At 47.9% G+C, this 70,552-nt stretch overlaps 4 protein-coding genes across 4 annotated transcripts; 3 read left to right on the top strand and 1 right to left on the bottom strand.

Annotated features, from left to right (window-relative positions):
• Positions 1 to 7,694: 7,694 nt before the first annotated feature.
• Positions 7,695 to 8,669, top strand: LOC131291342 (5-demethoxyubiquinone hydroxylase, mitochondrial). Its single transcript, XM_058320542.1, has 2 exons — positions 7,695 to 7,840; positions 8,174 to 8,669. Exons 1-2 carry the CDS (start codon positions 7,696 to 7,698, stop codon positions 8,602 to 8,604), a joined length of 576 nt encoding a protein of 191 aa, XP_058176525.1. The 5' UTR covers position 7,695; the 3' UTR covers positions 8,605 to 8,669.
• Positions 8,670 to 9,513: 844 nt separating this feature from the next.
• On the bottom strand, positions 9,514 to 13,502 carry LOC131291332 (protein shifted-like). Its single transcript, XM_058320529.1, has 6 exons — positions 13,082 to 13,502; positions 12,773 to 12,958; positions 10,166 to 10,366; positions 10,006 to 10,101; positions 9,717 to 9,920; positions 9,514 to 9,647 (listed from the first exon to the last, which is right to left on the bottom strand). Exons 1-6 carry the CDS (start codon positions 13,500 to 13,502, stop codon positions 9,535 to 9,537), a joined length of 1,221 nt encoding a protein of 406 aa, XP_058176512.1. The 3' UTR covers positions 9,514 to 9,534.
• Positions 13,503 to 17,342: 3,840 nt separating this feature from the next.
• On the top strand, positions 17,343 to 20,698 carry LOC131291326 (rab11 family-interacting protein 1). Its single transcript, XM_058320524.1, has 4 exons — positions 17,343 to 17,642; positions 18,557 to 18,701; positions 18,777 to 20,423; positions 20,501 to 20,698. Exons 1-4 carry the CDS (start codon positions 17,612 to 17,614, stop codon positions 20,505 to 20,507), a joined length of 1,830 nt encoding a protein of 609 aa, XP_058176507.1. The 5' UTR covers positions 17,343 to 17,611; the 3' UTR covers positions 20,508 to 20,698.
• An 18,927-nt stretch (positions 20,699 to 39,625) lies between these two features.
• Positions 39,626 to 60,926, top strand: LOC131291327 (homeobox protein Hmx-like). The gene is made up of 4 exons (XM_058320525.1): positions 39,626 to 40,641; positions 58,412 to 58,527; positions 60,124 to 60,505; positions 60,614 to 60,926. Exons 1-4 carry the CDS (start codon positions 39,626 to 39,628, stop codon positions 60,924 to 60,926), a joined length of 1,827 nt encoding a protein of 608 aa, XP_058176508.1.
• The last annotated feature ends 9,626 nt before the right edge of the window (positions 60,927 to 70,552 follow it).

Here is a 70,552-nt window from a genome sequence, read left to right as displayed (position 1 = left end):
TAACTTCTAATGCAGATCTTTGCGAAGCAAGTTCGAGCCGAAAAACGGTATAAAATAAAAGTTGTACAAGCGATAAAATGCTGCGTAGGGGAAGGTGGGGTAGTATGGTCGCGGTATGTTTTAGCTGCAAAAATTGATAAGTGATCACTCGTTTGCAAAACAACCCGTGTTTTTCTGTTCTGAATCGATTTTCAATAACAACAATCAATGGAAACTTTTCACTATTAAGCTTCACAGATTCTGCGTCATAAAACAGCATAAAAATGTACAAGTTTTGCATCGAAAACGAAATAATACCGTCTGAAGCATAAACATTTAAAAACATGCAGTGAGATAACATTGAATACATTCCTTTGAGCGAAAACATAGAAAGCGAGTAAAAAAGCAAAAATGTCTAGAACAAGATGTGCGAAACTGAAAGCAAAAGAGCTGTTCGCACCGATGCCAGCGTTTTCTTCGCGTAATGGAGCATATTTCCCGACCCTGCCCAGACAGATGAAGAACGTTTGCTTACTCTTTCCGCTTCCCTTGCTCTTTTCTCCCATTTTCCTTTGGCCGTACCTTTGGCAGCCTGTTTTGCCCCCTTTGTAGATTTGGTTTTTTGTTTTGCATTTCTTATGCCTGATCCCTACCACACCCCGGGCCGTTTCCTCAGCTCGGATGCACTGCGGAAGTTTCCTCTGTTCGCAAAACCGATTCATCCTCCGCCGCGGCGCGTCCTCCGTACCCGGTTCTCGGTACGGTTATCTGTTTTCGCTTTTCCTCAGCCAACACCCGAGCGAGCTTGACTTTGCCTTTCAAAAGGATCTAGGATGCGGCATCACACAACGCCCTAACCGATCCACCGATGTTGCTTCAACTCAACAGCGCATAAGGAAAAACCAGGAGAAAAACATGTACAAAGGGAGCACACATAATGCACGTTCCCTCCCATTTTTGACGTGCGTTTTGAAACTTTGGATTTGCGGGCATTTTTGCACACTTCCTCCTGCGCCAAGGTAGTGAAGGTTTCGTCCTGTCAGTCCCGTTTTTGGGCCGCACCGAAACTTAGCTCGCATTGTTTTGTGTTGTTTTTTTTCTGGTTGTTTTCGATCCGCTTCCGTTTTGCGTTTTTCAGACGCTTGTTTTTCCCGTCCTTCCCATACAGTCCTCGATACCCATTTACGCACGTACACACACACACACACGAAGAAATTCTTGTAGAGGAGCGAGGTGGGAAGAAAAAAAAACACCAGGAAACCTAATATATCTCGTCTTGTACCGTAATTCTTCGAAATTGTACTCTGAAGTGGTCGGTTTCGGGCAGCACAGTAGGCCACAGCTTCCAGACGGTGGAAGGGCTGGCCGAAGTGTTAGCAACGAAATAGAGGAGGCACTTCAGGCTCGTGTGTACGCGGCTGGCGAAGGACATCCCACTTGAAGGAGCAACACAAAACACAACGAGATAACGAGCATTTTTCCACACACATGAGACGTACTCGTTTGGTTGAAGTATAGAAGACTCCTCTAGGGGAATGTGGGGCATGATGCACCGGTACTTAAGAGTATCGAAGTCTTAATCCTAAAACATACTCATACAGAGGTGTAAATGTTAGGCTGAACAACACTACCCGTCCAAACAGAATCAACTCAAAGGTTGTATACATTCTGCATTCATATTTGCTTGAAAGAGAAAGGCCCTCTACTGCTTTCCGAGCCTATTTGTACTCTTTTCCTATTTCTAAGAGCTCCCTTTTGAATGACAGATACCAAACAAATATCAAATACCGATAAAAAGCTCTTATTGAATCATTATAGATTGTCCTTTTCGTACTATTAGGGCCCCCGAACCACTTGGTTTAAGTATCAATTTGAGTGTTTGAATTAGAGATGGGTTCTCGGAACCGCACCTACCGCCCGGAACCGCTTCCGAGCATCTTTAAACCGGCTCCGATTCCGGCTTAGTAAAAACCAAGATTCCGTCCGGAACCTTTCGGAACCGTCCGGAGCCGCTAGTCGGCAGCTGGAGCGCGGACGGCTCCGGACGGCTCCGGACGGCTCCGGCCGGCTCCGGACGGCTCCGGACGGCTCCGACGGCTCCGGACGGCTCCGGCTCCGGACGGCTCCGGCTCCGGTCGGTTCCGGCTGTCTACTAGCGGCTCCGGACGGTTCCGAGCTCGGAGTATTGCACCTACCTTACGGAGCCGCTTCCGATATTGGTGGAGTCATTCGGAAGCGGTTCCGATTTTTTGTCGAATTTACCCATCACTAGTTTGAATTGGTACGGTATGTTGGTATGTTTTTGTTCGCTTAAGGAGAGCGTATTGCCCCACGGTACCTTACTTGCGGGACTCGCTTGCTTGACCGTAGCTTAGACACCATTCTTCGGTAGCCACCAGCCATTGATCGGTGCATGGAAAAGCCAACTCGGTAAAACTATTCGCCGAGTTTTGCATCTCCGTTCCCTCATCCATCGCCAGACAGCGAGCCAGGACGCCAGACATACAACTGCAGTGTTGTGCTGCTTAAAAACCGCACCGGTTCGACCCCTCGATTTGCATCTTCGTCGTGCGAGATGAGTTTCAGGTGAAAACCCGTGGGGCGTGAGCCTTCCAAGACCCTTGGAAGACGTAGACGCGTTTCAAGGACAGGAGCGAGCGTCAACAGCGTGCGAGATCTAGCGGAAGCAGGACGTGGAACCACACGCCGGTGCTGAGGAAACTGAAAACCCCGCGAGGTTTTATGGCTGTTAAAGCGTTGCTGATTGAGGCTTCGAGGGAGGATGAGGCTATACACTCAGCTACATGTAGAACAAGATGACTTTCCCAGAGCTCGGTGAGACTCCGAGGTTCAGGTTCTACGGGTTTAAAACGCGCGCGTCGATAGGCTTTTCATTAGGAGCTTTAGGTCTCACATACATACAATATCTCGCCATCAGCGCCAAGAAACACGTAACCTGGTGTCGTAAAAGGGCCGAATGGTCATAAAATCGGGAGTTTAACGACGCTGGACCAGCGGGAGGTGGCGGGAGCGCCACATATATAGAACCTTAAGGCTACCAGAGGACGCGTCAATCAACGTGCCATAAAGCGAGTCGAACCCGTTAATTCAATGAAGACATTCTCCCTCCCAATCAGATGTATCAATTAAATCGGAGTGAAACGATCGGCTTATTAGGGGACGATTTGGGTGCCTGCGCAGGCCTGAGAGAGCCTGTGCCGCTTTCACCGGTTGGAGGATTACAGAGAAGATGTCAAACATCGCGCCCAGACAGCGTCGGACATAATTGCTCGCCTAGAACTAAATAAGGCTCATTAAAAACGTGGTTGACCGTTACCACGTTCGCCCGAGGTGATCGATCAGTTGTCAGGCGAGGGATTTTTTTCTCGCTTCCCCCGAGAGTTTCGGCTTCGAGGTGGCGCTGGGTTCTTCCGAGCCTAGGCTAGATATGGCTAGCGTTTAAAACTAGCGAGGGTCGCATTGCCACCCGCTGAGGCGCTCCGTCGGATGAGTTTGCCGGCTTGGCGGGAGGTCACATTAAAAAGACACACACACACAAAACCCGAACCAGTTGAGTTGCCGCAACCGTAAGATCGCCGGGTTCTAAGTGTGGATTGCGCGGCACGAATATGACACGTATATTCTCACGAGACGCACATAGTGTTTATCTCGAAACGGACACGGGAGACAATAAATTTCCGTTAATAGAGAATTATTCCTGCTTGAGTAGTATAATTGTACTACACTGCGTTGATATTTAACCTCCAAGGGTTAAGTTTGTAAAATTTTTACATAAACAAATATTCTACACAATTCATCAATCTGCTAAGATCAACAAGTAATAAATTGGAACGGGGTCAGTATTACAATAATAGGTTATTTTCCTATATCCTATAAAAATTAATGCTAAGAACAATAACGAAATAATCAAAGGATGGACCGGTATATACTCAGAGTTGGAGAGTAACAAAAAAAAAAGAAGTTAGACAAAATTTATAAAATCAGCCGGAAATCTGAATGATTGTAGGATATAAAAGCAATAGCTAACACTGATTCTGTTGAAAAACACATAAAAAAGCAAAAATACAATCCAAGTCAATCTAAATCTTTAAAAAATCGTTCATTTTAGCATTGCACTGCATCTTTGGTAAACTAGATTGAATGAAAAAGATGAACAACAGTACAGACGGAATATTTTTTTTTTAAACTGAAAAGCTGTAACATTACAATAAAATTTATTTCATTCAATTAGGTTGGTTTACTTTTATCTTATCACCGATGAAAATTTGTCTATTTTTGTTAACGCAAACGTTAGAGCCTGCCCGAGGCTATTTTATGGAAAAATAAAAACGGAAAGGGTTTTATTTTTTCGAAAATTCAAGCCCCAGGAAGCCCTTGAACTGGAACACACGGTGGCGCGTGTGAACAACGCATTTGTCGGATTGAATGTGTGTTCGGGCCGCAGCTGTCGTACCTCCTCCCGCCGCTCACCGACCGGTCCGGTTGCCTGGGACCACCCCACTCGGAGGGAAAATGGTGACGTTTTTCTCGAGCCCGACCGGGCCCCTTCGGCTTGGGGCGCGTGGTGGGGGTTACGTCACCGAATAGATCCACTGGGGGATTCTTTCGCGTGAGGTAGCTCTGCCCACGACGCTCTCCTGGCGAACACGCGCGGTCCGGAGGGTCTCGTTTTCATTCGATTTTTGTTGTTTTTTTGTTCGGGTTTTGGTTTTGCATTATCACATGTGTTTCCCGATGGGGTGTTGCTTGCCTACTGGCGTGTGTGTGTGTGTTCAACGGAGCGCAGCAAATAACTCCTGCTCCAAAAAAAAACAAAAGCAATCCAAAAGGAAAAACGAATCACCAAACGGCCAATTAATTGGAAGATAGTTAATGAGCTAAGCAATGTTATTAACATCTTCATTTGTGTACATTTGTCTGCTGCTTCAATCACAACCTTCGAAACACGCCGGCAAGCGGCACAAGTGACTTGATTATTCCAAACGAGTTCGCCTCTTGCCTTGGAGGGGGATCATTACGATGACTAATGGGCAAACGATCCCCCGCACTCGGTAAACGCCATTCTTGGCCGGCTGGGCGGGTGGTGGGATTTTCCTATGAAACCGCTATTGCTTGTGGCGCCCCCCCTCGACACCAGCTGCGCCGCCTCGGATATGGCGCACTGTTTCCGCACCCGGCGAAGAATTGATTACCCGCCCGCCACCGGGACCGGAAGCGGCGGGCCCGTGGGGTTTGTACTGCTGTTGGTTGGTTCGATTTAATTAAGAAAATGTTTAACCCATCGGCTAAGGGCCCCCCCTTCAAAAACATGCAATTAATTAATGCCTGAATGGTTAATGCCGCAGAACTAATTTATCGTCTATTAGGATCTATTAATTCGGCGATTTTTGACAACTTCTTCGGCAGTTTTTGAAGCGAAAAAAAAACAAACAAAACAAACTCTCCTATAGATACCCGGACACCCGGGGGGTAGGGGGAGGGTTAAATGGTTGCAAAACGTACGTAAGCTAACCCTAACCCGGGGTAGAAAAACGGGCTCTGACGTCTTATCATGTGTTTGAGCAGGAGATCGACACGATCAACAACAGGAAAAAAAAGGGAAAGGCCTCCTTTCGAATAGGGCGTTCTAAGCACTAACTCTCAGGTAACGAACCAGGTACCAAGACCCGATCGACCCTTGTAATCCTCACCGCAACAAGCCGTCCACGGACGGTTCCTTGCGTCGGGATCTCGATCCTTCGCCGATCGGAGTTACCCCCATCGCTCCGTGGCTCAAATGCTTTGCAACACAACAAACACTAGAAATTGACCTTAATCAACATGAAATCGGGCACTCGGGGACAAAGCTGCAGCTGTCTGTGGACGCGATATCGATAAAGGTTGAGCAGCTGGCTGGATCGGGTGATGCATCGCGCGCGGTGCAGTGATTCACTCCGGGAGCGGAAGATCGAACCGATAACTTCGGCCTTCGGAGGTTGCGCAACAGTAAATGATTACACCTTACTCTTGCTCTGCGCTCTGTTTGCACAGCTATTTCCGGCCTTGGCGCATGGTGCAGCTGAAACATTTTTCCTGGAGAAATACCAATTGAATGTCACTTGATTGTGCGGCCGATGCTGTCACTTCCGCCACCGATTGATAGGCTAATCTTCTAGGGAGCTACTGCTGCTGCTGATGCCGTGCCGTATGGGAATGCAATAGCGGAAATGACGTCCAAATCGAAAACCAGCCCCTTCGAAACGGCTGGGAATGGGGTTGCCCGACAATAGGGCTCATTGTACCCGGGCTGCATTGACGCGCCCTGGGAAAGCTCTAGCCCTTCCTATTCCTATATAGGAAGGAAATTGACATGTTACAACACCCGTGCGCCTGAAGGTGTCTATTCGTATGACACGCGATTAGCAGTGATCGAGGGTGATTATGTTTACTACGCCAAAGATTATTGTTTCCATTTTCCCTGGGAAAGTCAAAGCCGACGAGGCTGATTGCTATCCGAAGGCTTATTCTTATTCCCGAAAGCTTCTTATTCCGATGACAATTCTTCTGCGAACCAAGTTTGAGAGTCTTTCGTGTCGGTTGGTATCCGAGATAAGAACATATGCATTGTTAGAACGAAATGCATTGGAGTGATAATTTGAATTTATTCGTCAGTTAGTAGCTGCACCTATTGTTTGCACATGGAATGCATTTATGCAAACAACATTATGGTTGTAAATGGTAGGACTATTCATTTTCTAAAACATTCTTATTTCTTGTGAGGAAAGGAATCGATTCCAAAAAGGTGTAAATGACAGTAGGTTAAGTCAGAGGTATTTTCCTCAATTATGTAGAATTTTATGAAGGACGAAAATGAGGGAGCTCCTGAAGTATTAAATGAAAGCTAAAATAGCAAACTCATGGAGAGAAAATTAAGAAATAACAAAGAAAAAACTACGAAAACATTCCCAATGATTAAAAAGAAAAGTCGCATCGGAATAATTTAATAAAAATATCTCGTAGTAAAAATATAAACTCCTTAATGCTTATTATATATTTGTAACTAGATAACATTGTTTGGCAGACCGCAGTTGATGCTTCTAGAACGTTTTAGAATCTAGAAAGATTTTCGTCATGCTTTTTTTGTAGTTAAATTACACAACCGCTCCATTGAAGTGCTTTTAAGTTTTTAAAAGGTCGACTTTTCCCGAATTTAGAGAATTATCGGTATCGGTATCGATCGTCACACCAGATGGCGCTGCAAAGCGGTACAGCCTGCTATAGCTGTACCGGTTGCTGTCACGGCTAACTTCATTTCGATGTAAACCGCAGATACGAACATGAGTAAACTTGATGGAAGAAGAAAAAAAAGCAAGCAAAAGCAGTCAAAATGACAACACGCCGTGGTTGACACAGCAAACGAAAGGTTAGTTTTGTTTTGTTATGAAATTCACATTCGCTAAAGCCGGTGATCTGTGATATTAACGCATTTGTGAAATAGCCCATCGTTCCATTTGAAGGATTCAATAAGTACAACGCAGTTCGCTTAGGAACCGGTGGATAGCAACTCCAGCAACGCATCGTATTATTGTATTGACTTGCAAACCTTGCAGTAAGCGAATCATAATGTCTGGTAATAAGTGGATGCGTTTTTCTTACATAATTATAAACAAGGTTGCTAACATACATCCACCAACTCCATTTCTTACAGTCGGCAAAATGCTACATCTTGCAAGAGGCATTCACACCAGCCCGGGTTCCTGCACGCAGCGCTGCTCCAAACTGATTGATACCGTACTACGGGTTGACCATGCCGGTGAACTGGGAGCGAATCAAATCTACCGCGGACAAATGGCCGTCCTGGGTACGTTTTGCTATCAATTGCACTGGTGACCGCAAATGGGCTTAGACTTGCGACGGGCACTACAACGATGTTCATGTTTCGCAAACTATTGCCAACGGAGGCCACTATCGGGTAGTGGTGTTGATTAGGTTAGCGAGAAGCTTCCCTCCGGTCGGCTTATCGGGAGCTTTAATCTCGAATGCAACGGATTCGCGAGGGCAGTAAAGGGGTCATAAGGATTGCATCAACAAGTTGTAGTGTTCGAAGTAGTGCGCAGTGTCGAAATGTAGTGTTGCACACACTCGCCTTTCGCAACACAATTTCATCGTGCTATTTTATCTATCCCCTTTGCAGGCCACACGAAGGCGGGCAAAACAATCCAGCACATGTGGGAACAGGAGAAGGTGCACAAGAAAGAATTCGATCGGCTGATCAACAAGTATCGGGCGCGACCGACCGCGTTGCTGCCGTTCTGGAACGTGGCCGGCTTTGCGCTCGGTGCCGGAACCGCCTTGCTCGGCGAGAAGGCGGCGATGGCGTGCACCGTCGCGGTGGAATCGGTTATCGTCGAGCACTACAACGACCAGCTGCGCAAGCTGATGGACGATCCCACCTTCACCGACAAGGAGCTGCTCGATACGATCCAGCGCTTCCGTGACGAGGAGCAGGAGCATCACGACACCGGGATCGAGCACGGCGCGGAGCAGGCACCCTTCTACCGTGCCCTCACCGACGTCATCAAGTTCGGCTGCCGGACGGCGATCAAGATAGCGGAAAAAGTTTAAGTCAGCTTCATAATAGATTTTTAAATAGTAAACTAGACGAAGTTGCAACTCGTCCTCGAAGGGTGTACCGTATTTACGCGTGTTAAACCCCGTAACAACCTTTTTTATTGCGATTGTTACTGTCTTTAAGAAGTGAATACGCCGTAAGCTGGTTGATTCTGTAAATGCATTCTAGTTATGTTATACGTATCACCACTTTCATTGTAATAATTTAATCATTTAATAGTCGTGTCCCAGATTTTCTATTTTATCTTTCACTTTCTCCAAACCGTTCGTTACTTGTAAGGGCTGAACCAAGTGAAGCTACATATTTTCAAACAGTCGCCTGAGTGAAAATTAAGATTGAACCAATATCGACCAAAAACAGTACTTGATGAAGGTAACACTGATGTGTTACTTTTTCGGCACAATCATCTTTGTTTTCAAAAGGGTGGAGTTAAAAATATGGTAGTTGAATAGGTTTGGTGGATAATTTACGGTAGGAGAAAAACTAGTTCAACTGTCGGCTAGTGACGTTTTGGATTGCATATTGTTATCTTTAATAAACCACCCTCCCCGCCCGCGCATAATAGGAAGTATAAGATTAGATGTAGTCACAAGCGTGCGGGGCCATATTGAAAGGGTTCTAAACTGGATACAATGACGCGGAAACAGTTGTTATTTGTTTTTAAATCGTTTGCTTATGAGATTGCGAGAACGTACCGTTTGTTCTCTCGTATCGTTTTTATTGTTACACTTGTTTATATCACTTTTAGTTGCTACTATGCGTAATAATTGTTCTTCGATATCTTTCCACCCATTTGCCATTCCAGCCAACTGACTACTGGGTGTGCGCTTGCCAGCTGGAAATAGGAACGGGGTGGCTGGGGACGTGAATGTGCTGGCTCTACTCATAGCTGATGAGCGTCATGGTTGCGGTGGCTGCTGCTACTACTTCTTTGGATGTTTCGGTGCCGCACTGGCGATGGTGCTGCTGTCAGTGACGGCGGCCGTTGTCCCACCTGGGGTGCTGGGGGCCTTCGTGTTGCGACGCCTCTTTTCCCCTGCGGATGGGAAGGATACACTTTTAAGAAGATTGCCTGCACCTTTGAGAGCGTCCACCTGCAACGTACTTTGATTGCACAGCCGCCCGTACCAGCCGGCGTCGCACTCGCAGGTGTGGTTCGGCTTGCAGATGCCGTGCTTGCAGGGTCTCTTGCAGGTCGACCGCTGGCGGCGCCCGATCTGGCAGTGGTCCCCGCTCAGGCCCGGCTTGCAGCGGCACTTGTTCACCCCGCGGCACTTGCCGTCGTGCAGGCACGGTATGACACACTTGGCTGGGGTTTTTTTTGTTTTGTTTAGAAAGGACACACATCCGTTAGGTTTAGGAGAGTTCGGGTTAGAGTCGATGGCGTTACTTACAGAACTCACAGCGCAGCCCGTAGTAGCCCTTGGCGCACTCGCACTTGTCCTTCTGGATGCACTTGCCCCCGTTCAGGCACTTCTCGGCGCAGATTCCTGCAAGCGGGTTTTTTTGGCCGTGAGTGGGTGCACGAAAAGGAGATTGAGAACAGGTTCTTACCGCCCTCGCAGTGGCGCCCCTGGTAGCCGAGCGGGCAGGAGCAGGTGCCGGGGGCGGTGCAGTTGCCCCCGTTCATGCACTGCGGGTAGCAGAGGGCCGTCTGGCAGTACTGGCCCATGTACCCCTCCGGGCACTGGCAGATCTTGTCCTCGTTGCAAACCCCCTTGTTGGCGCACTTTTTGTCGCACTCCGGATCCGGTCCTTTTCGTTGTTGAATTGGGCGGTTGTGTTTTGGGTTTTTTGTTTTTTCGTTGATTTTTTTAAAAAGGTTTTCGATTCGATCATCACAGCACGCGGCGTTGGTGTGTGTGTTTTTGTGTGTGCGCGCGCGTGCATCGGTTTCGATTTTCGATTTCGGTTTGATTTTGCATTTTCAACAGGATAGATAAACATGTTTTGTTTCGATTTTTGGTTTGGTTTTTCATTTTTGGTTCGTTTGCAGGATGTTGACGACGGGAATTGGTGGTGATGGTGGTGGTGGTGTTGGGTTGGTTGGTTGGTACACACAGAAAAATGGGACAATATTGAGACCACGTTTTTCACGGGGAAGTGGGGGGGAGCGTGGAATGGGCGGGGGTTTCACAAAGAGAAACAGATAAACACAGATTGGTTTTAGGACGAGCAGCAACGGCAACGGTGATGGTCTTACAACTTCCGGCCCCCAAAACAACTGGTCTCGACGGTCGGTTTTCGTACGCTTTCGCGCGCAAGCATTTTAGCAATAATAGAGGTCCGTTCAAAAAAAAAAACCCGAGTACAGTACACCCAAGTTTGCAAGCATTACATTGCCTGAGATGCGCATACAAACGAAAAAAAAAGAGGGAGGGAAGCGAGAAGCTTTCTACCGTGTTCGAACTTTCCGGTTCCGGTTCGGCTTGGCGATTTTGCTTTTCTTATTTTTGTTTTTGGTTCCAGCAAGCAGCTAGCAGGTTCCGAAAAAAGCTTGACTTACTTGGCGAGGGGAAAACAAAATGGAAATTGTCCCCCCGAAAAGCTGGCCGATGGGAAGGAAAGTTCGAGACGAAAACAATACAGCGCTGTGTGCAGCAGTCCGAAGCCGCGCCAGCAACAACACAATGTTCGCGCCTGGCAGCATTTCCGGCGATAATGGGTTCGCGCGCACACTGGTCCTACACGCGTTTTGTTCGGTGGCCAAAAGTGGACGTAAAGGGAATTTTGAGTAATCGCTATCATCGCGAAAAGCAAAGAAATACATTTTCTAAACATAATTTTGCGAAGGTAGTCCGGGGTGTGTGGGTGTGTGTGTGTGTGTTTGTGTATTTGTGTATCTGCGGTTCCGAAATGCTGCCGTGTCGAATGTTGTATACTCGGTTCGCGGGGGGGAATACTTTTGGGGTGGGGGAGGAGGGAGGGGGACGAGGATTCGTTCGTCCCCATTTTCTCTTCGAAGTGCACAACAAAGCGGAATGTGTTTATGTTTAAGCTGAAAGCAAAATATTAAAGAAAAGCGCACTGTAAAGGATATTTCCGGTGCATTTCCAAATGCAGCAGGAAGAGGAAGTGGGCAACACACGTATCAAGCAGTAAAGGCAGGCAAGCTCTAAAAAGGATCAAGCAAACCAAATGGCAATTACCTACAAGCGGCGGTCTGTGCGTAGCCGTCAAGGCGTACCTAATTGCGCTAATGCTACACATGAAGCGGAAGCCATCAAAAACTGAGCAAAATAATGACGGAAAGCAGGAGATCGGGCGGGCTTCGGAAGAGGGGGCATGCTGGGTTTGAAGATATCCGAGTCCTCCGAGTGGTGAGAATTATTCTGCCAGGCGTTGGACATGAGAGCAGGGAATCCCCGCGCGTACCGGCCAAGGTACACTTCTCCCCCTGCAGCAAAATGACTGGAGAAGACGAAGGCGTTTCGATACCTGCGTGTTTCATCGAGATGGACCTGGGTCCGAGCTCGACCCAACTAACTGCGCACAGCTGCCGGAGATAGGACCTGATTCAATTGGGCGCACACACACGGGCGTCGGAATCCCTTTAGTTTCGCGCGGAATGGAATGTGCAGCTGCCGAAAATCAAAGCAAAACCTGCGTCCTGTCCTGTGTCCTTTACCCACCCTATGTCCCCACTGTGTCTTCCCCTACAGCGTCAATCGACGAGATTGGCTTAACATCATCGTTTAACCGTGGTAACGCTCGTTGATCGATTGAATACGTTACGTTACGGTATGAACCGACGGTGTTAGGCTAATATAACCAATTATTGCTGCTAGGGTTAGCAAAGCAACTGCCAAAATGATGGGATACCAACTGTTGTTCCCGGGAACTGACCATTTTTCAGTCTAAAAAACGAAAATATTGGCAGTCTGCACGACGCGGGGCATGTATGTTCAGTCCCATGTAAACCAACCAGAAACCAAGGCGCTTGCGGGGTACATAAGCCGCATGGAGTCGTAGTGAAGGACCTCGGACGGATGGTGCGGATGTTGAGGGTACAGCTACGGGAACGATTGAGGATCGAAGGGGAGTACTGTGTGTGAGTCGGGAGCCAACGTGGGAACGGAGGGTTAGAGTACGGGTACAGTACAACAGAGATAACAGAAAAACAGAAAAATAGGCAAATACAACAAAAAAGGCATACGCTACCTTGCGAAGAAGATGTTAGAGTAGAAGTTCTTTCATACACACCTCTATGTGCACATTCCTTACGCAGTTTGATGCGGAGAGGCGTCCCGGGGACCGGTTTGCCTTTCCGCGTTTGGATCAGGAGTCCAATGCTAAACATTGCGATGCCCGATACATTACCGGAGCATGGCAGAATCACACTGAACTCTGTTCGGAGAGAGAGATGGGAATGGAAAGGGTAGAGAACCCGGTCAGTAGTCATCCTCTGCGTGGAGCTCTAAAAGATTGTCCCCCCCCCCCCCAGGCATCGTCCGTATTCCCGCGGCTCACCCTTGGCATTCTTCGGCACGCGGCCGGACGTTTTGATCGAGATCGTCGGCGGCTTCAGAATGTTCTCGTCCACCGACATCAGCCGGTCGAAGTTGTAGTAGTACTTCTTCGAGCCCGCCTTCCACGTGAAGTTGACGCAGCTCACCTCGGAGGGGATCACCGGCAGGTACTGGCTGAAGTTGGGATCACGGATGTGCGGCGATACACGCCCATTGTCGATGGCGTAGATCTTCATCGCGACGCCGCTGAAGATCTTCACCTGCTGCTCGTTGATCCAGAGCGACAGGTCGTCGTCGTACAGGTCCTGGTACATGTAGTAGTACTCCTGGCGCGACTGCACCACCGGCGGTACCAAGGATATGGCCAGCGCGGCTGTCAGCAGCACCAGCGCGTTCCGCTGCCCAAAGCTGAGCTCCTTCATGGCCATCGTTGCTGCTGTTCTGTGGTACTCTCACCCTATGGAAGAGACGCGACGGGCCTGTTTTCAGTTAGAATCCTTTCGAAGCCGTCTATCCACTCCACCAATTTTCGCCTGAACCTACACGGAGCGCGGTGAACGCACTCACGTCAGTAATCTGTGATCTAAAATCTGTAATCTTAAATCTGTGATCTAAAATCTGTAAAAATAGCTTCTTCCAGATCACGCCCGTTGATGTTGTTGTATTTTTTGTTCAGTTCATGCCTAGTACTTGAGTTTCTTTATATGACGTAAAGAAGAAAAAATGGGAAGGTACACGAATCAGTTAGCAACGCGCTTTTGCAAGAGTTCGGGTGTCAGATTCTAAAACGGTTGACATCGTTGAAGTCATCTAGATACAAAAGGGCGGCCGCGTTCGACGCGATCCTTTTATGGTTGGCCCTTTTCCCTGGATTTTCCCGGGTTGCCAGTGTTAGGTTGGATTTTCCCGGACGCACCTCGTTATTGTAACTTATTGACTTCTGACGATCTGACACTTACCCGCGCTGAAGGCGGATCATTTAGGTAGGTAGAATTCAATTTGTACGTCTGTAAAAAGGTGGTCAAGGGCTGGAGACAATCTTCCTTGGTTAACAACAACGAAGCGTCAACAGGCGCGCGTCCTGAAAGTGATCTAGAAGAAGCGATTCAGATAGATTTTAGATCACGCGTTTTACGCGCACCAAGAATCTCTGAGGCTACGCGCCTTGGGGCATTAAGATTTAAACGAAACCAAGATCTCAGAGCAGTGTGGTTAGATCTGAACCGGTTTTAGTGACTCCAAAGCGAAGTTTTCAAAGAATTGTGCAATTTAAAACTACTTCAAAATAAGTGAACCCCAACCTAGTGCACAATCAATGAGGCAGTGCAATCGGTTGGATTCTCAACGTGATGATGTGCGTGTGACGCTTCCTAGCTTCCTCCCACAGCAGCTCGTCGGTCGGGATCAAGTGTTCAGTGGCTTTTCAATTAAATCTTGCGCTTTACGGCTTGTCGCCACGGTCCGATTCGCATTTCGCTCGAACCCGCCGCCATCGCACCAGAGGCAAACGCAGATGCTGCCGTGGTGTCACGGTCGTCCACTTTAAGCGATGGAAGGTTCCACACCAGGTTCCCACCGTCAGATGGCAACTGGCAAGCGGCGAGCTCCGGTCGTCCGCACCCGGAGAGATATTCGAATGCGGTGATTTATGCGCGAGAAACCCCGGTTGCAGGCGGGGCAGGCGGGTATGGCGATTCCGATTAGCGAAATATCGAAAATCACACCCCCGAATGCAGCCTCCAACCAGTTCCGGTGCAAGGGATACGCAACCAGGGGGTTGGGCGAGAGGGAATAAGACAAGGCGAAAAATAATAATAACCCACCACCAAACCGAACAATGTTGGGTGACGGTGGGGGAGGTGGGGAGGGTTGGATCGGAGGGGGAAAAAGGAGTTAAGAAGGTACAATAAATAAAAGGCAAAAATGGCAAGCAAACGATCGGGGCCAGGGTATCGCCAGAATCGCAGACGCTCACGACTCAAAGCCAGAACTACTTACTTTCTGCAGGCGGGGGCCTCCTTTTAGAATTTTATTGCTTTCCTCCGCGCGCAGGCGAATTTTGGAGGGTTGTAAAATCCAGCGCAAAAAGAAATAAAACAACCAAAAAACAAAAAAAAAACAAAACTACGCGCAAACACACACTAGCGCACGGAAAAATTCCCGACCACGGAATAGTTGCGAACAGGAGTTTTGGATTATAAAACAAAAAAAAAAACGGCGCTCGGTCAGCGCTGCGCCTTTCGATGGTACGCCCGTGCGAATGTGTCTCTTCCGGGAGGGCTGGCCGGAAACGTCCTGATTTGTTCGCAGCACTTCGTCCGGGAAATTGGCGAGGAAAGACGGGGCGCGCTCAGGGCACCATCCCTTTGTATGTAGTTTCCTGTTTTTTTTTTTTTTGTTCAAAAGAACTATCGACGGTCAGAAACTAAACGAGGGCGATACACGCCGTTGTCACCAATGCGCCAATGCGCGTTCTTGTTTTAAAACACAACTATCTCCCGACGGCTCACAACACTGCACCAACAGATAACGCAAATGTGGGAAAAATGTGTTTCACCACCAAGAACCACCCTTTTTTTCGGCAGGCGTTCGCACCGATCGACGACGATCGCACCACTGACAAGAATGACGTTCGGGCCGTTTAGTTTTATTCTCCTTGGGCATTACGACGGCATTGCGACGTGCACCGTCTGTGTGTGTGTGTGGGACAGAGAACATGAATCGAACATGAACATGCCGGTGCAGGGGCAGGAGGGTGCATCGGTGGGCAGAAAGGGACGAACCGGGAGGGTTGAGGTAGCGACCGATCCCGACGAAAAGGGACCGTGTACTAAAAAGCTACAGTGCTTGAAGCATTTCTTCGCTACTTGAGGAAAAAGCCTGCGAAATGTGCGGTAGATGGAAGCTTCCAATTCCTAAGCCCACATAACAGTAGAGCTTTCTGCTAAGCACCGTAATATTCAAGCCCAATATTTCATAAATAATACAATTAGAATGTCTTTTCCCAAACTTGTTCCCATTCCCTTTCCTTTCGAAAACGAAGAAATCCTTTCGATTAACGAAAATTATATAAATGTTTTAAATAGATAAGCAGTTGCAGAGTCCATCCATTCCAATGGAACACACAAGGAAGAAAAGCTTTTCACAATCCGGCGATTATACAGAATTGAGTGGTGAAAGAAAATAAAGTAAACACATGTTTTTTTTTTACAAAAATTAATAGGTTAACAATTAAACTCTGAAATCAAATGCAGTGCGACACTAACATTTTCATTCACCCTCTTCACGTTCCGCAATTTGCACGTTGGTTGACCGATAAGATCAGGGAAAACTTGAGAGAACATGTTAGATGTGTTCAGTTTAGTTTCGCACCTACTAAATGCATTTTCGTGCATCGCTCTTTATTGAAGAGCCATTAAAATGTGTTAGGAAATCTGAGAAAATGGTGTTTGTTCGATGCTACGAAAAAAAGGCAGTTGTATTTTGGTAAGGACGTGACGGTTAAAAATATCCTTCGAATTAGTACCGAATAGAAACGTCAAACCGGAACGTCAAAGTGCACCGATGACAGCACCTTCACTTGGAAAGACATCCTTGGCCTCGCCAGGCAGCCATCACAACTGGTAGAGTAGTTACGTTGAACGGTACCGAACGGGGGCTGGTATTTATTTGCAATCGTTCTCAGGAAATTCGTACCTGCTAGTTTTGCGTTTCGGTGGCAAGTTTGGCGGCCTGGCGACGTGCCTTCGACGTGCCTTTTGCAGTTAGTAATAATTTAATTTGTGTTCCTCGTTCGGTTGCGTTCGGTGCGTTTGTGCGTTTTTGTGTTTTGATCATCGCATCTCTTTGTTGGCACGGTAAAACGCGAATGATGTGTCACTTGCTGCAACGATGCTGAAGGAGGAAAGCTATTCCCAATAGTGCTGATTCATAGCAGCGTAGGGCAACCATCCGTGGCGATAGGCGGAAGGGAAGAGCGCAGGAACCGGATACTAGTAGCGCTCGCGGAGGGTGGAGGAAACTAGACGATAACGTCCAGGACACCAGGGGCTGCCCGATCGACCTGTAGCTGCAAGGGTGGCATCGTTTTCCGCACGGCCACCAAATATACAAAGCTTGTGAAAGTTTCGTTTTCGGCTGCCAGCACAGCCGGTTGGAAGGAGGTGTGGAGGTGGGGGAGGGGAGAAGAAGGCCGCACGATTTCCGCTGGCAGCAGCAGCAGCAGCAGCAGCGCTCGCTCGGTGTGTTGGTGAGCGGAATAATTGTGCGTGGATCACTTAATTTGTTCGAGCGGGTGGTGAAAGAAAGTGACCTTTTTTTGCGCCCCGATCGAGTTTCGGGGGTTTTGCCGTAAGCGAGCGTCATCGAAATCCGAAAGCCACCCACCACTCGAGGGTGGAGGAGAGTCGGCATCGAATCGCCAATCAGCTGTTCAACAATCATTACATCAACAGGCGGAAAAAAGGAAAAATAACGGAACAATTAAATTAAACAACCACACGACAATTCGGCAGCCAACAACGAGGAAAAAATGTGGAGTCCAACGCACATTCAGGTGACAGGTAAGTGAACAATGCGCGCGACGCAAGCAATAGGCTAAATTGGGTGGAATGGAATGCACACACAAGATCGATGCGCAATGGCTTGAGCGGAAGGGGCCGTTGAAGGGGCGGAGGGGCTTATAAGATAAAATAGAGGCCCGATGAATCATCCGCGAGCAAACACAAACACACCTTCGCGGAGGAAGTGGACTGTAGCTCCAGACGGAATGTACGGAAAGGCCTGGGATGTATTTCTACGTTATTCGCTTCTTGATTGCTTCAACTTGCCGCTTGACTGCGTTATCTTCTCCCCTTTCTTTCCCGAGCTGGAGCACACTACGCTTTATCTCGGGTTTGGGTTACAATTTATGCAATTCTCTCCCCCAGTCCCGGGTGGCCTGGTGGCGATTTGCGTGACTCTTTCCCCGGCAACCCGGATCCTACAATGGTCCCTTGCGGCGATGAGAATAACAACTCCTTCGAAAAATTTGAATCAAACTGAACAATCATCACAACGATTCGAATCTTTCATTTACTCTTTTTGGATTTCAAAACGAGAAAATTGAATTTGTCGCCACAAAGATTTGAATCCAAAGTAGAGATTAGTCCCCAGTAATCCCAAAAGTGTGTAAAATAGTTACTAGTCTTCACAGAGACTCCGTAACAAGGAATCGAAACCTCAACAGCGATTAGAATCCCAATCAGAATTTAAATAAAAAAGGATTTTCTCAAACTATTTGTGTTATATAATTCAATAATAAGATTCTCAGTCACTCACTCACTCATTCTTGCTCTGAACGCACATCACTAGTTCCCTGGTGCAAATTTATGTGAGAAAACATCTCCATCAACCGTTACTTCGAGGTCCGGTTTTCGGTGCTTAAGAAGTTCTCACCATCATTCTTCTCCCCCTAAAAAACAAACGTTTCTTCCAGTGCAACGCGCCAAAGGGTTGCTGATGAAGGGTAAGGGTGGCACGAACAACTGCTTCGTGATCATCGCCCTGGGCAAGGAGAAGTACCAGACGTCGATCAAGGAGAAGGCGCCCGAGTCGGTCATCTGGAATGAGGAGTGCGAGCTGTAAGTCGAGTTGCCGGCGTGGTCGCGTCCGGGTGTGGGTGTTGTTGTTTTACAATTTTAATTGATGCTTCGCAGGCAAATACCGTCGCAGGGCAACCAGGCGCAGCTGGTGCTGACGGCGCTGCACCGGAACACGATGGGTATGGACGAGTTTCTGGGGCGCGTCGTGCTGCCGCTGAACGAGATGGACGTGTACGAGCGGCCCCGCTCCCGCTGGCACAAGCTGGAGAGCAAGGACCGGGAGAAGAAGAAGGAGAAGGAGCGGGGCGAGCTGGAGGTGCGCATCTCGTTCACGGTGAAGGCCGGCTCGCTGACCGACCTGAGCAAGAAGGAGAAGAGCAAGAGCTCGATCAGCAACCTGGCGTCGAGCGTGGGCGGTTCGCTGCTGAGCATCGGTGCGATCGAGAAGCGCAAGGGACTGAAGAAGATCGCCAAGTCGATCGGCTCGAAGATGCACATCTCCGGGCTCGGCAAGGGCAAGGGCAAGGAGTCGGGCGGTGGACCGGACGACGGCAGCTCGATGTACAGCGGTAGCTACTCGAGCCTCAGCGGGGTTGGTGCGGGCGGCAACGGAAACGGCAGCTCGGCGGCGACGCTCGTGGCCGGCGGCGGATCGTCGTTGGGCGGTCGGCAATCGAAGCAAACGTTCGGTGACGCCGACCCGGGTGTCATCAGCGAGGATGAGGACGAGTTCGTGCTGGACAACCTTTCGCACAAGAGCTCGAACGGGTCGCTCAACTTGCGCGCGGCCAAGAACGAGGAGCGTTCGCCGACGACGCTGCGTCAACATCCGCCGAACGTGCCGGCGCGTACCGCCCACAGTCTGCCCAGTGCCGAGCTTGGAGCCGAGGAGAAGGCACCACCACCGCCGGCACCGGCCGCCGGCACCAAGGTGGACGAGTGGGAGCAGAAGCTGTACGGTCGGAATCATCTGCTCGACATCGGCAGCACGGACTCGCTCAAGCGCCGGTCGTGGGAAAGCTCGCGCGTGATGCTATCGGTGCAGCAGGAAGATCAGGAGCAGGAGGCGGCCGAGCGGGAGGCCAACGACGCGGACGTGGGCCAACCGCGGGGCCAGCGTGGCTCCATGACGGCTCCCACCTCGCCGGATCTGGACGGCAGCGCCAAGGCAGCAGCAGCGGCGCCACCAAAGCCACTGCCACGCGTCGGGTCGCAGGATACGGCGGTTGGGCGGCAGTCGCCGGCACCGGCGGCGTCCCACGAGGCCAAACCGGAGAAGGAGAGCTTCACCAAGAAGCTGAAGCACTTCGTGAAGGATCGCAGCGGCGCGCACCGGGCAGACTCGCTGGAAAATCTCAGCACGGCTGCGGCCACGGCCACGGCAGCCGGCAAGAAACTCGGCGCGAAACGCCAGCAGGGTGGTGGCGGGGGGATCGGTTCCGGTTCGGCCGACCAGCGCATCATCATCGGCGGTGAGCACGGCGGGGCGGACGGGATGACGATGGCATCGGCCGCGGCGGCCGCCGCCGCCCAGCGCCAGTCGAAGCTCGCTCAGGTGTCACCGGAAACGCTCGCCAAGTACGAGGGCAAGTCGCGCGAGGAGGTGATCCGGATCGCGCACAACCTCGAGAGCGAGGTGCACTACCAGAAGCAGAAGGTAAAGGAGCTGGAGGACTATCTCGACAGTTTGCTGCTCAAGGTGATGGAATGCCACCCAAAGATCCTCCAGAACCCGTACCAGAAGGCAACGCCCACGAAGAGGTACGTTCGTCGGGGTTGCTTCACCCTTACCCGATTTCTACATATTCACAAGGTTTTTTTTTCTCTCTCCTCCGCAGTGGATGATCAACATGGTCCGCGACGCTAGCTGCAGCATCCCCCACTCGGGCCCATCCTTTTCTTCCACGCTGGCTAGGCTAACCTCGATCGATGGGGGGTCCGTCCAAAGCGCCAGCCAAGCGGCACCCGGACCTGAGGGGGTTCTTTCTTCTTGTTTATTTTTAGTGGAACCGTAAATTCAATTCATTAGCGACGTGGCGTGCCAAAACACCACCGATGCGAGCGATCCTGCAAACGGTGCCCGGCGGATAATCCTCCTGTGCAAAACTAAACCCCAAAAATCAAAACATAAGAATGTGTCAAAATAGCGGCCACGTTGTGCCTTCGGTTTTTCGATTCAAGACATGTCTCGGAGCCGTCCCGAAACCGTTTGCAAGATCCGCCGGTCCACCATACAGAGGCAGCTCCGGTTGCTGGACGCCTAATGCTAATGGGTGCAATTTATCGTATGCGAACGGTTGATCAAAATTATTCCCCGAAAAAGATAAATTATACCCGTGATAGAGAGAAGTATGATTGGACACAGTTTTTACACACAACTACTCATTAATTGTAACACACACACACACGCATACATTTACACACAAAACCACACACAAAATACACCGATATCTCGCATTTGCACCGTTCCCAGGGCGCATTTGATCCGGGGTTGCGATTTAATGCACTACACTAATCCCCCGCTTCCGTTCGCTGCCCGTCAATGTGCGCTTCCGTTGTGTGCAGTTGATACATGCCAGCACAACGAGTTTAAGCTGTCCAATTCGCCAACAAATTGCAATCTTCCTGTTTTATTTTAAACCATTCCACACAAGAAGTGCAAGTGATGTCTAATTGCTTTTTACCATGGCGAACTCTTATCCCTTATGTTTTGTTTTGAGCCAATGTTAGGATCCAACATTTGTACGTAGTTCCCAATGATGTTCGTTTTAACTTGGTGGATTCTACAGCAAGAAGGGGTTGCGTTGCAATCTACCGAACATTATTGGTTCCGATTGTGAAAATACTTCACCGTACACAGAAGACCTTTTACTCCCATCCCACTAGACGTAACAAAACGTTGTTATGGGTCAATTTTGTGTTTGTTTGCTAACTGTATGTGTTTTTTTCAACTGTTGTTTCTGGTGAGCACTGAACGAGCGAATAAGCGCGGGATTATTGTATACCTTATCCATAAGAAACACCAAACCAAGCAGAAACAGAGAGAGAGAGAGAGAGAGAAAAAAGGAGAACAAAATTTAATTATACACCATTATTGTGGTTAGAAACATATAAAGAGAGGGAAGGAATTAAAATACTATGAGGATCTGCCGACGAAACCGAGCCCAAAACCGGATCGTCGTATCGATTGATAGACACAGATAAAGAAAGAGAGAAAGAGAGAGAAGGTAGTTTTTTAAAAGTACATTGGCGTGTCGATAACTTTCTACATTATAGCCACGGTTAGTTACTTTTAAATAATTATTCTATTGTTATTATTAATATTATTTTTTTACTATTAAAATCTTACACTGAACACAAGTGGAACCAATAACACACACGCTCACGCGGGGTTTTTGTGGTGGCGCCATTTATTAGCTCGTAATGAAAGAAAAGCGTTATGCCGTTTGAATGTCCGTTTTAATTATGCCTCGTTTTAGGTGCGCTATGGCGAAAGGGAAATGATGTACAACGAACTGGAACGCCCTGGAATAGTAGGGAATCTTTTTTTCCAATCGTTGATCAACAGCTGCACTATCTTACACATTTTTTAACGAGCTTAGTTGATGAGTTAGCGTTTCGGTGCACAAAGGTTGCAGGTTGCAGTGAAAAATTTCGAGCCAGAAGGTTCGTTACTTAGTTTCGCGGAATCGGTGGCAAATAAGAACGAAAAAGCGAAGCTTCGATGAATGGATCAAAACTCTAGCTCCAACTGCTAATGAGAATGGAATGCATCGGATGGATTGGAAAAATTGGTTTTGCATGGTGCAGGTCTCAGGGTATTACCTTTTTTTATTTTAGATGGTCACCCTCACAACGGAGCATCAATGCGCGAATGCAATGCGACCCCGATTGGAATCGAAAGTCAAAGGTTGGGCGGCGGGAAACCCGAAAAGCTGATAATGAACCGCGTGCATGCCTTTGCCGGCGCAGGGGAGAGGCGTTTCTTTTTTGCCAGCTCTCCTCCAGCGAAACTAATCAACGCACCAACGTTCTTGGACGACGACAAACTCGACCGGAAACCGTTCCGCCGGTGAATGCCGGTCGTTCGTTAACGCTCGCTTCGTTGATCAGGCGGTGCATCTAGCTTGATAGCGTCGTCCAGTCGAGCGTTAATTAACACACCAGGGCCAAATCCTTCGAGCACGCACGTAACGCATCCAATGCAAGCAAAATAAGGAAGAAAGAGGAAAGCTTTTTTTTTAGTATTAGCAATCCTACGTTTGTTCGATGTCAAACGAATGCTTCCGAAAAGGCAGAAAAGTAATTTCATACCGTGCTATGGTTTTTTCATAGCAATTATAAGGAAAGTTGGACGAATTACGACGAATAAGGCATAATTTACAGCATCGTAATTCAAAAAGATATCACGGACGTGTCTTACCTCAGGTGAAAGATAGTTTAACTTTAGGAAAAATATAAACCCATACAAAAAGATATTGGATAAACACCATGACAAACAGGACAGCTACATTTACTCTGGTAAACATAGCATAAAAACTAATGAAGTTACATAAGTAACGTATTTTCCTGGGCCTTTTAAGAACCTGCTCACTTGACTTGACTCTCTTTTGGTATTGTGGGAGTAGTTTTCCTCAGTTTTTGTTTGTTATTTTGTTTGTTCGTATGTTTGTTCTTCTGTTTTGTTGTGAGGCATAAAGAATTACCAACAAACTGGCAATGGACTATGGATTCAAGCTTTATGGAGCTCATGGGAATGGAAATGAAAGGGCGAGATACAAAACAATTGCTTTTTAAACTAATGCGTTCTCCTATTTTGTATGTATAAGTGGTGTGCTGATGGCTTAACATTTTAAACATATAAAAATCGTACAACGTGTTCGACAGATAACAAACACAGTTGAATAATAAGTTTTTCGCCTGGGAAAACTTCTTTTTCCTCTACTCAATCGATGAAACTTTGGAAGAATATAGTAAATAAGATTATAATATCGAAAAAAAACAATTCAATGCGTATTTTTATCATAAATTGAGATGAAATACTGGTACGTATTGAACGTTCGTTTATTACACTGGGATATCCAGGGTATTCTTTTGGATTTTCCAAAAATGTGATTTCATTTACATCTAGAGTTCGGCAAAGTCGACTGGGGGCGTGTTGAGTAAACAACCAATGTAGGTTCGTCGCACTAGAAAGTCAACGTACGATCGCAAAAATTTGGTATATTCACCCGGAAGTAAGGGAGAAAGTGGGGAGGAGGGAGGGGTGGCGTACAAAGTTGAACACCGCCCGCCACGCTTAATTAACAGTGGAAACCGAAACCGGCGAAGACTCTGACACATCGTCGAGATGCTCGCAGGGATTGCTGGATATCACCGACTGGCTGGCAGATAATCATGGCAAAGTTTTTTGGGAGCTATGTTGACTCCCATTTGCCGCATTTTTGCATTTTGCCAAAACACACTTTTTGCCGCCGTGAACAGTCGATGTTTACTGACATACTGAGGCTGTGCTGCTGTGCAAGACACCTACAAAAACTAGTCACAGGGCGAACAAAGGTGAACAGAAAGGACAACACTGTGTTCACTGGGTAACATATAGCCTCGGGAGACCGTTCGGCGTGGAGTTCGATTCGTACGCGTCGGCAAATACCTCCGTATGAGGTATTACGGAGCTCTGCCCTGTGTTTGGTTTGTTTTTTTGTTTTGGAGAACCATCAAAAGACGCAGCTTAAATGCATTACCTCCGGCAGGAAAACATGCCAGCTTTCCGATGGCGGAAAAACAAAACCGAAATCCCCGAAACGGTTTTTTTGTTTTCCCCCGTGGCAAACAAACAGACAAACACAAAGTGTCTCACGTTCCCAGTGTTCCGTCGTTTTTCACTAATTGATGCAGCGCATTCGGGTGGGACTTTGACATAAAGGGGTTCTTCACTTTGCGCACAAAGAAGGTAAACAAAGTGTCCGATGAACATTTGTGAAACATTTGCAGAAATTGGGACAGAACTTTCTGCTCGTGGAGGGTTCATAATATTTTCGGTTTTCGTAAGTGAAAGCAGCGACGTATCGTGTTTTGCGTGAGATGAAAATCTAAAAACCTGCGCTCCGTTACTTCGGGGATCGAACTCGTCCTTGGTTAGCCTGAAAGGGGTCCGGTAAAAATCGGCAGTATTGAGCTGTTCAAATAATGTTTCGCGAAAAATCACAGCCAGAACGAACGGGGCAGACGATTGGCGCACAACGGGAAGCCATTTATAAAATTAAACATTCCTCGCAGCCGGGAAGCAGAAAAGAAAGTGCAAAGCAACGTACATTCCGGTTTGCGACATCATCAGATTGGCCCTGTGTGTGTGTGTGTTTTTTTTTTTGTTTTCTCCCGCTCCTGATGATAAGGATTAGCTCAACGGCTGGTTTGCGGTATTCCGGATTTCCGATGCGAATGCGTTACGCCGAGCCGCCTATGCTGCCAGGATTGCGGCCCATCACTCATGCCGTAATGGAGTACCTGGAGTTTAGAGTTGAGTTTTTGCCGGCTCCTCGTCCGCGCCTTAAGCTCGGACAAGCTTGCACCGGAGGCGCAGGTTGGCAAATATCAAGCCTCCGAAATAGAGGAACCAATGTGGGGGAAAAAAAACGGGCATGATTAACCTTTGAGTGCGCGAGCTATCTCTACTGCCCAGATGACGACTCCTTTGAGAAATTTAAAACGAGCCTATAAACATCCAAATCTACACGAACTGAAGTATTCCTGATTTTGGAGTCCTTTCCGGGACTTTTAACCTAAAATTCGCTCACTGTTAAAACAATTTTAAATCACTTATTTTGTGTTAGATAGCTTTCTCCAAGATTTTGCGGATTAGAACCAACGAAACTGGGGATAGCGATTTATGCTTCATTGTACACGCATTTACGTGATAATCGTTGTATGTTATTAGGTTAGTTGATGTTTATCGATTACTGTTGGACTTATTTGTTTTATAAGAGCTTGTTATTAATTCTACATGTTTGCAGTATTTTCGTTTAAGTTCTATGTTTATCTATAGGAAAACATTCTAAAACAACAACAGTATTCTGTAACTTTTTCCAACTCGGATACATATTTTATGACAAATGTTCATTGGGGAACTATAATGGGGAATATCAAGAGAAGAATTTTTAAAAATACGACAATCTCGAAGCGGATGTCATTAAACAGTATGTTTGTGCTTAATATAACGGCACTATCCACCGAAGGGTTGGTCCGCGGTGTCCTGGCCGTTTTGGGGCACATCAGACGAGCAATGGCACACCAAAATTCGAGCACATGCAATGTCGGTGTGATGAACGTTCGTCGCTGATGATGATAGAAATCTTGTTAGTGTTGATGAACTGCCTCCGAATGGGTTGCAGGTATGGAAAAAAAAGGTAAAAAGAGTTTCACAAGAAAACAAAAAAAAAACCAACACACACCGGACAGAAAAATGCACCGCGCGTCAAAAGTACGAGGAGAAAAAAGGAATAACACAGCCTCGCCACAACGGGGATTCCGATAGCCGGGCGAGCTCTGCGGAGGAAACGGCATCCTCCCGAGGAACCGATGCTGACGACCAGCATGAATAATGGATTATGTGGGAAAACCGACTCCACCAGCGACAAATGGGCACATGAGACGAGCATTAGAAGACGCAACACAGGCAAACAAAAAACGAATTAAATGATGCCCATTCGTTTCAATTACCCGTCACAATGCTGACGTGCTGCTGGCTTGGTGGGTAAACCGGTGGAAAACTCCCGATCCTGCTGCCGGGTATTAGTTGCATTAGCGGCGCGTACGAAATTAAATTGAAATTATACGTAGCTTAATTCCGCTTTCGGAAGCCAAACCAACTAACAAATAAACAAACATATCCGAGATGATAATTGACGCAAACAATTAAATCAAACAAATATTGTTTCAACAGTTGCGAACTCATCATATATCTCAGAAGGTTGCTAAATAATTGTCAATACTTATTAAATTATTGGTGTTTCATAATTTCGTTGTAATTTGCAATTCTAAAACACCTTGTTTTCATCTCCACAACGTAAATTGGAGGATTGTAATTCCAATTCTTTTCAGTATTCGTTAAATAAAAACTAATGTTTATAAGGCTTCGATTTAGGCAAAGTTATTTTGTAAATAATTAACCTCAAAACAGACATTGAGGAATGAAAATGTTCGTCAATTCTTAAACCTTGGATTCTATACTATGCAGGAATATGTACAACAGCGATTATTCAGAAACAAAGGCACACTTAAAACATTGTTGATGGCGCCCTTCAAACAAATGCCACCACCAGCCAATCTCTTATCAGCAATCGCTGTATCGGTTACGAAAATCGGTGGTCGGAACTTTGATCACGTTTGTACGCCGTCTTTCGTTTAAGATAAGCTTAAGATAACGGACGTGTAATGCACAAACCAAGCGGTTTTCCAATTAGCGTCCGCAAACTCCAATTGGCATAACGCCGGCGCCTTCCATGCCAGGGCCAGGTCGAGTCCGTAGAACAAATACATCGCTAATAGGATTAGCGCTGCAATAAGGGCTGAGGTGCCATTGAGTCCTCGACGGTGAGAGAATGGCGATTTTCACTCCTTTTCCGGCAGCTCAGCCTCTCATCTCTCCGAGGTCCGGGCGTTCGTTCGGAACCCTGGAGGCTCTAACCCCTTTTGGCTTTTATTTGTCCGAGAACCCTAAGCTGGCGCCGGGGACGTATCAATACCCGGAGAGGGTCAGTGTCTGGTGCCCTTGCGGATATAGGGAAGGGCCTAGTCAAACAGTATCTGTCGGTTGCACATTTGCGTGTTTGTTGACCCTTTCATGCAGATCCTAGTTGAGGCCACACACATCGGTACACCGTCTTCAGAGCGGCTAGAAGTGCCCGCGATGCCCCTAGATCTATTCTGGAATCAGTTAAATCACAACAGTCAATCAAACCTTACTTTTGCAATATCTTCGCTAGTCGTGCGCCATTCTAATATGAAGATACGAGCGATTTAGTGTACAGGTACGACCCACGTTACAGGAGGTATCTCCCACGAAGCCCAATCGTAGTCCAGGATCTACGCAATCTGAACTAAACCGACCAAAAAACGAGTAGAGATTTAACGAAACAAAGCTCAACAGTGGAAGCAGAAGAGAACTCGCGAAAGACACATACACAAACACACACACACACCCCTTGCTAGGTACGTGGATATAGACGAGATGAGCAAAGGGACAGGGATAAAACCAGTAGCCGCATTCAGCAGCAGTAGCATCGGGGTTGCATTCTTTGCTTGCTTTGGCACGCAATGCACCGAGTCGAGGGCTGGGATTTGTGGATCAGCTTTCACCGAACCGTGTCCGTGCTCTCCGTCTATCTGCCTGCATAGCCGCCATTCAGCAACCGAATAGGGAAGCTAATCGTCTAACAATGGGCGAAGAGCGCGGGCTGGCAATAGTAATTACTTACCGACGCTGGATTGCCGACTTCGGAAGTTATCCAAACATTCGCCGCTTGCACAATTGCCACCGCTCGCTAGGGCGGGGAAGCTCAGAGCCTTGAGAGCCTCTTCAGCCCGTCGACCCGGGGGGTCCTCGAGCCCTCTCGTGCCCGTGGTAACCGTGGTGCCCCTGCGGTGCTTTTATCTGGCCGGTTGGTTCCTTATTATCCCTTTTCGGCTGACCGAGAGACGCCCGCTCTAAGAGAAGCGGCAAGATCTTGTGCCGCAGACCGGGTGGTACAGCTTCATTCCACACCCACAGCTTGAGGCAAGAGGGGTATCCAATTTTCCCAGAAACTGGGAAAACGATTGCTGCCACGGGCACCTTTGTAGTTCTAAGATAGATTCGCCAATTGAAAGCAATTAGTACCAACACGACACTTTTCGTTTTCCTAAAATAAAGCTTTTCCGACGACTATCTTAAGATTTTCGATTCTGATCTTGGTAAGAGAATATATAGAGTTTTTAATCCCCAAAAACTACACACATGACAGTACAAGATGCCTCTGAACCGATGCAACTACAACAGGTGCTCGCTAACTCCTGCGATTGGTTGGAATCTGAAATCCTGAATCCTGTTGTCGAAAACCAGCTCAGTTATATCCTGGAGCAGAACAAAGCGACTCTCTATCAACCAGTATTCTATCAGTGGTCAACCTGGGGACACCTCGCTCCAGTTGTGTTTGTGATATTGATATGCTAGTAGAAGAATACTTGGGCTGATGAAGAGGCTGACGTGCGGCTCCAGCGATTCTATGTGTAATAAGGCTTTGTAGACTCGTCTATAGAGCTTTCAGAACTATAGTTATATAGTCATGAGTATTATCCTACTAAGACACAAGCCAGCTTCGAGGCGCAGAGATTATGAAGACTCGCATTGATCTCCATGAATCGAGTGTTCACAGTTTCACAGTATGACATTTGCCAAACAAGTACAATGGTTAGGGATTTCAATGCTGTTATAGTTTCATATGACTACAGCTTCTTCACCAGATCCAGTGCAATGTAAGACACAACACGGAGTGTGTTGGTGAGTTTAGATACTGCTGCATCTGTACTAAGGTTTAATGGCTATGTTAGGTAAAGCTCTAACAGCCTTCTTGACTGCTAAATCTCCTACATGAACCATTCTTTGGTTTGCCTCTTCTTAAAAGAAAAGCGTTAGGACTGATTAGTACCTGATGGTCCTAAAAGTTCGTAGTTGGAAGAAAATGTCATGCCTATTCTTCTGCTCTCCTTCGCTCATCGGATCCGCTCAGTTCTGGTGCCAGTTCTGGTCGCCGGAGCAACGGATCCAGCTTCTCGGCTCAGAAGCCAGAACGGCCGCGTTTTTAATTAAGCACAGTTTAACGTCCCGTGTAACCGATCCGAATCGGGAAGTTTGCCGGTCGCCAGGCACACATCGGCACCCCGCCGCGCCACAGGGTTGATCGCTAATGAGCACGCTAGAAGGCTGCGTTTACCTTTCCAGACACTCGCAGGTAATTCGAACCAGCGTGTGTAGGTTTAAATCCTTTTTTTCCTACACCGAAAGTCCGTCTCCCAGAGTTCCCGGAGTGTGTTTTTTTTATTTGCGTTTGTCTGTGACAGGAGTGCTAGGGTACTCCAGGCCCGTGTTTTCCAACTCTTCCGCCATTGCTGGCGTGAACCGGGTTGTGTCCCTCCATTCTTTAGTCGCTCAGCTTCCGATTGGTGCGTTAGTGCGAACTGTATTTGTTTATTTCGTTCGTTCGTTCGTTCGTTCATTTATTTGTTTGTTCATTTGTTTTGCTTGTTGCCGGAGGACCGCTTGTTAGGAGTTTAGAGTATCGGTGGCTGCTTCATTAAGGTTGCCCTGCTACTCGGAAGGAAATACAGGGAAATGTTCCTCTCACACGCAGACACACACGCATGCACACACGGGAAACGACACACGAGCTCGTCATTATCGAAATGCCGCACCGGAAAGTTTTCACCCCCGGAGCCCGGAATTTCCCAAAACTTTTCGCTCACGTACGCGTTAGCGCGCGCGCACCGATTTTCCACCCGCTTTTCCACCACGGGTTGTAACTTTTCCCAATCCACGGGTGTGTGTGCATGTAATCTGAGCGTGTATGTAAATGCTTGCGCAGGAAGGAGCAAAGGGGTGGATGGAAGGTGGATTGTAAATGTCTTATGCTCATGCATCTTCATCCCCCCCCCCCCCCCCCCCCCGCCGTTCCCGACCGTTCCAACACCAGCTGCCATCCTGAGGGTTTCAGGTGAAGGTTTTCCCGCTTTCTTCCAAGACTTTTCTCCGTTTTCTCGGGTCGTTGTCGTCGTCAAATTAGATAAAAGTTTATTAGCGTTCCGTCGTTACACCGAAACAAAAGGCAGCGCAGCCTCCTATCCTGCTTCCCTCATGCCAACGCGCCAAAGACGAACGACCGGGCGAGGAAAAATGGCGGAGAAAAGAAATTAAGTAGTTTTTATTAGCGGCATCATAATGAGGCTACATTTTCCAACCCCCGGCTCGTAAGCGTTACAGTTTACCACCGGCTTCGGCCCACTCCACCCCCACCCCACCCTTCCCATCCCTCGCGTTACGCCCGCGTCGCAGAAAAACTGTGAAATTTTCCCTCCCAAGGCGTGTATTTAAAATTCATAAGAAACGAGCGCACCGCGCGAAAGCTCATATAAATGGTAATGATACCGTTCGTGCTGTTGGGAAAGCTTTTCCCCTACGACCCCCCCTCCCCCTGCGACCTCATCACCTCCCCACACACCCGCAGGGAGTGGAAAACTCACCGTAACTACACCCGGGGTGCGTTTTGCCGGGATTTTATTTTGTTTCGCCGTAAAAAGCGAAACTGCTCAACTTTGATGGGTGCCTCCCGTCAGGTGTGGATGTGTGTGTGTGAGTTGAGGATATTTTTCTTCATCTTGTTTTTCCTCCCCTGCCATCGGCACGGAAGTTAATTTAAACGTGCCAAAAGGTTTACGTGCGCATCACGAACGGATGGAGTTTTCCACTTCGGGCACTGAGACGTTTTTCCCCCAACGCGAAAATGGCCGATCGAAGAAGTTTCGTACGACGGCTTGGATGGGTTTGCTTCGAGATGCTGCGTGCCTCGAATTGACTTCGTTGACTTTTTGGAATATTTTAATTTTTACTGAATAAAGAGAAGCACCAAACGGTATTATATTTCATTTATTCATTTAATTATATTGTTTTGCGAAAACGTTTGTTTAACGATAAGCAATTCTTAGCGAAACAGCAGGGAGAGTTATTTCTACACGTTTTACTAACATTTGCTTCAAATGCAACTTGTTTGTTTGCATTGAACAAGACCACCTCGATTTTTATATGTTTTAAATGAATATATCGTTAAAATGAGCTTGCTTTCATAATGTGCGATCGAAAGTTATAAATTTTTCTATACAAGTGTTGATATTGCTAGTACTTACCAAACATGTTGCATTAACATGTTCAACGTCGAATGGTTCACCACTTTTAGTCGTCTTTTACGTCGTTCAAAGTGGTTCGAATTAACCTACGGAAATGTTAAGAAAAAGAAGGGGAAAATTATGACAACAACCGAAAATTCATTGAAGTAGCCTCGAATTATTTGAAATCTTTGGAACAAATGAAACAAACGTAATAGCTGCTCGTTTTTTGAGAGACGATCCGTGAAGTGTTAGTAAAATTACGTTTCAATAAGAACCAACAAGAAATTGATGAAAGTTAAACGCAAGGATTAGACTCGATTGGGTTGTTATGAAGTGAATAAATGATTAAACAATAATGAACACCTAGAGGTATTCTTAAACACCATTGAAAATATAAAACGGTAAACAATAAACCAAAGATTTAGAGTTTGTGAATTTTCTTCTCTTCAACAGTCCGATTAAGAGTGTTTGTAGTATACCGTGCTGTTTGTTTCTCTGGAGGAAATTGATTGGCAACAATTTTTGTTTCGTTATCCACTGATTAACCTAATTGCTTCCCAGAGCGTTCGTGCTCATCCACCGGAAGCTGAAACTCTTAAATTGGCCAATTGACGGAAGCGTGTACAAGGGAAGCACATTCGAGCACGGTTGCGTCGAGGGCGGAAGCCGCTCGAAGCCCTACGGCAGCAGTGGGAAGATTTTCCCAACCCTGGAAGTTGTTTTTCCGCCCCCCACCTGGCGGGCGAGCCCTTTTTCGAGCGGAAAAATCCTTCCACTTACCGAGCGGTGCTGCATTATTTATTCCACCTTCAGGCGAAGATGGGGGATCAATCTTATCCTATGAAATATTTGACAGGGCAACCCGTTTCGTGAAAAACGAGGCTTTTCCCCGTTGCCGATATGCGGAAAGGATGGAGGAGGGGTTCCGAGCGAGGCGTTACTCGATACTTTCTCCAGCGAATAGGTTCATGTTTAGCATTTTGTATGTCGAAACGTCCTTGCAAGAATATTTTAAAAGTCTTACACTGTTAGAAATACTATACAATATACCGTAAATTGTGCTCAAAGGTTTTGGAAAGGTCACATAGGACACCAAATAATGTAAACAGATTGAAATTCGATTGTTCGGCAGCACTTTGACACTTTCTGTTTTATGAAATAGAAATGTAGCTCCTTCAAGGCAATCGTTTCAGTCTGTTGCAGGACTTTATTCGTTATTTGTTATTTGTTATTTTTTTCTTTTAAGATTGTCCATCTTAAAGGTTTCACAATGTTTGACCTTAATAACTTTTATTGATTAATTTTAACACCTACGGATTTGACTGGTTATGGTTTGTTTGAAAACAGGTTTGTATGTTTATGTTTACTGGTTGTGTCTTATCTGTCAAGTCGTTATAAATTTTAACGCAAATACTTTTTGGCAGTTTTTGGGATTTTGTTTACAACATTTTGAGTATATCTTCAAGTTGGTCTTAAATTTTCCCCAAATCTACAACACGATTGCGTCAAAACGTATTACCAGCTCCTAATTCGCTGGGTTAAACACTTAACTTTCAATCACTCGTTCAAGGAGAGAACAGCAACCGAGCAAGCTGTTTAAGGGCGACGTTAAAAATCCCAACTTTGTCGATCGGAGGAGAAAACCCTGAAAAACGATCTTTCCAGCGGCGTTGGTTCGCAATCGCTTCCATTTGTTTTTTATTTTAAAATAAAATTTTCAAGGGTTTTATTTTGCGTTTGATACCGCGTCGGCGATTTTCCTCTCTTTTCGGTGTGTGTGATGTTTCCAACTTTTTAAGTTACACTTTACCTACCGCAAACGCGCTCATCCTTTCTCACCCGTCGGGGGTCCCGAAGTGGCGGGTTTTTTGTGTGTTCCTTCAAGAAACCCGAAACCCAAACGGCGGCGAGAGGCAGAGTTCAGGAAAATCGATAGTTTTCACCAGTTTCGCAATTACATTACCCCGCCCGGGGGGTTTGCATCCTTGCAAATGGGGCCCGACCCTTGCATCGAAAAGAAAGAACGGGCAACAGAACGTCGGCACTTTACTCAAATCGATACTTATCAAGTGGCGGCGAGTTTTTAATTTTTGTTTTTTTACTGGATTTTTTGTTTTTGATTTTGTTTTGGTAATTCTTTTTTTTCGAAAAAAAAGATAAAATGCTTCCCATTGTGGACGGGATAAAACACTATCGCCACGGCAACACAAACGCACGCCATTCACACGCGATTTAATCTCGTGTGCCTGTGTGTGTGTGTGTGTGAATGCCTTTGAGAGCGAATGTGTGCCTTGCGGAATGGCGAAAAGGGCAGAAAACGCTGCGCGGTGGGGGGAGAAACAATCCCATCAGCTGCGGGCGGTGGAAAAAGGGAAAAGGGAAAAGTGAAAACACACGGAAAAAACGGGCTGGGAGTGGGAATGAAACTGTAACCGAACATAACGCAAACTGGAGGTGAAAGAAAAAAAAACACAAAACAAAGCGCAAAAGGAAACCTCCTTCCTTTTTTGATCAAAACAACAAACGAGCTAAGGTGGAAAGGGATAATGCGAAGAAATTAGCCTGCTAAGGAGCTGCGTCTTCGTCTTCAGCATAATCATGCTCATCATCAGGCTCATTGTGCTGCGCCGGTAAGCGATATGGTTCTGTGAAATAAAATAAACATATCACCTACACGAGATTATCGGTCTGTCATTTGTTCATTTGTTTGCTCGTCGGGCGCGTTCCTTTGTTTTCGTTTCGCTTTCGAGGCGTTGGGGGCTGTCTGTTTGTTTGCTTGTTTGTTTGTTTGTTTTCCGCCGACACACACGCACACACACACACACACACACACACACACACTCACAGGCCCGTGAAAATCCCCGGACCGGATCGAAAGAGGCTTTCCGCAGCATTTCTCCAGCAAACACATATGCGTGTGCACGAGGGCTGCACAAAGGACAATCGGATGATGCGCGTCTTACAGTCTTGACACTAAACACACACACACGTGTGACCACGGCCGGCCGAGATCAAGGCGGCCTTGAAGATCCTCGCCATCGCAAACTTCTTTTCTTTTCCTCCCAGCTTCCCGGCCACACAATCGAGCGGCTAAGCGTTCGGCTTACGGCGTGTGTGCGTGTGTTGTGCTTTGCATACCGAAAGTAAACAGGCCACATGCGGACACAATTGCATTAAGGAAGCTCGAGGGAAGCTCACGGTCCCATTTTAGCGACGGATGATCCTCTCGGGCGGTGAAATCGATTCCACACAACATCCCGAACAGAGTCCCGAATCTAAACAAACGTCGATGCATTACGTGTTGTTAAACAAAGGCCCCGGGAAGTGTCAGAAATCGGAACAATTTTTGTATTGAGAAAACAATTAAACAGTGCTGGACACAACAAACGTACTTAAGTGTCTACTTACCGGCTACTTTTAGTCAAATTTCCACCAAGTGGCGTTCTTAGTTGACTAGAGTTGTGTAATTCCGATTCAGATTCATGAATCTGAATGAATCTCTGCCTTAAAAGGGATTCATGAATCTTTCGTCGAGAGATTCATCGAGAGAAGATTCATTAGGCATAACACTATATTTGACACATCTAAATCGTATTGAATGACGTTGCGGCATTCGGGAAACAAAAGGGAATCCAACACATTGAGTTAGTTTTATAACGTTTGGATAACGTGTTTGGATAACAACAAGCTGTGCCAAGTGGAAGGATAACGGCTTTACAGTAATCGACGAAGGAAACGCCGCCATGATGAAATGTTCCTCAGTCAACTTCGGATCAATTTCGGGTGCTCGATTTCGAAGACATCCAAAAAGTTCTCCCAAATCAAGCTGAGCATGTTTTACACTTTCACATTTTTTTTAAATATTATATTACTTCTTATAAAATTTACAATTTCGAGTAAAAGTGAAGGTTTTTTGAGCAATCGTTTTCTAAATTTTAACGAATTCAAATCTGTTTGTTTGAAATATGTGTTGCAGTTCAACGCTATTTTGCTTTTTGGTAAAGATTTTAGGAAAATAAAGGTGCATTATTACTATAGCTAACTTATTCCTCCACATCTGTTATTTTATTTAGAATGCTCGTGTAGTTCATCACATTTGTTTTCTATGAACACTATTTATTCGTTAGTCTAGAAAAATCTATGTAAAAGATTTACTCGTCTCAACCGCCATATATCGGCGTGATGTTGACCAAAGTTTTATATCACTTTCTTATAGAAATTGTTTAAATTGATGTTCGTTCAGTTCTTTTGCAATTTATAGTTCGTGAAACCTTTCACAAAAGAAAAACATTTGTTATTCAAACGAAAGCCAATACAATAAGGGTTTTCATTCGCTTTCGGGAAGTTTTCGGAATGGAGTATCTTGCTGCAAATGTTGCGCTTACCACTGTATGTTTATGTTTGAAGCGATAAAAAAAAGGATTCCCGATGAAAATCTGTTTAAAATTGACAAGAAATCGCTTCCGCATGCTGGGCGCTTTTCCGCTCTGGAGAGGTTTTTCTTTCTGGTGAAAACCTCCTGGAAAAGTTCGGTAGCAAAAATAAATCTTCCCAAACAACACCAACAACCGAGTGTGCTCCTCCGATTGTGCTAATTACTCGCGGTCTCCCCCGCCCTCCCGCTTCCCGATCCACGGGATTTCCTTTGTTTCTCCTCCATTTTCGCCGTACCGCACCCGCACCCCTAAACCGGGGGAGCGAAACTTCTGTACAAATTGATGCACGATTTAGGCAACCGGTCCCGGAAAATCTTCGCTCCATTAGTAGTATTTACCGGGAAAACGAAGTGTTTTCCCTCCCGTCGCGGACTCACCCATTATCCCTCTTACACTGCTTCTCTCCTTTTTTTATCTGTCTCTTTCTTTCTCTCCCTCTCTCTCTCTCTCTTTCTCCCTCTCTTGGCTGGTGTTTCATTTAACCTTTCTGTTACCGTTTCGAAACAGTGTTCACTTCGAACCCAATGCTAACGCAATCAATACGGGCCCAGAACGTGTTTTCTTCTAATTGTGTGTGTGTGAGTGTGTGCGACCATTTTCAGGCCTCCATTTAACATCCTTCCCTCTCTCCCCCTTCCTCGCAGGTGTTGGCCAGGGCCTATTTTTCCCTCATCCTTTCCGGCGCTCCGTTACTCCTTCATCCTATAATTGATATGTTCTCTCAATTTCGACTTCTATCTGGATCGGAACTCGGTCGCGGTGGGGTGGGAGGGAAAGTGGGGTGGAAAATGGCCAGGGTAGCCAATCCATTCAGCCCGAATCCCATTTCCGTCGAGCCTCGGCTTCCCTCGGTTTCGGAGGGTTTTTGGTTTGGTTGTTCGGTTTTGGAGCTCGGACACAAAACCATCCAATCGATAATATCCTTAACCCGAGGAGGAGGGGAGGGGAGGGGAGGGCGCTGGGAGAAGCAGGGAAGGGCCAGCATCGGCATCGTTTCGGTGCCGTGCGGGCTGGCTCTCGAGAGGGCGTTTGGCAAAGCGGTTTTAGTGGAAGCTTTTTGGGGTTTTGTGAAGTTGTGAAAACGTTTTGTGCTCGGAATTGATCTCGCGCAACTCGTCCCTCCCCCTCCACACCGGTCCCCTCCCTCACGCATACACACAGACGGACACCCACAGTAGCATGCATAGACACACGCACAAACTACGCTGCAAAGATGAGATGAAATTTCATTTCAGCGTGTGTAGCACTATGTGTACATGAGCCCGGAAAATTCGCCACCCCCTTCCTTTCCACTGGTTTGAGGCACACACACACACACGCACAAGCTACAAACCGATCAATAGGATATGTGGGTGGAAACTGCATGCGGAGCCGGAAACACCGGAAGCAGTGTTTCCGTTTCGACAAACGATTCAACGGAACGGGAAAGGGTTTGCGGAAACAGGGTGGGTTGGGGGGGTTGAATCGGTTCGGAAAACATGTCGGGTGTGTGTCGTGCAAATAAGTGCGACAATTGGCACCGGGAGCCGTAGGTTTTTCCAGGCATGTCGGAAGAACCGGAATGTTTAGGGAAAACAGTCTTGGTAAAACCCATTTCCTGACTTTTCTCTCTCGCTGGTGTGTGAGGGATGTGGTGTGGGGGGGGGGGGGGGGGGGGAGCCGGAAAAACCGTGTAATATTCGTCCCGCTTGCCCCCGTAATGGATCCAATTTTCTCACCTTTTTGTTTTTTGTTGGAAAATTTAAGCAATTGTAAGCAACTCCATTCGAGGGAACGCTGGGAAATAAAGCGCTTCGGAATTGTTTTCCACCGGCTCCAATTGTGTCCACGAGGGCGCAGCAGCCAGACAAAAGCGTGTCGTGCGTGTAAGAAGTGGTCCAACATTCCTTACCGGCTGTTTTTTCCGATTCCGAACCGACGAGAGCGAGATGAGATCTAGATACCGATTTTCCCTGCCCAAAAACGCGGAGCCACATGGGCAGACATTTTCCGGAACGCCCCACGAGAGATGGCGGACCACGAGCGAAGTGGCGCGTGGTTCGTCCGCGCACATGTGTATGCGTTCGGCCTGTTCGCCTTCGCTTTCTTCCGAGCGCTCGGCATGTTTTTCCTTCCCATTGTTCCTTGCTGTTTGCTCGCTGCCGCTTTCTTATTCTTGTCCTCCCTCCTCCGAGCCGCCCTTTATCGCAATTTTCCCTTTTGCGAAGTGCATCGACGGAAAATTGACCTCAAAGTGTCTCCCGGGGGGTGGCACATCAAGCTCAACATTAAATTCAACAGGAGAAAATAAGTCCACAGCGCCGGAAAACCCACCCCCGTTTTCCACCGATCCAGACACGGTGGAGGAGCGGGTAGGGGAGGGAGGCAAACCTTATCGGCGCTGATCGGTACCAATCTGGGGGTGGACGCGGGGACGAATGAATTAATTGACAAGATGATGTTCTTTAAATTTGTTTTTAATTTTCCCCGACACCAACGGGCACCTTTTCCACCGCATTTCCACCACGCCTCGGAGAGCGGGAGAGATGGGTTTTCCTCGCGTCCCGCCGTGCTGAGGCACCGTCAACGCCAAACCAGGACACGATTGGCCAGCCCCAGATTCCCCGATGTGGCCTTTTTCCCTCCGTTCGCTCCGCCCACTTTGGTGGCGGAAGAGAAAACTCGTCCGCCTCGGCGGCAGGATAATGGAAAAAAGGGAGCGGTGGACTGGACTGGCGAAGGGTAGAGCGAGCGAGCAAACGAGTCCTTTTCCCAAAACCGGCGCGACCGGAGTTCCGAAGGGTGGAAAGCCTCGAGCAAAGGATAACGGAAGGAAGAACGAAAAGGAAGAGAAAAATAGAGTGAGATAGAGAGAGTGGAACAGGATAGCGTGAGGAATGTGTATGAGTGAGCTGAAGAGCTTTCTGGGACGGCGCAGGTCCGGTGGTCGCCGTCGCTCCGTCTCGCCCTCGCAGGCGCAGCCGGAAAATGGGCCTCGCATCCAGTGTTTGCCTGTTGCGGGCAGGGCAAGTCCTGCCGGCCGCTCATTCGCGCCCTGCGAAGCGAAGCGTCAGCAAGCGTTTTTCTCGCGCACGACCGCAAACAACCGCAGTGTGGAGTTCGTTAATTTTGTTTTCCGTTTAGCTGGTTTTATAATTTGCCACGCCGTCGCCGAGTAAACAACGAGTTCCGAATTCGGGGCTCGAGTTGGCGTCTATTCGGCTGTTGCTTGCTGGCTGCTCTCTGCCGACGGATAACGTCTAGCCTATCCGCAGATATAGCCCGGAGGCCTCAGGGCGGGACGGGATCGAGCCTTTGGAGTCTGTTTCCTGGTGTTTTGTTCGCAAGGTGTCGGTGGAGGTCACCTCCGAACAGGCGACCTGCCGGGAGGTCCGAATTAGTGCCGTAGACCGGACATCAGAGTTTTTGGGGAACCTCACAAAATCTGCGTGTGGAAGAAACAGTTCATCCGGTTTGAAGAAATCACTAACAAGATTCGAAGGTGTAATGTGGTAGGATTAGAAGAGTGCTTGGGTGCTGTGATTGTGTTACTACTAGTGACTAGAGTGGGTTAGAAGCCCCCACCGGGCGAACGTTGGGCGTTAACCAGGTGGTGAAGTGCGGTGTGCCACAATGAACCTGGAGGCGAACGTGTCCTCGCCGGAGGTGGACATCGATGTGAACGTTGTGTCGAGCCCGGAGCCGAGTCCCCGGCCGCTCGAGAGCCCCCAAGGGCACCCCGGGGTGGCCAGTGACGATGAGCAGCGCTCCTCGCCCGACACTCAACACCACCAGCCGCAGCCTCAGCCGCCACAGCAGCAGTCTTCCTACGCCGCGCCAACTCAACAACTACCGCAACAATTAAAGCAGCAGCATTCGCCAACGCAACCACTGCAGCCGCAACCGCAACCGCAGCAGCAGCAGCATCACCAACAACAGCACGGTGTTGTTCTGCAGCACCATTCGGCCATGGTGGCGGCGGCTGCGGCGGCTGCTGCCTTGCATCACCAGTCGGCGGCGGCTGCTGCGGCGGCGGCGGCAGCGGTGGCGGTCACCGGGCAGCAGCACGGTTGCGGTTCCTACCACGCGTCGCCGGCGGCGGTCAACAACAGCACCGGCACCATCAACACCAACAACAGCTCCAGTAACAGCTTCAACCACAGTCCCGACTCCCGGCTCAGTCCGCCGAAAACGCCGCCGGACAGCCAGATCCAGCCGCATCACCAACATCACCACCACCAGCACCACCATCACCATCAGCAGCAGCAGCAGCAACACCAGCAGCAGCATCCTGTACATCACCAGCATCCACCGCACCATCCTCACACACATATCAATCAACTCCAGCACCAAACGCAAACGCAACAGTCGCCGCCTCAGCAGCAGCAGCAGCAGCAACACGCCGTGCAGGCCACGGTCGGCAAAACCTCGACCAATCCGGGCTACACCAGCTTCTCCATCTCGAGCATCCTCAGCCGAACGGAGCCGGTCTCGAAGAAAGGTCTCGGGGTGATAACACCCGTCGCCTCGCTGCCACTGTCGGCCGCTGCTGCAGCTGCCGCCGCGGCCGCCTCCGTCTCGAACGGAGCCGGCGTCGGACTCGGTGCCAACGGAACTCCAAACTCGCAGGATGCCGCCATGCTCTCTAGGTAAGTGCCAACCGTCGATCCACATCCAGATCCAGAAGACAATCTTCAAGGATAATCAAAATGACCAACGTGTGTGTGTATCGCGTGTAATCGGGAACTCCACGAAATGTCCGAACCCAGCGTACCAGTACCTGCAATCTCTGGACAGTACCTCCTTAGCTCTATCAAAGTACTGCGGAACGATGTGTACGATTTCTTTCCACCACTTCCGCTTTCTAGCGTGCTCTACTCTCTAGCAAAAACCACCCTGTGCAATGTGTGTAATGGCGTGTGTACGCGAGGTATGCGATAATCCGCAACCGGAGCGTTAGCGGAGCGGAATGTCGAACAGGCACGACACCCTGGGCCGGGGATTGCGAGTTTTGTTCTCTCCTCTTTTAATCGCATTACACATGCAGCCATAGAACCATGTCAAGCGCTGATAAACGCGACGCCCGGCACCCATTCCCCCGGCTACTGTAGTCTCTATCTCTCTCTCCACGGTGAAGCTACCTTCCAAGTGGCGCTTGACATCCTTGGCTACCGATCCAGTCAAGCTGTTGACTTTCCTGCCTGCCCGTACAATACTTGTGCCGTATGCTTTCCCCAAAGGGCTGAACCTTGCTTTATTTTCCTAATGGCCTTCCATTGGCCGTTCCGGTGAGGTGCCAGGGAGTGATTACTCTCTGCCGAGCACGGCGAGGAGGAACGTCTTGCGAGGTCGCACTGTATCGCTGGAGATCCCCAGAAGAAAGGCGTTAGTGGTAATCCTCGGAAACAATGTTATTGGACGGCCATTTCCGACCGGCTGTTCCGCATCAGAGACCGCAAAGTGTGTTGCGTATGTATGCCTTGGGACTGCGGGAACGTACCACACTCGGAGTGAGTTCTGGCAACGAAAGGGGTTGTAATCAGGCTGAATTTGGAGCTAGAGTAGGTCAGGTTGGAAGTGATGAACGGAAGATACAGCGCAGCAGATTACCTTTTTTTTGGGAAGCCTTCAAACGCGGTAAGGCCTGCTCGCATCCAGCTCGAGTCTCAGGGACCACCCGTCGGGGATCTGGAGTGGTTCGGACCCGTCGCCATTTCGGGACGGGCAGGATTCCGCAACCGGATCATCCCTTTCGGTCCCGGCTGAATGGGCTGAACCCATGGGAAGGTTCAGGACTACGCAGTGTGTGTGTGCCCTATCTTTGCCTTTGATTCTGTAGACTAATTGGGAGTAGTTCGTTATAATGGAGTGATGTAAGGCATAAAACCCCATACGTGGAATTAACGTGTCGTAAGAGTCGTACAGGCGACAGATGTAAAAGCATTCTGCTCGGAGCTACCCAGCATCAGTGGATGAGAACGGAGCGGACATAAACTGGTAAAAGAACCCGGAAGCGAAGGACTCCCAATAACCCCGGGTATATAAATCCCGGGTGATAAATGGTTAAGTTTTCCCTGCATGCAAACGAATCCGGCACAACAGCGGAGGGATATCAAATCCGACTTCCGATAGGGACTGTTAAACATCCCTCAAGCCAAAACAACCCGAAGGAAAGCAAAACGACAAGCAAAACCTCCCTTCCAAGCAAATGGCGTCCTTCGGCGTGCCAGAATGTTAGAGCATGGGACAATCGGCTAGCTGACAGTTTATCGCTTCCTTAAGACGTTTATCTCCGGTGGTTGAATGGGAAGGAAGGGGAGGGGGAAAAAAGAACATGCCCCCCGGACAAGGTATATGGATATTGTTGATGGCGAAATAAATACTTGTAAATCTACTGCCGCTTGTCACGGCCGCGGCGCCCGCCTCAACAGGGACAAAACAAAACCAACCGAATTGAAACAACCGGAAAGAAAACCGTGAAAAAAGTGACTTGACAGGGGAAAACTTGCGGGTGGCGAAAGTGGTGTTAAGCACGCTAATGTTTTTGTAACCGCAGCGAGGGCGGGGAAGTGGTAAGGTAGATTTCGACGGTTTGCCGTCGCCAGGTTGTCTTTGGAGGAGTTTTTTCTGTGGCCCGCGGCTTAAGAAATGTATCCCGCGATCCGATGGTTCTTGGGTGGGTGGGTGAGCCAAAGGTATCGGATTACCAATCGTTCGCGGTGCGACAGACTTTGGACTAATTTAAGATTGATAAGCCATTCGCTGCGTCTCCATTACGAGATGTCTAAATGGTACGTCAGTTTGTCAGACTTCATCTCGTATAGCTGTTTTGCCCTAATAAGAGAGACTTCGACTTCGGATAAAAGACCAATACTGGACAAAGCTGAAAAGTCATTGCGCCAAAATGATTTCGTGGAATGTCATCGTATTTAGAAATGTTGTCGAATTATTTTGTTTTGGTTCAAGGCGTTTATCTTAAAGATCGTTTGTATCAGTCGCGGCTAAAGTTAAGTCTGAAGGGGTTTTAAACGATCGATACTTTCACTCAACAGCAACTGTCAAACACTCACTGACACTCTTGTGAAACCAAACTTAGCTTGTCTAAACGCGAAATAAACAAGCAATTTTAGTTGCGTAACTAGAATTTCACTTAACGTAGCAAAGTGTGGAATTATTAGCTTGACAACCTTCTTCTTTGACAGCTCTGAAAGGTATGAATAGGATAAGACCATTTAAAATGATCGTTAAAACAAATAAACAGCTTCGTTTGATGCTATCTAAGTTCACCACTTTCCGATGAATGGATGTTGCTGTGCTGACCTTTATGAACCTTTTGACGAGATTCATTAATTCGGATCATTCTTTCGAGAAGTATTCATGCATCAAATGCTAAGAGATAAACAGATTCATGAAGGTTTTTTGGTGTTTTGGGGCGAGTTCCAAGGTTTTAATCAAAATTATTATCCAAATAACCGGCGTAAATACGCACATATTAGTTCTGAAAATGTAAAATTGAAACCCATTTTAAACCTGAGGAGTTTTTGACAGCTGATCGACGAGACTTTCAGCGACTTTCGCGTGTGGGATGTTGTTAGATAAAAGCTCTCCAAAACTTGGCAGTGTTTTTACGGTTGCTGAGTAATTGCCTGCCTTCAAACGAAACACTCTAATTCTCCTGGTTCCGGTGAGCAATTTGGCAGCTTTCGTAAGCTGCAGCCAGCGGACGGTGAAGACAAATGTTGCACCAAAATATGACACAATTTATGAACCACACTTGATTTATAGCGAGCCAAAAAGGCAGCCTTCAAATGCGTTACCCATGAATGTAGGTCTCTTCGTTTGATCCCGATCTGCATATCGCCCCATCCATCTCCCGCGTTCATTTTTCGTCTTCATTGTTGTCCGCCTTGACTATCAGCGGAGCGTCCTTTTATCGTATTCTATTCCGGCTCCCCCCGACGGCAGCGTTGCGTCGTCGCTTATTTATGGCCACTACTGTGCGATTGTGGGGCCGATTTTCAGTGTCGCAGGCGAAGGATAATCGCCACGCACCGGCCCCTAAATGGGAGCTGGCGGTGTTGACGGTGGAGGGGCAGGGTGGTGGTTCGGTAGAAAACGATTATCCGACATGCGATAGGCTCATTATTGTTCCATTTCACAAATTAGTTACAGATTAATTTGCGAAAATTGGACACAACCCGTCAGGCGCTCCCGGGTGTTTGGTGAGGGAGGTGACAAGGAGCAGGAGGGTAGGGAAGTGGTGTAGGTAAAAACCTCCGTGGGGGAAAAATAAAACACAAATGATCGAAACAACCAAAAAAAAACGAGATAAAACACTACAAAATACCCTCGACGCGGATGAAAAACTATTTCTTTGGTGTGGTGTTAGTTTATACGTTTGCATTCGAATGTCCATCAACGCATGCGGTTTGGCAGGGGGAAGGGGAGCAGTGACACGCTCCACACATTACCCTGAGTGACGATTTGTTAATTAGTTGTCGGCAATCCATCGCAAATGGAAGTGTTTTTCCTTCCGTTTGCTGATGTTGGAATTACGCGTAAATGACAGAACATTTCAAAGGCATAGAAGTTGCGTTCATTAAAGTCAGCTGTTTATCAAAAAGGTCATCTTTTTAATGCCCATCGGTCTCGGTGAGTTTAATTTTATGGCTTCACGTCACATAAGTAAAAATAAAATAAATGTCAACAAGGTAAAGCGGGCAAATTTAGCAGTTTTAATATTGAAAAAGTCAGCTAGCTATTTGATGTCAAACGAAATATAATTATGAACATGACAAAAAGCGCATTTATCGCTAGCTTCATTGCAAAACTGGCCGATAAAACTTACACAAAGGCAGAAAATGTATGAAATAACGCAAATGGAGCAGGAAATTGGAAAACATTTGTTGGAAAAGAACTAAAACTTTGCAAAAAAACATGGTGTTCAATCAATAACCCCGTTAAAGAAAGCTCTTAAAACTGTAAACTGCAAATAAACAAGTGCTACCATTTCATTGAAGCTGTATCTCATTTCGTGAGAATGATGAAACACACGAAACATGATTGACTTCTTGTTCTTGGGTTGTTTTGACATACAAAAAAAGGATTAATACATAAAGGCTTTGTACATATTTGGTGATTCCTGGATTTTGTAACTAGAGATTATTTGATTCAGGTTTGAAGATTGATTCCGTTCCATGAATCCATAGATGACTCTTTTCATTCGGAGATATCTTCGGAGAGTTTGAAGTAGAACTTGTAAAAGAAATAGGAAAGAATAGGAACAACGATAGCTAAAGCCTAAAAATGTCGCGGTGTCCAGGTCCAGGTGGGCTTGGAAAAGTCTATGGAACGTGAGGGGAAAACAGACGGACGGAAGAACTCAACCGGCTGGTCATCATCATTTTCCAAATCCAATAAATTCCGAAAGACAGCCGCAAACGGGGAAGGGGAAAAGCGTGGGGAAGAAGGGCTGCGTTTGTGTGTGTGTGTGTGTGTGCGCGCGTGGTTCCTTATCGAGGTCGTACGATCTTTTTTCGGGTCGGGCCTTACTTAATTCGGGGGTTAGAAACCAATTACTGCTCCGGATCGGGGTAGCCCGTCAGGCGCATGTCTGTATATACGCGTGTGTGTGTGTGTGCATGATCATTATCAATTTGTTAATCATGAAATTTCATTAGGCGGCTCTCGGAAGCACCGGGGCACGCGCCCTACGCGTCCTGCGTCGGTCCGTGTCCGATCCGGCGGCTTCGATTAGATTCGGTTTGTTTTGCCTAATGTTGTCCGGGTCCGGTCGCTTTCGGTTCCCTTTTCCGCCGGACGCGTTGCCCGGAAATTGTGGCGCTTCGATACCTTGCCTTTAACTTTAAACTAATTAACAAAGTAAATACGTCCATCGTCGGGATCGGGGTATGAAATTGGGCGAATTGAATTGATTAAACTCTCGCTCGCTCTCTCTCCCTCCCTCACCATCAGAGATAGAGATCTGCCCGTCGGTTTTCATTCTACCTTTCGCAACCCGAAGGATGTGTTGCAAACAGGAACAGTTACAAGCAGCCGGCGCCTTCGGGTGCAAACAGCTTCCGGTTTCCGGCGCACGGAGCAGCATTCCGCCGGGCGCCTCGCGGGCATGAAGGTGTCAAATGTGATTTCGTCCCGTTGTGCAGCTTCCCTTCGTTCACTCTCCGAAGTGGGAAAGCGGAAGGTGTCACCATTTGCTGAACTGGTGCCGTTTTAATGAGCTCCAAAAGTTACACGAACTTGCCAAGTTTACATGCTTTGTGTGCATTGAAGTTACGGAACGTTGTTTCTTTTTTTATACTCAGCTGTTGGGGTGTATGATGATCTGAAAAATTCGCAAAATGGCTTGGAAGTGGTTCGTTTTAAATCAAATTAGAGTTTAAACATGCCCTCATGTTTTTCTTTTTGCGTATGCTTCTTAGTGTTACTCTTACGATTACAACATTTAACGTTTAACACTAGAATACATTGCTTTGGAAACATGCACGAATGCTTTTAGGGGTAATTTTAACCCATTTGTTTAAACGCTGTAACTTGTCTTATTTTGAAGATTTTTCAAATCCGTTAAATGTTACTTTTGGCGAGTTTAACTTTTTGATGCACCACTTCATCTTTTAACTTCCTCGGTGTAAAGCAAAAAGAGAACAAACAATAAAGAAAATGACTATTCAAAACAATTTTAGTATATTTAGAGCGTATACTCGTATCACGTTAAAAAAATGGTAGAATGAACACGATTTGATATAAAGCCTATCACTCTTTTGTAATGCTTTAATACTCATGTTCAATATCAGTCGAATTAGGAAGTTCCAAAGTTGATTTTAGCACTTTAGGCATTATATAAAAATATGAAAGTATAGTGAAAATTACCAAAAAAAGTTAAAAGAAGATAATTTGTTAGTTAAAAGAAAAGATAATAGGTAATTAAAAATAATCCTTTTAAATAATTGCTCCAACCAAAATCTTATGATAAAATAAATATAAAACCACACATTGAAAAAGGCAAACAACATGCTGTAAAGTTTTTTTTTTAAATTTTGTAGTTGTTTTGTCACGCTTTCGGCAAAAAAATATGTTCAGCCCCGTTCGCCGGAACGCCAATTGAACGTTGATCAGTTGAATGCGAGCTAATTTGTAGAACACTAATTGTTGTCCTCGGAAATGCACTAACGGAATGGGGCGAAGAAAACGAACCAGGCAGGCAAATGTGAAGTAGACAAAAACAAAATCAGAGAAAAAGAACAACAACTCCGCCCGGTTGGAGGGTGGGTGGGTTGTTTTATGTTGTCTAATTTCTTGAGGCGGTCGTAAATGAGTCGTAAGAGATTGTGCGGCGCAAGGTGGCGCGAGTTTTTCCAGCGACCGTGCACCCGGGGGATGATTATTTTGCCAAACGGTTTTTATTTTTATTTTTTTCTTTGTTCGCCCACGCTTTCCTCGCTCCTCCGTTGAAAGCAAAAGGGGGGGGAGTTCCAGCAAATACGACAAATTGGCGAATGAAACAAACGATAAGTTAACAACAAACGCAAGCGGTGGTTTTACACACAGCTGGAGTGCACTTTCCAGCGCTGGTGGAAAACAAAACCCGACAAAACAATACAATGGTGAGGCATAAATCGGGGGAAAGCGGATGCAAAAACGCCAGCGAAAAGACACCGCCGTCGAAGGACATTTTGCGCTTGGTTTTCGTTCCGGGAGGGTGGGGTTTTGCGGGCTGTTGGCCATGATCCGGCATTTCCCCCGGCCGTTTTCCTCGTTCTTCCACCTGTCATTCCCGTCATCGTTTAACCGAACCAGCGCGAGCGGGAAGATTTTCGTCTCAAAATTTTCCCCCGGAAGTGGGGGATCAGTTAATGAGAGGTGAACGGGGGGTGAGGATGAAGAGTTGTTCTTTTACATTTTGGTTGCTGTTGTTGCTGTTGACTAACGGTTGCTGATTTTTGCGTTTTCTTTTCCTGTTGTTCAATCCTTGTTTTGTGCGGCCGTAGGACATCACTTGGAAGCGGTTGTGTGTGATTGTGTATGTCTGCGCTCAACTTTCAGCTTTTCAGTCCGCGGAGTACCACACAATGCCAAGGAGTAACGAGAGAGAGAGAAAGAGAAGGAGAGACATAACTCTAGGGGAATACGCACAAAGGGCCCTGCGGACTCAAATCTCAAAAAGAAGATCAATCAACATAATTGAAAAAAGAGAACATGCTTTCATTTAGCGCAAATGTGCCCTCTTTCGCCTTGGTGAGGGGAAGGGGAAGATGTGGGGAGGGGGTGCGGGGGTGGAAACCATAGAAAGAAGAAAAAATAACAGCCCTCCCACAAGCGCGCGGGGATGTTATTTTCGCTTTCGAAGAGATTGAAAAGGACACGGGAAGATTATGACACCCCCCCCCCCCTTGTTGCCGGTCGCAGATGATGTTGTTTTTTTCTTCTCCCTGGCGGCGGCTATTATTGGGACCGCTTTCGATCAAAGATGGTTTCGAGTGACTGCCAAAATACCGAGCGAGGGGTAGCAAATAAAGCGTGATGCGGGACGGGACGCGGCAGAGGGTGAGCGTTTTGCGGGGCGGAGTGCAATGAACATTGCGTAAGCAAAATCAAAACGACGTTCCTACCGGGGGCGTCGGCTTTGCAAATCTCCTCCTGCGCAGCGGCGAATACCCGCAAGTGATCCTTTTAATGCTCAGATTCTCCAGGAGGGGGAAGGGGGGAGCGGTGGAAGGGAGAGAAGCGTGCGGCCAAATTGAGAAAGAATGATTGAAATCCGAAAAAATTAAGTGAGCACTTACGCTTACCTCCCGTGCGAGCGTCAATGGTTGAGCGAGCGGTGGAGAAAGTGGGGGCGGGGAAACAGGGAGGGAGATGTCCTGCGTACAAAGGCAGCACCTGAACCCGCCGATGCAAATCACTTCCACCACACACACACACACCGGCGGGGAACCGGCTGGTGGTGGAGGTGGTGGTGGTGGTGAGCAAAATCCAATCCCACAAATGCGTCAAACGTCTCGTTGCTATTTTTCGCCCGGTCGTACGCTCAGATCGCTCGACTCTGGAGGATGCATCTGCTCCATTCCGGGGGAGTCAGCCGTCAACGCGAATGCCGTGCCCCGAACCTCCGATGGACGCCGTCAGCCTCCGTGTAGGGGTGTGTGCTTTGGATACTCTTTGCGCAGATTGCCTGAGTGAGTCATCAAACGGCTCTTGCAACGATCCGGATTGTGACTCTTAAGGACGGCTTTTGGGGAATTGGAATCGTGTTGAGACAAGCGAGACATCAGATACCAGCAAGCTACATCTGAAGTACCACGACTTGCTCGTTTTTTTTTCTATACGACACAGCTCAAATGATTCGCTCCGTCTAGTGAGGTACCTCCAAGATTACGGTGAATTAGGAAATTAACTAATTTTAAGGTCCTTCGTTGGTCAATTTGCCTTAATATTTCATTAGTCTAGTATTATGTGTCTCAATACATTGTTGATTTCACCATTTCGATCTGATGATTCTTCTGATCGTGAAGTGGTAGCTCCTTGACTTGAATTCCTTTTCCATTTTGATATGAAAATCCTCAATCACAAACGTGGCAAAATGTTTTAATACAGTATAAAACATCAACTAAGTTACAGGATTGATTCCTATAGGGTTGAGCATATGAACCATGGTGTTAGGATTGCAACTCAAGTGCATCACTAGATAAATTCCACTCAACTCTTGGTGGTGATTGATTTTCTTAGCGAGTGGTGAAGTGTTGGTACCGCCGGTTCGTCGATTAATATTTACTACTTCCCGACCTAACCTAAAAGTGAGACCGGCCGGTATGTGGAAGGCTGTGGTATGTGTGGAAGTGCACAGTGCAACCCCGGCGGCATCTACATTCCATTCCGCGTCCCCTATCCCTGGGGAGTGCTTGGAATTGCAATCCTTTTTGCGCCACTTTCCGCAGACAAATCACCCTCACTGAAAGGTAGCGTTTCAGCGAGTTCCAATCAATCGGACGACATCCTCCAAAGCCCGGCGCACCTTTCCATCGGGCTGCAATGAAAACTGCATCCCCCGGGTGCAAGCTCGCATGCACCGGAAGCAATAAGAGAGAGAAAAAAACCCCGCGCCAACCTCTGCTGGCGGTTCGGGAAATGAAATGTTGATGCTGAATCCACCTGCGTTGCCTGCGGCCCATTCACGGACACAATCACGGTGATTCCATTTGGGTTTTCCATCCATCCCCGTGCACCCGTGTCCGTCCTGGAACCAGACCACTCCGCTTCCAATTGCACGCTGCAGAAGCGACGATTAATCGATGTCAGCCTGATGACAGCATCATCAAGTACGTCCTCCCTGGGGCCCCGAAAGAGAACAAACGCCACCAGACAGCCAGACACACAGGGCACATGCGGCGTGCGTGCGTGTGTGTGTGTTTGTGCGAACCGAGTCCACCGGTACGTCAGCGGCACAATAGGCCGATCGATCGACAATGAGCGACAATGGCAGGCCGTCGTTTCTGTGCGCTATACAGACAAGGGTTTCCCCAACTCTTCCAGCTGTCAGCTGCCCATCTCCACTCCTCGGGTGCTGGGGATGCTGGAACATGCCGGGTAACAAACAATAGTCGGTGGAAATCATCGACTCTTGACTGGGAGAGGCGGTAGGATGAGGATGGCGTTGACAGGGAGAGTTGTCAACGGGGGTCCTTTCTCTCTCGCCTTTTCGTTTTTTATCGATGGCAATTACCGCTTTTAGCGCCGGGGTCCGGGCGAGTTTAAAACCGATTCCCGGAACGACACAACAGCCGACCGGCGGGTGAATTGTAATCTACGTGTGTGTGTGTGTGTGTGTGTGTGCTTCCACTTATCGACCCACACAAATGATACACGATTGGGTCCCGAGGGTATCCTAGTTGGTTGGTTGGGCGGCGCCAGGATGACACGCGTGCGACATACTTGCTTTTGCCTCGACGGCAATAATGTTCGATCAAACGATTTGAATTATGCCTTCCGTGCCGCACACCGAACCCCTGGCGTGTGTGTTTGTGTACACACCCGTGTTCATTCACGCATCCTTTTTTTTCGCTCGCGGCTGCTGGCTGCTTTCTGTTTTTTGTGCGGATGTCGCGCGATGCGACATTGTTCGCTGGTGCGAGAGCTGGTCAACATTATCCTCGTCGCGATCGCTTTCACGCGTCCGGTGTCCAGGGCTGCCCAGGGCCTGGTTGCTACCTGTTCGATCGATAATCGTTCCCCCGAGCAGGGGTTTTGTGTCCGCTCGGCTTTTGTCGTTCGGGACCGACCAGATGAATTCATCTGCTGCCACGCACACACGGTGTCGATAATGGGATCGCTTTGTGGCTGAATGTTGGCCCATCTGGATGTTTTGTGTCGCGAGGGCCGCCGTTCCGTCGGCGATGTAAGTTGGAATCGTTTTCGGTTTGGTTTTTAGAACACCGTTTTGAGCAGCACATTTATTTAGTTTTGGAGCAGCACAAATCACAGCTGTCAAAAAAATCACCCTGTACCGAGGCAGCCTCAATTTGTCATTCGATCATTGACGTTTACGATAAGTCACCAAACTGTGATTTCTTCGATAATTTAATAATTGTTCTCTCGTGAAGTGTTTCATCTGGCCTTAATCAACATTAAATCAACATTGTTATAGAGACATGAAGTAATGGATTTGTATATCAATGTAACATGTATATTTAAGCTAGATAGTAGACAGCAAAAAGTTCATGTCTATTCAAGATATGTCCAATATAACATTATACATTATCAAAAAGTTTGTTAAAATGGTTTCAAAACGATCTCAAACCTTATTTATGAGTTTCGTTTACAGGGTTTTACCTCGCAGTTTGGGGGTTTACAGGGTTTTACCTAGCAAAGTTTGTGTAACATGCGATCATCTTTTAGAAGTGCTCCAAAGAAACACCGACTGTCAACAATATTTTTGGGAAACAAGGTAGTTCTGTAGCAATTCGACACAGTGTAAGTTTTCTAATTGTAGAGCATCTGAGAAGTTGTCGCATAGAATTGATTAGCCTCAAAACTATACTTTTTATACAAGCATGAACTGTCTTGTTGTGTAATTCTTATGTGAGCTGACAGGATTGATGTCGGAAACTTCAAATCAAACGAGTTATCACTGCTTCTCATTACCTTTCGTGGGTTCCAAAGCAACTTGAAAACATACACACACGTACACACACGGGCTGGGGTTTGTGTAATGTACATCTATATCAATTACGCCCGTCACGCAGATGGCTTCCGAAGGAGCGCCCCCCACCTTTTTGCGGACGCCATTGCAAGCTCCAAAGCGCCAGTCCACCATATCCTTAATCCCCCACTCCCCATCTCCCTTCACCCCTCCCTTCCGTCAATTAAACGACAACGACATCTTCCATTTAAACGCCATTAAAGCTACACTTACACGCACTTTGGCCCGGAGTCTAATTCAATAAATTATCACCATTATTTACGCTTGACGCCTCGGGAAGGGGTGTTTTCAAGTACCCACTCTCCTGCGCATTCGCCTTACGGTCCTCCCATCCCCTTCGGCATCCACTTCACAAGGTTCACCCCAAACAAGGGGTGCTGAGGTTTAGCGGTTTCTCACGAGCAAGCGTACGGAACGGAGCCGCCGGTTGAAGGGAGGTTTTTTCCTTCGCTCCAGAACGTAGGGACGTCGTATAGCGTATGTTTGCACATACGTGTGGTTCACTGCCTGGTTCACTCCTTCGGTACGCCGCAGGGCGAGGATCTAAAGGCTCGCCCCGAAAACGGTGAACCCCCAAGCTGCCACAGCGCCGGAAACAACCAATTGCATGCAACCACTGTTTTTATGGCCTATCCGCTCGGACAACATCATTAAATCGTTACCGCACTTCCGAGTGGGGTTGCCCGTAGTACGTGCGACTGTAAGGCGGAAGGCGGCGCCCGCCTCCCAGCTCCTCCGTGGAAGTCGCCAATGTCTGCCGCTGACCGGGGTGACGCCTTTTAATTTATTAATCCGTACGTTCCGCTGACCAACGGCGCAGATCCGGAGTTCGAGCGACGGGACAGCTCTATCCTCTAATGAGCGGGCGGGCATGATTTATGGCAGACGTGTCAAGGTTCGCTCGCGCGGACCCACAGACCCATAACAAGCGGTTGCGTGCAGAAATCGAAGGATAGGCTTGCCATGACTTTTGGATTGAATTGCTTCCTGGCTGGTGTGTTACCGCTCCCGGTGTGTATTCTGACACATTTCGGGAGTCGTCGGTTGTTGTCGTTGCATTCCCGCGTAATTATAGCAAGAGTACGCTAGCGGTTGGCGTGGATCAAATCAAGAAGTTACAATCATCTCCATTACAGTTACATCCAGATATAGTTCAAAGGACCAGATTCGAGACCTCTTCCTGGAGGTTCTTCGATGTCCACCTATATTTCTGTTCGACCGTATTTAATACCGCAAACTCAGCTAGGCGCTCCACACTGTCATCAGCGGCATTTCGTGTCAATTTACCCTGAAAGGCACGTCAAATCACGCAGTGTAGTAGCGCGACGCGATGAAGGAATGAACTTTGACAGAAGACTTGCGTCAGCACTTGAACCCTGTCGGCCGGGGGCTGATGTGAGAAAGCTGGGGGGAAACACAGAGTATTAGCAAAACGTCTCGATTATGACGGTTGTGTCGCCGCGCGTCGGGAATGTCGACGTTCCGCAAGCTCCACGGTGTAGGAATGTGAGCCTCCGGGTTCTAATCCTGCCCCTACTGCATAGGGAGGTGGAGTGGGTTACAGTGGGTCGGTAGGGAAGGCAATTTGACCTTTTTCTCTCCTATCTTCCATTCCACTCGCAGGAACCAGGAGTTTGTCTATAGGCTCCTATAATGTGCTGCCTCGGAGCTTAACGGTGTTGTTAGGGTGGCAAATGGCCACCCAAACGATTGCAACAATGCACATCGCCTCGCCACAGGGAAAGAGGAGGAAGCCTCTGATGATGGTGAGGGAGTGTGCAGTAAGTCGTGCGGAGCCAAGCGCAGACAATCTATCTTAACCTCATTTTACGCTGTCGTGACACTCGCTCGGCACGAAAAGTGGCATGGCACCTTCGAGCAAACGCGTCAACAGTTGACGGGTTTCGCAATCAATAATATTTCCGTACAGGCACAATGTGGACAAGGTAGTGACACACAGTAGTGGCGCTCCCCGAAAAAACAGTGCACACCTGACGCTAATATCCGAAGCGAACGGTGGTGGTGTTCGACTGCTATAATGTACGGTACTCCAGCAGACTTGGGCAGACGACATAACTAGCGACCAGGATGGCAGCTTCATCAATCGTTCGTCGAACAGAACGCGTTACTTGTTAGGAGGTCGTTCGGTGTGCGTAATACTTGATCTCCTAATGCGCATTTGTTACGCACAACATACCACCTTAAACAGTTTCTGGATATGTCACGGAAAGCCTACAGCTGTGCCTGTACATCGGCTTGCACTTGGTGTGCATGCGTGTGTGTGTGTGTGTGTGCAGTACTTTTGCTTTATGAGTGTGCACGATTAGCCGTTCAAAACTACAATCAATGCCGCGCTAATTGTTAATGCGATTAGCGTTAATAGCCTTTCCCCGGGGTGGATGGATCGAACCGGAGCAAGCGGAACGTGGACCCATGCTGGAACTCTAGCAGCTTTTACCGGAGTACGGACTTTAACGCTTCAACACGCTCGCACACATCGGTGTGACAAAGTCGCTACACCTCGACCAAGACGCATCTAACTCCAGCTCACCATTATCGATCGTCTCGTTCCGGATCATCTGAATGTTAACGCTTCTCCAAATTTATGAACTCCAGCCGATTGTATTGCACTGGAACAAAGGACTTCATCAGTAAGGTACAGCCGTTGTGAGGTATCAGTATTTTACCTAACGCACCAACATTTGTTGCTAAGAAAACAGATTTTGTCTCTGACGATACAATGTTTGCCTCGTCTGATGCTGTTTCTAAGGCACGATGCATCGACTCTTAGATTCTAACTTGATCTCTGTCCAGAAATCAGGGTATTTAGGCACACATCGTTGCTTAAGAGACATAAAATAAAGTTTTTATATCAAGAATAGATACCTATATGTTGCTGTAGAGACCATTATGCTTGTGAACAAAATCTGTAACCAACGAAGTAGTTGCATTAGAAGTAAGTTCTTTGTTTTTATTGACGCCCATCGAACATCAGATAATCCTTTCTTAGTTCGTCGGATATATATATATATTCGGGTTTTGTTATGGGTATGTGAAGACTTCCATGGTAAACGAGGTTAGTTTGCTGAACTTGATGTCACCCGCTTTTCCGCCATGTTAGTTTTATTTCGCACGGGAGACACGGACCTTACTACCTCGCATCGGTAGTAAACCGGTTCCGATTTTCCGCGTCCCGGATTGACGACCAGGCTGGAAGCAGAAACACTTCTTAATGGTCAATTACGGTGGACCGGCGGGGGAATGGCAATGAAATGACACATAAAAAGTACCGTCTCTCAGGCAACGAGCAGCAGCGTCGGCCAAGAACCTACCAGGACCTCGCCCATGGCACGTACTTCCAGTTGGCTGGCGGAATTGATTAGCTCCCGTTTTACCGCTTGTTGCCTATTGTCCGGGAATAGAAATAAATCAGGAAAACCGGGATGGAGGATGAGAGTCGAGACGAACAACCCGTTTCCTGCCGGAGACGGACAAAGTAGCTCTGGTCAGCTCTTTTTTTTCAAGGAGGAAGGAAGACACAATGTTCCTTTGTTTGCCTGCTCCTCCGACCTGTCTGGCTTTAGCCGGAGCTCGTATGGAGCTGTGCTCTTGCTCGTCGGGCAATCGATTTCCGGCACACGGGACAAAATGGAGCACGGGATGTTATTGCCCAAAAAAGGGTTCCGAGCGGTGCCGAACCTCACCAAACAAAGGCTATTCGGCAGCCGGTATTACACGTATTAAAACCCACATAAAGAAGCTTTGCTACCAGACGCGGATACTCGCATACATGCGCCCGAACCGTAAGTGGCGATAGACGGCTGGATGGTGGTCGTTTAATATCGCACAAAGCGTACCCGCCATGAGAGCAACCTGTCTGTATGGCACAAAACCACACGGAAATAAATATAAATCTGAGCAAAAACGTCATTTTGGGAAAATCAGACATCGAGGAAAAAAAAGGAAGGCAGCCGACTCAAATTGGCCCATGAAAAACGATTCTTTTTGATATCGCTCGCCCAGTCGCTGGTTCGTCGCTGGCCTTTTTCGCCGTGTTGGCGTATTGTGGAAACTTTCAGTTTAATTTCACCCAAAAAAAGAAGCACTTTTCCGCAAGCCACAGCTTTAGCTTATTCTACAGTAATTTTCCCCTTTTGAAATGGTTCTTTCATGGTTTGCTATATATAGCCACGGGCATGTAGTATTCTTTATCTCGTGGTATTCCATTCAGCAAACACACTTAACCGCGCGGCAGCCCATAGTTCAGGTTTTTTGCGTATAGCCCATCCCTGCATTTCTGTCGAGATCTACCAAAGGATAGGAATGGTGCATGATTGAACGCTTTCGATTCCGGTTTTTCCGCTAATAGAGAGCTCCCAGCAAGTGGCATTCCGTAAGTGTCCGGTGTGTGGAGAAGCTGTCCGGTTGTACGCAAAATTGGTGCGAAATCATGCCGAGTTTGCTTTGGACCTATATACCGCATTATGCGTAGCTTACGCGATTTGTTCGCGTTTTGTTTGGCCGAGAATGGTGTTTCCGCAAAGCCCTGAACGAATCATTACATCGGGTATTTTCGGAGATGAGGATGATGATGATGATGATGATGGATCGGTCGGATGTTGGTGGATGGGGTGCCGGTGGTAGCAATCTATCTTCATTTGCCTTCGATAGCCGGAGCTGAAGTGCGGAGATTGTTTTGCGTCTCGTCGGCATGCAAACATACCGTGGTCCAATTTGACAGCGCCGTGTGCGGCGAGAACACAGCATGCAGGTAAAACGATTTCCCAGTTCAATACCCCAGCTGCGCGGTACGTTTGCCTTTCGATCGATGCCGGTGTTGCTACACAACCGGGAATATTCCGGTAGCGCTGGTCGGTAAGCCGTCGGATAATCACACGCCAGTGTATAGTGCGTGCACGTCAACAACGCTGGCAGGACGCAGGTAACAAAGGCACAAAAGAGGCACCAAGTCAAGCGGGAAAAGGATCTCGAAACACACACACGGAGGCACAAACACACACGCATGGGTGAAGGGAAAGGATGGGGAGAGTCCCTCTGACAGACTCGCTCGAGTTGCATGATGGTGATGAGCTGACTCCGCTTGTTGGTAGTCGAGTTTTTTCCCCGCGAGCTATTGCGCGCACCAGGAGAAGGGAAAACATTTATATATACATTTATTTATGATCCTAAAATCACACACACGGGCACCGTACAAGCTTGTACGGTACAGGCTGCCTGCCTATTTCCAGGAGTTTGGGCGAGGGAGCAAGAGCTACTCAAAACAGGGACGGCAAAGGGCCCCCGGGGGCGAGAATGTACACAGAGGCCGGAATTACACGGTCGAGTTGCCGACAACGACCACCGCACCCTGATGCCTGATGGGCCAATCGAGCCATGGCTGACCATTATTGCAAAGGGGGTTCTCGCGTCTCTCGAGACGTTTTCGCAAATGGGCGAGATTATCCGCCGTCAATGGGGCGATGGATGATGGATGAGGTTTCCCGGGACCTGGGGTGAGGTTAATCTGAACCGAACACAGCGCTCGTTTTCGCGACCAATTAATGGACCATTTCTAGGGCCCATTATTGGGAAGCACAATTGGAAGCTATCCGAGCTGAGGGCTCCTGTCAGCGGATTCTGCCGAGCGCTAGGGGAACGATCTGGATGTGCGGCTATACCTGCGGGAGGGAGATCCGGCCGATGCCTTGGCCTTGGCCGGCACGGTCAGGTTACCAGCGAGCTACCGAGAGCATCCGGAGCGCATTGTGTCGTGAGCAAATTGTTGACAATGCGCGAGCCGAAAGATATCCTTTGACAGCCGAGCACAAGGGCGATGCGGGCATTGTAATCACTCAGCTAATCGGGTTGATTACAATCCGTTCCCTCAATCAAAGCGAGTGGACTTCTTCACACACACACACACACTTCCTTTGAGGCTTACGGTCGGCAGTTGTGCAACATATCCTGGATAGCAGATATACTTGTGCAGTTGGTCTCCTACGCCTCAGGATGTGCTCTGGTGAACTTTCCTAGCGTCTCCTAGTCAATATCTGCAGGTTCCGTCCGCCACCCTCTAATTAGACAGGTTAGATCCCTAAACCCAACTCTCACTTGCGTCTTGGATTACATAGAAACGTCACATTCCGCGACTTTGTTAATGGTGCCAAATTATGACTAACTAACGACCGTTCTCACATTCGCAGGTTGGGATTCATGTCGCAGTGGAGTGCGATAGCGAACCGGTACGCGGCCCTCTGCCCACCAGGCTGGCCCTGGCCACCGACGTCACATCGGATGCCTTTCCACAGCCCAAACAACGGTAAGTCTCGGTGCCGGAAAAGGCATAGACACGCTACGTAGATACAGTCAGACAAAAGTCTGAAGCTCGGAGTATGAGGGATTGCGTCCCGGGTAAGGCAGTAGCTACGGCACGGTACCTGACCAAAGTTTCGAGAGCGAAACAATCAATTTAGCTGAGCCAGCTAAGGTTGAGCGACGGAGAGCTGGGCCAGTATCAGAATGCTCAAGACCTGGGCTTAATCGTGGGGCTTTAGTTTGTATCACACACAATCTACCAAACTCGCCCTTCCCCCGGGGGGGAAAGCGTGGCGGTGTTACTAAGCAAGAGGTAACTATTTGCAAAACTATTGAGCAAACCGTTTATAAGCGGCTTAAGCCGGCAAAAGGGAAGCACCTTTTTAGTTTCTGGCCAGCCTTTGCCTTCCGACACGCTCGGCACGGCCTCGGTTGCGCGCGGTAGAGCACCGGTACGGCTTCCCGGTGTTAGCTGCAGAAGTGACTCCATCACCGGACTTCCACCGGCGGCAAAGTGGTGCGTTGTTTTGAAAAGTGTTAAATCTCTCTAAAAGACAGCAACACAAAAAGTTGGTAAAAAATGCAGCACTTTTGGGTAGTTCACTTTAGGTTCGTCAGGTCCCGTATCTCCCGCACAGCACTCCCTTGCTCTCCAAAATGTCTGGTATGGCTTCTCGGAACGTTCACCTGGTTCACCTTGCCTTGGTTTTCGTTGTTTATGTTTCCGTGCCGTGTTCGGGTTGTTTCTTGTTCGGCAAACCATACTCCTACGTCGACCTGCTGCAGACTAGGTGGTGAATTGGTGAAACACGAGTCCTCATTTGCCGCTGGGTCGCCGTGAGTGGGAGGGCGTTGGCTGAGCGGATCCGGGTCCTCTACATAGCCTTCGTTTCGTCACCGCCACCCAAATCCCCCCCCCCCCCCGCTAGCGAGTTAGGTCTGGGTCATCAGGGGTAAAGCGGTGGTGAAAAATGCAGCAACTCTCAATGATCAGGTTAAAGTGAGGTTAACACACTCACCGGGACGATGGCTTGGAAGCAACTGAATGGATTGTTTTGGTTCTTGCTCCCGTCCGGTTGCCAAACATCGCAATCGGAGCGGAAACATGAGCCATCAGAGAAGGTCGCACTCTAGTCTGGAGAAATATGACACGCCACGTATGCGGACTGCGGCGTACCTACGACTTGCCTGATACACTTGTCGGCTGGAGCTACATGGAGCCGTGGTGACCGGCTGTAACCTGCTTTTGTCCCTGGCAGAAATATGTTCTCACAGCACGCTAGGTACCAAACTACCTTCCATTTGGTTGGCTAGGTGTAGACTCTATTGGAAGGTGGAGTGATCCTAGTATTATTCTAGAATATCTAGATCTAGAAGTTCTAGGAGTTAGATAACATCCTCCTAGGAGTTAGCTGGGAATGCCGTCAAGCAAATGAAGTAGATGATTCCTGTGGTATGTTTCATCAGATGAAGTGCTTCAGATTTGTTCTGGGACATCTAGATTTAGGAGTTCTAGAAGTTTGGAGAACAGCCTCATCTCGCTGGGAATGTCGTCAAGCAACTGAAATAGATTTCTATTGTACTTCTCACCGCTTTGTAGATAACTCGACGAGCGCAATCGAAAACCAGTCACCCTCACTGACGCCCCCACCGTCGCAGCAGTCCAAGTCCCCGTCGCCACATCCGGCCTTCCTCGGAGCGCGGGCCACCGGCTGCGGAGGGGTTGGTGTCGGCGGCCCGGCCGGCGGAGGTGGCTCCGGTGGAGGTGGTGGCGCGGGCGTCGGGAGCATCGGCGACGACTGCGAATCGGACGACGACGGCCAGGAGATCATCGAGGAGGACGACGAAAGCGACCGACCGTCCGACTCCGCCTCGCCGAACTCCAACAGCAGCGCCATGCAGGCGAAGCGGAAGAAAAAAACGCGAACCGTCTTCTCGCGGGCCCAGGTCTTCCAGCTCGAGTCCACCTTCGACCTGAAGCGGTAAGTACTCTTCAGCCGGACTCTTCCAAGATTCCGCGAAATCTCTCCTATCCGAATGAAATCAAACTCCGGATCTCCGGATGGTTTTGCTCCTCCATCTGCTAACAGCTACCTGAGCTCGTCGGAGCGCGCCGGACTGGCGGCCTCGCTGCGCCTCACCGAGACGCAGGTGAAGATCTGGTTCCAGAACCGGCGGAACAAGTGGAAGCGCCAGCTGGCGGCCGAACTGGAGGCGGCCAACATGGCGAACATGGCGCACGCGGCCCAGCGACTCGTGCGCGTCCCGGTGCTCTACCACGAGGGCGCCACCGGTGGCTTCGTCGCACCGCCCCCGCACCCGCACTCCCAGCAGCTCTACTACACGACCTCGGCCGGACGGGCCGGTTCCCCGCCCCGGCCCCCGCTCTCCTCGCTGGTGTAATGGAGGCTCCCGGGAGCCTCTAGCATCGGTTAGCTCGGGCAGCTCGGGTAAGTGAAAGGCAGCAGGGGCAGAGGGGGGGGCATGGGTGGCCGAGGTGACATCCAGGGTCGCAGGAAGATCTCCACCAACATGCACACACACACACTCTTATAAGCACTCTTAACTCTTCAAAAGTCTAGAGACTCTAGAGACTAACGCTGCAGAACCGAGTGATGCCACACAGAGAAGTAAAGGTTACGGTCCTTATCGGTTTCGGTGCATCGACCGCGGTGGTGTGTGTGTGTGTGTGTGGGTTAGTGCACGCAGTAGAAGCAACACAAATGGCCGTCGCTAAACTAAGCTAGGAAATGGAAATATATCAACCAGTCTATATATATATATATATATATTAGTAAATTAACTAAGCTTTTTTGATGACGCACTTCAGGTTCAGTTCAGGACGCCGAAGGTTGGGAAAGCAGTAAGGCCAGCGGTTGGAATATATATGTACATAATAAAAGCAAGAAACAAGTATAAGTATATATAACAAATATGGATAAATATATCGCGCCCCCGCAAGCGTGCACACCTTGCGCAAGCTCCTAGCTATTAGATGTAGCTACCTAGTAAGGAGAGGAAGAACAAAACAACCAAAACGAAAAAGGGAGAGGGGGGGGAGGGCAGGAAAAAGGGCTCAACATGGTACGCAACCACTTACGCTTTGGCCGGGCCAGGCCTTCATGCTGCTACTTCTTTTTTTTCCAGAGCCAGAGTGTGCGTGTGTAATGTAATCCCCCAGCTGTAGAAAAGGCGGGCGATAGGGAGGAGAAGGGGGGAAGGGTGGGGAAGACGCAGGATGCGCGAATCGCGAGTGTATAAATCTCTCTAAATTATCAAAATACGACAGAAAAAAAAACACGCTATAACGTAACGCCCTTTACTACTATGTTATATCTCTATAAATTACCAAACCGAAACCCGAACGGAAGCACGTACGCACGGGGTGGGGAGAGGCAGGGGTCTGGGGCCTCGGTCTGAGATCCTCTTTCTTGAACACTCACACAAACACATGCAATAAGCGTCTGTTGCGGCAAAGGTAAACGTTAAACCGCTGGTTAATACCGCCAAGGAAAGCAGAAGGTCCTTACAAAGTCATCTCCCATCCACGTCGAACGATACACACACACAAACACAGACACACACACACACACGTAAAGAGCCACCCGGCCCTACCCTAACGACGTGTAGAACAAAATTAATATAAATATCCAAAGGAATGCGTTGTGCAGGCGGAAGAAAACTCACTAGAAATAAATTTCGATAAGCTTAAGTATGTGTGTGCGCTGCTAGGGGTGGGGGAAAGGGTGTAATTCGCGCAACAAACGAGGAAGGAAAGGGGGGGAGAAAACATCGACAAGGAAAGAGATAGCAAGCATACGGAATGTGTGCGTTTTGGGGGGAGAACTATTTGAGATTAATTGAAAACAAATGCAAAATTAAACGAATGAAATGAAAAATGAAAGCGAAACAGTAAACTTGAATGCGAACGTGTATGCTTTATTGTTATAATTTGTTGTTTTTTTTTCATGAACATATTTAACGTTGATTGAGAAATGGAACAATGAAGGTTGCGCTGGTTTCGTGGTAAGCGAAATGTGATACAACAATGGCCGATATAAGTATTTTTCGATTCGAGTTGTCAAAACAAGCTGTCAAATATCCTTTAGTAAAGCTTAGACGGACCGTAAATTCGTCCAGAAATGTAAAAGCAACAATGCAAACAGTGAAATTTTCCAAATTAACAATAATACTAAGAACTAAGCAACCAATAATTGTAAGAAGTGTGAAAACCGCACAGGAAAGCAGCAGTTTTTCAACAAATTTCCTACATAACGTCAAATTAACTAAGTTCTTCCTTTTTCAAGTGTTACTGAAAGGTAATTTGAAAGAAAAGGATACTTTAACCTTTACAAGATTAACATAATAGATGGTCTTTCTTAGTATGAATCGATTAGACTGGCATTTTTCCTAATCGGATTAACATTGTAACTCGTCCGGTTCGAGAACACGTTACTATGGTTACCCGATGATGTAACGCTACCGATTAATGTCACTCGGGATAGTAGAACTAGTCCGTATTGTTGTTACATTTGGATTTCGACAGGTTTGCATGTTTTCTTCCTTTTCAAAACAACATTTAAACTGTTTAGTTCTGGGCAAACAAAAGTTTACTTTTATATTTCTTCACAAGTGAAGTGAAGATGGTTTTTCCGAAGAAATGGTGCTGCCCCCGTTGTTCGTTCCCTTCGCCTAGCGAATCTGACAGAGCGTGTCGGAAATCGGTTGATCGAAAGAAAACCAATTACGGTGTGTGTGTGCGTGTGTGTGGAAATCGGTAAGAGACCACGGAAAACGGCACCATCGTTGCCATCCGCCATCTTTGAAGCGAGCGACGGACCCGTTCCTTCGTGGAGCGGGGATTTTCCGGGTCCTGAGAGTATATGTTCCTTTTGATGCTTTCGATCGGTTTTTCCGACCCCCCCCATAGGGGAGGAAGAATGCCGTTTCCCGTTTGATATGTGTTTTTCCCTTTGGGTGAACTCCTTCCTAACGCTGCGCCACTTGCTGCAGGTGTTGTTAAATTATTCCTTTCCACCACCGTCTTGCGCTCGCTCGGGGGTTTTCCGCGTTGCAGGAAAAACACGGTTCGATTGCGGCGAGGGGCGGGGTGGCGAGGAAAACCCGGGCTGGAACGCGCAGCCGTCGGAATGGAGATGAAAGCGGAAGAAGTCCTGGCCTGGCATCTCTGGCTGCGGCTGCGGGAATAGTCGCCGGGTAAACCATCCGTTAGATCTTTCCACCACCCCCTCCCGCTGCCCCCTCCCCCCACCCCACTCGGAAAATGAGAGAGAGAGTGAGAGAGAGGACCCAGGAGACTGTCGCTGGCCTTGTTTCGCGTGCTTGGCCAACCCATCCGCCCATCTCAACCACCCCGCCCTCACTTCCTTTTCCTCCCCCCCCCCCACCCCAACGTCGTTCGTGCCAGTGCGCATACTCCCTCCCCCCCTCCCTCCATCCCTCCGGAACTCACATTTCGTTCTCTTTCGGCTACTGAAACGCTGCGCTCTCGCTCGCACCCCGTCGGCATTCGCCACCGTACACCATTTTGGAATCGTTTTCCCCGCTCCCACTCTCCACTCACGTTATCTCTATCTCTTTTTTCCCTCTCCCTCTCTCTCACTCCCACAACCAAACGAACGCATCTTGTGCCAAATGTAATCACATAAATATTGCTTTAATCTTTCCCGCATCCCCCCTTGCGTTAACCTCCGCCCCCCCCTCCACAAGGGGGGTGGATTTCTAAGCACGGAAATGTTGTGTGTCGTTTCGGGATGTATGTATGTGTTGCTGCTCGCTCTTCCTCGCTTTCGGGTTGCGGTTTTGCCTTTTGGAGGAGGCTTTTACTTGTGAGAGAAAGGTTGTTGGAGGTAGAAAATTGGTTTCAATCCCCGCACACCCAAAGCTATCCACCTCTCCTAAAAACAATCACACACACACACACAGACGTGACGGTTTTGGGCGTCCGTTCGCGCCGCTTGCGAGACCAATAACCGTTTTGCAGGTGCGCCATTTAGGCGTAATGAAGTTTTTGCACCAAATTTACTACCCTCCACCCGGGTTTACACCCTCGTTCCCTCGTTCCCTCGTCCAAATGCCGCATTGCTAGGTGAGTTGGTTTGTGTCTGATGCTTCACTCTCCATCTCAACTCCAAACGCTCTCAAACCAACGGGAAGTTTTTCTTTTTTATGTTTAGGGCAGCGAGCGAAAATCTGCCGGAAAGACGCAGTGGAAGGTCCCCTGAGGGAGGGGGGAAAGAAGGCTCCATCTGGAGCGATTTTTCCATACTGAGCCCGTAATAGCTGTACGAATTACGATTGCTACACCGATCCAACGGCTTTATCGAGATGGATGGCTCCGCCATTCGTAGCTGGCCGAGTTGGGGGGGGGGAAGGCTTCTGGTGGAGGCGCCTGGTGTTTGGTAAAAATATTGCTCGCAACCAACCCGCCTTGTGTTCGGTTTCATTCCGCTTTGTTTGAAATCCCCACCCCCCCTCCCGCAACAAACCGGAAAATTAAAGTTGTAAAACACGAACCATTGGCTTGAAGGGTTTTCCAGGAAAAGCGGACAGGGCGTGGGGGGGAGGGAGGGGTCGCCTTCGGATGCAATTAATGCTGCAACTTTGCTGCACCATCGCTCAATTAAGCTGCTTTGTTTGATTGCGATTACGCCGACGAATTGGGCGAAGCCTGCTTTTCCGGAGGCTGAGCGGCCATTATGGTTGTTTTTTTTTTTTTGTTTTGCCTGCCTCCTTCATTTCTCGCAACCAATTATGTTAAGCTCGGGAGGTCGGTCAGTTAAGCTGGGATTGTAAAAAAAAAAAAAAAACATTTCCACCTCCACCAAGGTCGAAAGGTGATTGTTTTTCGGCGTTTGCCACCGTTGGGCGCTTCAATTTTCCAAGAAACATTTTGAGGGCGGTAAATTGTGAACACCACTTAATGAAACAATGTTTCCGGACAGCATCTCCGAGGTCGTTAATTTGGTTAGACTGAAAGAATGATTATCCGATTAAAGTTATTATCCACAACGAAATGAAAAGCTGGATTTTCGATGCTTTAAATCCTTCTTTGATTATGAAGAGAAAATTCAATCCATTCTGAACGATTTTCTCCCTCTGATAAAATTCTGAGATTGTTATAGCTTAACGAAACTTATTTAACAAATAAGTTTAATGCTTCGTGAATCAGATCAGAAGGTAAGTGAAGGAAATAAATCTTATAAACTGAGAAACCAAAACTGTTTGATGCTCAAAAATCGATTCCGCATGGCTGTTTTAGAACATAATTTCCTAAAACTATGTCCATACTTGAACATCTCCTAAAACCACTAACGTTTAGTAGAGGGGCTGGCATATATTAGGTAAATTAATAAGGTTTTCCTCTACAAAACAAAACTGATTTTCAGCTGAAGAAGATTTAAGAGATGTCTAATTAGTAAAAGTGAACAAGTGTGTCTACATTCTGGTAAATGTTTTGCGCTGAAACTTGGTGTTGAAGTGCGGGGATGAATTTTCCCCTTCCCGACACCGGTGGTGGTGCTGCGGTAAATGGTTACATTTAATTATTTTGCTGCATCGGGCTTGGCGCTTTTCCGCTTTCCGCAAGCGCTTTTTCCGAAGGAAAGGATGGGGAAAGTGTAACCCCCCTACCCCCCACCAAAGAGGACGGGAGGATGTTGGAGTGGCGGAAAAATGAAACTTTATGTTGGCCGATGGAAAACGTTGGTGGCGCGTGCTGGCGAGAAAAATAAAACATACACACTCACACTCCCTGCAATCAATAATTACATTTAATGGGAAGATACACGGACCTGCATACACACACACATGCGCGGCCAAACAGCCCATTACCGTCGCATTGTGTCGTTGTGTTCGCAAAGTGGTGATTTCATGTCTCGTTGCGGCCAAACGATCGTGCGTCGGAAGTGGACGTAAATAAAACGAAACGACCCGCAAACAACTAGCCCGACAAGCACTAACACCGGACGTCCGCCCGTGCACACAATGTGTGTGTGTGCGAAAACGAAACGGGTGGGTTCGGTCGAGGCTCGTCGCGGGAAAATCCGACGTCAAGCTGAAGCGACGAGCCAGGGTGAGGGTAGGTGGTGGTGGTCGACTCGTCCGCTTAATGGTTGCTACAACTGTCATCTAACCACCCACCACCCCGAATCTCGCCCGGAAACCCCTTTTCCACGGCACAAACTGAGAACGCGCAAAAATGGCGAATGGATCTAATTTGCGCAGACCAACACACACACACAGAAGGACTCTCCCCCGCCCCCACTCCCTCTCCAGTTGATTGCTTTCTTCCCACACGAAGGGGTGGTGATGGGCAGAGCATGCTGAAGTCTCTTTGAAATCTCTCCTTTTCCCGGAAAAGTCCGAGCGCGCCACAAAAGTGGCATATTCGAAGGCTTCAAGTTTTAGCCCCCCCCCCCCCCCCCCATTTTGCGAAGCGACAAGACATAAGATGTGCTGCGTAAGATGCTGACGGTAGGTGGAGGAAGAGGATGTGGTGGGTGGAAAAGGGGCCGGAAAGTTCTCGCAGACGCCGTCCTGTGTTTTAATAAGTTCACAGGAAACACAAACGAAAATTAGTTTCATCGGGCAGGATAGACACAAAATAAAAACACCCCTAAATTATGCTTATGTAATACCTCCCTTCCCCCCCCCCCCCTCCCCCATCCTGCAGGACGAATGGCGCGCGGGCGGAAAAATGTAATGGAAAACTTCAAAGGGAAAATTTTGCGGTGAATCCGGCTCTCTGGCCACGATAGGATTGTGTCCCTCCCTCACCCAACCCGGGATAAACCACACTGCATTTTCCGCCCTCTCACCTCCCACCCCCCCACCACCCCCCTTGGTTTAGAGATTGACACGTTGGTGGACCAATTTCGGATTGGTTGTTTTTTTTTGTTTTGAGTTCCCCATTACGTTCGGTTCGTGTTTTGTGCCGCCCGAGGGGGGTTGGATTAAAAGGGCTCCCGGTTGGTGGAACGGAGGGAGGGTTGGTAAATGTCCAGGAAAAGACCAGCGACGAGGAATAAACACGACGCCCGGTTTTTTTTTTTTTTGATTATTAGGCACGATCAAAGCCACCGAACGGAACCGTTGTCATTCGGTCCAAACCGAAAAAGTAGTAGAACACGGGAGAGAGGGGGAGGGACCATAATAATGATAATAATAGTGGTGCTGTGAGTGGAGCGAAAGAGAGGAAGCGAAAGGTCAGCCGGGAAAAGTGAGTCGGAGTGAAAAGAAAACCGAAATACTAATTTATTTCCAGCCAATGAGTGGAACATCGCTCCGACAAATTTGCTTTCTGTCTTGTGTTCTCTCTCTCTCACACACACACACACACACAAACACACGATATCCTTTCCGGTTTTGCACACAAGAATATCTTAGCAAAGACTTGCAACCCGAGAGCCTTCCGGGCTTGGGAAAACTAATGAGGACAATGGACGGACGGGTTGCGGAAACGGGGGAGGGAGGGCGGATAAAAAGGAAAACTAGCACACAACCGAGAGTGAGCTCCGGGGAGTTGTTCGCAAATCGGTGTTCGCGAACGGTGGCCAAGTTTTCCAAAGCGAGCCCTCCACCTTTTTTTTCCAACCCGACCGAACGAAACTAAAGCGAACACGTGTAAGCCGAGGGAGGGTAAGAGGGGGGGGGGGGGGGGGGGGGGGGGTAGTTTGCTACCAACATAGACACACACACCCCTACACTAGCTGAATTGCGGTTGGTTTCTTCCTGGGGACGAAAAGGAACGGGTACTTTATCTAATCTTTTTCCTTCCCGACTTCTGGTTTGGTGTTTGTTTTATTTCCACCCCCCTCCCACACCCGTTTCCAGCATTCAATGGCGTGGCACAACAAAGCTTCCGCAAGGGACTTCCGCCATTCGTTTCTTTCGACCACTTTATCGTTTCGCTCGCCTGGGTTTTTTTTCTCTTCGCCGCCGCGAAATTCTAAACGTCCGAATTTAATTGTTTAATTAATTAAAGCTCTTTGGACCAACACACACGTACACACACACACACACACACGCGAGCGCGGAAAAATCAATCCAAGCGGCCATTTGGATAGCGAAGACAAGATAAATGGACAGAAAAATATTACACCTGATTGCTACCTATCGACTGAAAAGTCATATGAATGATGTGTGTATATGTGTGTGTAAATGACCGATCATTTACTGCAACAGCATTTTTTTTTATGGTTTTACAAAAACAAATGATTGATTGTGATCGATTGCGTGCGAATGGGGTGATGTTAAGTATTGATTAAATGTAATTAAAATCATCATGCCATTTGACATTTGAGCCGAACGAATTGAAGGAGTAATTAAGTTAATTTCCATACCAATAGCTTTATGTGAACATATTACGAAAATTCGAGGAAGTGGTAGAAACAATAATACAATAAATCGGCAACGTACTTCATAGAATTTTCTTTATACTTCTCTGCAAAGCATTAAACAGAGTAAAATGAGATAAAGCAAATTAAGTATGAAGTCATACAAGAGTGTGAATAAGCGACTATTTTTTTATTTAACACTGAAACAACGGGCATTTGTAACCGTTGCATTCATTTTGTGGAGATGAAAACCGAAAATAAACAACAAAAAGTTTGCAAAAATGATCCTAAAGTTAATACTGGTGCAAACACTCATAACAAACTAACTTAAAATGTAAAAAAAAACAATAAAACTAAGCTTCGAAACGATTTAAGTCATTTGTTACATTGGTGAATATTGTTGTTGTTCGATTCGGAAACGAATGCTCATAAACTCTGAATTTAATTTTTCCGGCACCACTTACTATGTCTTTTTGATTGTGAACTCCCGGAAAAAAGGAAACCCCCCCCAACCGATTGGGTGGCAAACAGTTGCACTGACAGCAAACAGCCTGTCAAACACCATTTTTAATTTATCTCAATTTCACGAACATACTTTCTTAAGGGTTCGGCCGTTGTGCCTGCTGTCTTGTCTTGCGTTTTCTTTTCCCTGTGTCCTTTACTGTTCTTCGGAATGATTTTTTTATTGTTGTTGTTTAGATCTTGTTGTCCGTTTGCGTTGTCTTTCGTATTTTTTATTCATTCTCCGAAGGAAAAACTGGCTGTTTTATTGTTCGCCTAAGCGCGCGCCGTAATTAGCATCCATTTTTCTTGTCCTTTCCCCGCACCCGCGGGAGCAGAAAACATCAACAATAACAGCCACCCGTGACAGCTTCGGGGCAGGCTTTGCCGTGTTTTCGTTCGTTATCGCCTTCGCATCCGGGGGGGGGCGATTTTCGGGGTTTGTTCTCGCGCGCGCATCTCATCGTTTTGCATCTGGCCGGCCCTGGTAAATGCCCCGGGGTGCCATCGACAATCGCAACTTATCACCTTCCGTCACCTTCCGCCCGGACGCCCGTCGCGCGCGCGCTCCCGCCAAGAGGACATCAGAACGCATCAATCAAATTAAAAAGTTCGTTTCCTTCCTCCCCTGCGCCTTGGAACGGCCATGGAAAATCTCCCCCCCCCCCCCCCCCGAACCGTCCCGCTTTCCCTTTTTCCACCACCGTTTGTTTGTTTGTTTGTTGTTTGTTACACCTTCGCGCAAAAAGGTGACGACGAGCTGACCATTAGCGTTCGCCAGCGGAAAGGGGAAACAAGGTAGGGGGAAGGGGGGAATGGGAATTAAACGATCTCCTAATCACTGGTTTCCGTTGCGCCGCCGGGCTGCGTGGGGTTCCCCGCGACTGCACAACCATTTAAAGTACGGTCCGATAAGAATCGCTACGCTCCGGAAGGCAACAACATATGCGCACTCGCCTTCATGTTGCCTTTGACGTTGCGGAGGGTGCGGTCCCTTTTTTCCTCCCGGGGGTGAAGGGGTATTTCGGAACGGGTGAGGGTCGGACGCGGGTTATCTTCGATCAAGAGCGTCCGCTTTAAAAGTGTTTGTACGACTGTTTCGGCAGCGTCGGGTCTTGTATTTGAGGTTAGGTTAGTATTCAATTAGGTTAAGGGAACGGAACGGTAGTT

Source organism: Anopheles ziemanni, chromosome X (assembly GCF_943734765.1).
Source record: "Anopheles ziemanni chromosome X, idAnoZiCoDA_A2_x.2, whole genome shotgun sequence".
Lineage (NCBI taxonomy): Eukaryota > Metazoa > Arthropoda > Insecta > Diptera > Culicidae > Anopheles > Anopheles ziemanni.
Note: the sequence above shows the minus strand (reverse complement) of the source record. Positions and strands in the feature narration are given on the sequence as shown.

Excerpts from the sequence above, each read along its gene's own strand:
- LOC131291332 (XM_058320529.1), bottom strand. The coding sequence starts at position 13,502 with ATGAAGGAGCTCAGCTTTGGGCAGCGGAACGCGCTGGTGCTGCTGACA. Across the intron at positions 12,959-13,081 it reads CGTGCCGAAGAATGCCAAGG|AGTTCAGTGTGATTCTGCCA; the intron begins GTGAGCCGCGGG and ends CTCTCCGAACAG. Across the intron at positions 9,921-10,005 it reads CGGGCTGCGCTGTGAGTTCT|CCAAGTGTGTCATACCGTGC; the intron begins GTAAGTAACGCC and ends AAAAAACCCCAG.
- LOC131291327 (XM_058320525.1), top strand. The coding sequence starts at position 39,626 with ATGAACCTGGAGGCGAACGTGTCCTCGCCGGAGGTGGACATCGATGTG. Across the intron at positions 40,642-58,411 it reads GATGCCGCCATGCTCTCTAG|GTTGGGATTCATGTCGCAGT; the intron begins GTAAGTGCCAAC and ends TCACATTCGCAG. Across the intron at positions 60,506-60,613 it reads TCCACCTTCGACCTGAAGCG|CTACCTGAGCTCGTCGGAGC; the intron begins GTAAGTACTCTT and ends ATCTGCTAACAG.
- LOC131291342 (XM_058320542.1), top strand. The coding sequence starts at position 7,696 with ATGCTACATCTTGCAAGAGGCATTCACACCAGCCCGGGTTCCTGCACG. Across the intron at positions 7,841-8,173 it reads CGGACAAATGGCCGTCCTGG|GCCACACGAAGGCGGGCAAA; the intron begins GTACGTTTTGCT and ends TCCCCTTTGCAG.
- LOC131291326 (XM_058320524.1), top strand. The coding sequence starts at position 17,612 with ATGTGGAGTCCAACGCACATTCAGGTGACAG. Across the intron at positions 17,643-18,556 it reads AACGCACATTCAGGTGACAG|TGCAACGCGCCAAAGGGTTG; the intron begins GTAAGTGAACAA and ends CGTTTCTTCCAG. Across the intron at positions 18,702-18,776 it reads TGGAATGAGGAGTGCGAGCT|GCAAATACCGTCGCAGGGCA; the intron begins GTAAGTCGAGTT and ends GATGCTTCGCAG.